The sequence below is a fragment of the Pristiophorus japonicus genome, chromosome 2, assembly GCF_044704955.1.
Source record: "Pristiophorus japonicus isolate sPriJap1 chromosome 2, sPriJap1.hap1, whole genome shotgun sequence".
NCBI classification, from domain to species: Eukaryota; Metazoa; Chordata; class Chondrichthyes; family Pristiophoridae; genus Pristiophorus; species Pristiophorus japonicus.
The window spans coordinates 143,917,918-143,990,006 of NC_091978.1; positions in this window are offsets into that span (position 1 = coordinate 143,917,918).

Sequence of the window (72,089 nt, forward strand, 5' to 3'; positions counted from 1 at the left end):
TAGCAAGTAGCAGAGAGGGAAATTGATTATTCACATGTTTTAATATTTCGGGACCGAAATTGCCCCTTTCTATAAATGCCGTGGCTGCCTTAAAGAGGCGAACTTCCAAGCGATTTTCTCAACTTTAATCGATCATAGTGGCGACGGAAGTGCGGCAGTAAGTCTTGGTGAGGGGCGGAATTTGGGGCGGGACTGAGTCTCCACCACTGTCGCTCACGACGTGTGTGCTCTCCCCTTCACTTCAAGCACTTTGATGACATGTTTGCGGCGGTCGGCAGCTGCAGGGCGGAATTGGGGACAGGCCAAAAAATCCCCGAGCAGAATTTTGGTCGAGGCGGCCAATGGACTGCAACAAAAACGGCGGTAACGGGCCTTATCGGGACCTTGAATTTCGACCCCCAGGAGTTGAATCCTCTTTGAATTAGAACAAAAGATAAATAAATCGTGGGTGCGCCAGCTTTCTGGCATGCCTGAATTTCGGCCCTTTCATCCGGATGATTGCATCCACACATTTTAAAAGAATCATGGGATGAGATAGCAGAGGCCTTACTACACATATTCACCAATTCATTTGAAAAAGATGTAGTGCCAGAGGATTGGTGGATAACTAACATAACACCTATATTTAAGAAGGGAGATAGAACATGCCAGGGAATTATAGACCAGTCAGCTTAACATTGGTGGTAGGAAAAATAATGGAATCCTACTAAAGGAGAGAATAGAAGAATATCTGGAAATGAAAAGTATAATAATGAATAGTCAGCATGGATTTCAAAAGGGAAAATCTTGCTTTACCAATCTTATTGAATTTTTTGAAGAGGTAACAGAGAAAGTAGACAATGGTAATGCAGTAGATGTAATTTATCTAGATTTTTAAAAGGCCTTCGATAAGGTACCCCATAATAAATTAAAGAATAAGGTCAGAGAATGCGGAGTCAGGGGACGGGGCAGAATGGATAGCTAGCTGGCTTCAAGACAGAAAGCAGAGAGTGGATGTAAAGGGTAGCTATTCACTGTGGCAGAAGGTGGGTCGTGGTGTTCCACAAGGGTCAGTGGTGGGACCACTGCTGTTCACAATTTATATTAATGATTTAGACTTTGGAATCAAAAACACAATTTCTAAATTTGGAGATGATACCAAATTGGGGGGGATAGTCAATACTGAGGAGGACTGCAGCAAATTATAGGAGGATATTAATAAACTTGCAGAATTCTAAATAATTGGCAAATGAAGTTCAACACAGATAAATGTGAGGTAGTACATATTGGTAGGAAGAATAGGGAGGTCACTTATTACTTGGAGAGTGCGAGTCGAGGTGGGGTAGAGGAACAAAGGGATCTCAGAGTACAAATACACAAATCATTAAAAGTTATGCCACCGGTTAGCAAGGCCATACAAAAATCAAACCAAGCACTCGGGTTTATTTCTAGAGGGATAGAATTGAAAAGTAGGGAAGTTATGCTAAACCTTATCGAACCTTGGTTAGACCACACTTAGAGCACTGCGTGCTGTTTTGGTCACCATATTATAAAAAGGATATAGAGGCACTGGAGAGGGTGCAGAGAAGATTTTAAAGAATTATAAATAAATGAGAGGGTATACATATCAGGAAAGGATGAACAGGCTGAGTATTTTCTTTTGAAAAAAATAGGCTGAGGGGTGACCTAATAGAGGTCTTTAAAATTATGAAAGGTTTTGATAGAGTGGATACAGAGAGAATGTTTCCATTTGTGGGGAAGAACATAACTAAAGGCCATCAATATAAGATAGTCATCTTGAAATCCAATAGGGAATTCAGAAGAAACTTCTTTACTCAAAGAGTGGTGAGAATATGGAACTCGCTACTACAGGAAGTGGTTGAAGCAAATATCGATGCATTTAAGGGGACAAGAATATGAGGAGGAAGGGAATAGAGGATTACGCCGATCGATTTAAATGAGGAAAGACGGGAGGAGGCTCGAGTGGAGCATAAACGGCGGCATAGATTGGTTGGGCTGAATGGCCTATTTTGTTTGTACAGGTTGAGTGTCGGAAATACAGAGTTCCGAAATTCGGAATGTTCCGGAATCCGGACCCACCGCCACACCCGCCCACGCCACCCTCCCCACCCCCCCCCGCTCCGCTCCGCCGCTGGACACCCCAGCCTCATGCCACCGCCAATCTTGGATCTCTGCCTTGGGCCAAGCTCGCCCCCGCCCCGGACCTCCCAACCCCCTGCTCGGCCGCACCCGCTCCCCACCCCCCCACCCCCGAAGACGTAACAAAATCCAGAAATATCCGAACCTCAGCCTGGGTGTTTCGGGATTCGGGCCGTCAGAAAGACATTCTGAAATCCGGAAATACTCAAAATCCGGAACGGCCTCGGTCCCGAGGTTTCCGGATTACGGACGCTCCACGTGTATCAGAACTAAGATCATCCAAATTTGATAATAATTGAATTCAGGGTAATGACAAACAACAAGTCGCCATATGACCAAACCAAGCTCCAGACAATAAAGAAAAATCATTACATTATAATTTTCTATCATTTAATGCAGAAGTGTGTAGAGAGTAGTGGATGACTAGGAGTTTCCTGCAAAGCTCTAAAGAGATTAAATAAAGATATCAATTCATTTTATTAACTCAAGTCATCCCACTCTAATTTATAAGGTAATTGGATGGCATTTCCACACTGAATTTTATCCTGTAGTTACAAGAAGATAAACATTACACTCAGCACATGGTAATCATCATCATAAAAGTGTTTCATCTTAACCCATCATTTTGAATGCGAGGAAGAGAAGGGGCAGATGTTCCTCCTTTGTGCTATGGCATCAATAATCATCTGGACAGATGCACAGAAGAAATTTTGATGAAGAGGACCGTAAACCTGTAATGGTGCCCACCCAAATGCAAAAGAGGAAAATCTGTTGGTGGTAATTTTAAACTAAAACAATGGGTGTGTTTGGAGTGCAGGGGTAGTTAGATTGTTGAAAATCAAAATCCCGACCTGAACCTGCCTCCAACCCCCCGCCCCCCCACTTCCAATTCTAACGGTGGCACGACAGATGCAGGCAGCCAACCTGCTGCAAGGATGTGGGACGGCGATTTAAATATTACAATGAGGCTGGAAACCTCTTCTTTAACCTACATTTAGTTTTTAACTGCAGCTGGACGGGTTTTACACACCTTGTAAAACCTGACAGTTGCAGCTAGGTGAGTACTGCTGCATCCAAGAGTTAAGTGCTGTTACACTTATGTCCTTGATCTAGGGTCCCTGCCTGCTCACTCCTCATGACCTGACACCTTCCCACGAGGCCGCCGATCACCTTCCCAGACTTTCCCCTCCTGCCTGCATGAGGCCAGCCACTATTCTCCGGTGGCCAATCCCGATCTTCCTCAGCATGCCAGTAACCATCTCCCCCACCCCAGTCCCTCATCTTCCTTCTCACCACCACTACACACCCCACCCACCGCTACCTCATACCTGCCACCCACCCCTACCTTGGTCCAGTAACGGCCCCGATCTTCCTTCTCCCCTCCCTTCCAACGATCTTCCGGAGGCCGGCACCGCCCCCCACCTGATCGCTCCCACCCTCCGCTGCGCGGCCTAGTGTCGCAGGCCAACCTGCAGACAGCTAGCCAGCCTCGCGATCTGGCTGGCTGCAGGCGGGAAACAGAGGCTTCAGGTGTAAATCAGACTCTGCCAAAATCAACAGGGCGTCCGGGAAACTCATTCCCCTGGGTTTTCCACGGCATTGGAGCGCCACCCCCCGCCCTCCCCCAACTTCCAACCCACCTCCCCCATGAAAATCCAGCCCTAAATGTCCAGGAATTGATCGAAATACATTTTATTAAATATAACAATGCCCACGGACCATTCACCTCTTTGGTTTGGGTTCAAATCCAGCACAGACTGATGGGGATAAAGTTTCCTCTATCTGCTGGCTGTAAAGTTCCTATGTAAAATCAGTTTTGATGCTCTTAATCCTTTTCTTGGTGGGCATAAGCCTTAGCATAAAGCTGTTACTAATGCCACAGGATAGTTGGTGCAGGAAATACAAAGACTGTCACATTTTTCCTATAGAGGCAGTGCTTCTGAAGTTGGTTCAAGGCAAGTTATTGAAGTAGAGTAGGTGGAGCTTTGATCTGCACGTGGCTGTGCAATACTTGACTTGGGTATCCTTCTTGTTACAAATAGGGGTTTGAAATGGCAGGAGCTTTAACATCTCTCGCTTTGAAAAGCAACAGCAGCAAAAACAACCAAAAGACGGAAACTGAAGCTCATTCCACAACAGAATGGAAAACAAGCAGTCTGACAATTCAGAGGCAGTGGAGTGAGAGGTGGAAGAGAAGTGGAGCGTGATGTTGTAAGCTGACTTCATGTCGGCGAATAATATAACTAAGTGGAAACATGTAGATGAGAAAGAAGAGATAGTTTCCTTGAACAGTACTTTGTGGAACCAACCAGGGAGCAGGCTATCATAGATCTGGTATCTTGTAATGAGACAGGATTAATAAATGATCTCGTAGTAAAGGATCTGCTATGAATGAGTGACTATAACATGGTTGAATTTCAAATTCAGTTGGAGGGTAAAAAAGTTGGTTCTCAAACCAATGTCCTAAGCTTAATTAAAGGAGACTACAAAGGTATGAGGGCAGAGTTGGCTAAAGTGGACTAGGAAAATAGATTAAAGTATGGGACGGTTGATGAGCAGTGGCATACATTTAAGGAGATATTTCATAACTTGCAACAAAAATATATCCCAATGAGAAGGAAAGACTGTAAGAGAAGGGATAACCGTCGTGGCTAACTAAGGAAATAAGGGATGGTATCAAACTGAAAACAAGGGCATACAATGTGGCCAAGACCAGTGGGAGGCCAGAGGATTGGGAAATGTTTAAAAGCCAGCAAAGAACGACTAAAAAAATGATAAAGAGAGGGAAAGTAGATTATGAACGTAAACTAGCACAAAAAATAAAACCAGATAGTAAGAGTTTCTATGGGTACATAAAAGGAAAAGAGTGGCTAAAGTAAATGTTGGTCCCCTAGAGGATGAGACTGTTGAATTAATAATGGGGAACAAGGAAATGACAGAGATGTTGAACAAATATTTTCTATTGGTCCTCAAACCAATCCCAATCGAGGATAATCAAGGGGCTATAGGGAGGAAGAAACTTAATACAATCACTATCACAAATGAAGTAGTACTTGGTAAAATAATGGGACTAAAGGCGGACAAGTCCCCTGGACCTAATGGCTTACATCCTAGGGTCTTGAGAGAGGTGGCTGTAGAGATAGTGGATGCATTGGTTGTAATCTACTAAACTTCTCTGGATTCTGGGGCGGTTCCAGCAGATTGGAAAATAGCAAATGTAACACGCCTATTTAAAAAAGAAGGCAGACAAAAAGCATGAAACTCTTGACCAGTTAGCCTAACATCTGTCATTGGGAAAATGCTGGAGTCCATTATTAAGGAAGCAGTAGCGGGACATTTGGAAAAACATAATTCAATCAAGCAGAGTCAGCATGGTTTTATGAAAGGGAAATCATGTTTGACAAATTTGCTGGAGTTCTTTGAGGATGTAACGAGCAAGGTGGATAAAGGGGAGCCAGTGGATGTGGTGTATTTGGTATTCTAGAAGGCATTCGATAAGGTGCCACATAAAAGGTTACTACACAAGATAAAAGTTCATGGGGTTGGGGGTAATGTATTAGCATGGATAGAGGATTGGCTAACTAACAGAAAACAGAGAGTCAGGATAAATGGGTAATTTTCTGCTTGGCAAACAGTGACTAGTGGGGTGTTGCAGGAATCGGTACTGGGTCCTCAACTATTTACAATCTATATTAATGACTAGGATGAAGGAAGCGAGTGTAATGTAGCCAAGTTTGCTGATGATACAAAGATCAGCAAATTGTGAGGAGGACACACAAAATCTGCAAAGGGATATAGACAGGCTAAGTGTATGGGCAAAAATTTGGCAAATGGAGTATAATGTGGCAAAATGTGATGTTATCCACTTTGGCAGAAGAAATAGAAAAGCAAATTATAATTTAAATGGAGGAAAATTGCAAAGTGCTGCAGTACAGAGGGACCTGGGGCTCCTTGTGCATGAAACACAAAAAGTTACAGCAAGCAATCAGGAAGGCAAACGGAATGTTGGCCTTTATTGCAAGTCGGATAAAGTATAAAAGGGGAGGTGCAACAAGACCTGGGTGTCATGGTACATCAGTCATTGAAGGTTGGCATGCAGGTATAGCAGGTGGTTAAGAAAGCAAATGGCATGTTGGCCTTCATAGTGAGGGGATTTGAGTACAGGGGCAGGGAGGTGTTACTACAGTTGTACAGGGCCTTGGTGAGGCCACACCTGGAGTATTGTGTACAGTTTTGGTCTCCTAACTTGAGGAAGGACATTCTTGCTATTGAGGGAGTGCAGCGAAGGTTCACCAGATTGATTCCCAGGATGGCGGGACTGACATATCAAGAAAGACTGGATCAACTGGGCTTGTATTCACTGGAGTTCAGAAGAATGAGAGGGGATCTCATAGAAACGTTTAAAATTCTGACGGGTTTAGACAGGTTAGATGCAGGAAGAATGTTCCCAATGTTGGGGAAGTCCAGAACCAGGGGTCACAGTCTAAGAATAAGGGGTAAGCCATTTAGGACCGAGATGAGGAGAAACTTCTTCATTCAGAGAGTGGTGAACCTGTGGAATTCTCTACCACAGAAAGTTGTTGAGGCCAATTGTCTAAATATAGTCAAAAAGGAGTTAGATGTAGTCCTTACTACTAGGGGGATCAAGGGGTATGGTGAGAAAGCAGGAATGGGGTACTGAAGTTGTATGTTCAGCCATGAACTCATTGAATGGCGGTGCAGGCTCGAAGGGCCGAATGGCCTATTCCTGCACCTATTTTCTATGTTTCTATGTTTCTATAAAAACAGAGAAGTCCTGCTACAACTGTATAGGATATTGGTGAGGCCACACCTGGAGTACTGCGTCCAGTTTTGGTCTCCGTATTTAAGGAAGGATATACTTGCATTGGAGGCTGTTCAGAGAAGGTTCACTAGGTTGATTCCGGAGATGAGGGGGTTGACTTATGAAGATAGGTTGAGTAGGTTGGGCCTATACTCATTGTTCAGAAGAATGAGAGATGATCATATCGAAACATATAAATAATGAGGGGGCTCGACAAGGTGGATGCAGAGAGGATATTTCCACTCATAGGGGAAACTAAAACTCGGGGACATAGTGTCAGAATATGTGGCCGCCCATTTAAAACTGAAAAGATGAGGAATTTCTTCTCTCAGAGATATGTAAATCTATGGAATTCTCTGCCCAGAGAGCTGTGGAGTCTGGGTCATTGAATATATATTTAAGGCGGAGATAGATAGACTTTTGAGCGTTAAGGGAATAAAGGGTTATGGGGAGCGGGCAGGGAAGTGGAGCTTAGTCCATGATCAGATCAGTCATAATCTTATTAAATGACGGAGCAGGCTCGAGAGGCCAGGTGGCCTACTCCTGCTCCTATTTCTTATGTTCTTATGTCCTTATTAGAGAGCCAAGCCAGGTAGATCGTGATAAGATACAGATCAATCATGATCTAATGGAATGGCAGAACAAGCTCAAGTGGCTGAATGGCCTACTCTTGTTCCTATGTTGCTATGCTGAGGAATCCGGAGGTAAAGGTGGGGCTGGGGGAGTGGTGGGGGAGGGTGGCGGTAAGAGAAGACATTGCTGGATATGTGCCACTGAGGAGAGGCCTTGGAGGAGAATTGTGTGGTTGACTGTGTCAAAAGCAACAGAGAGGTCAAGGAGGACGTCTAGAATTGTCAGCCAAGGACAGGGTTGGGTCCAGTTTCAATGTCCCCTATATCCTGGGACATCTCCAGGGTAACATGGAGAAGGGGTACCAGAGTTGAGCATTTGCACCCATCAATGAAACCATGATTTATTTTGATCTTTAAATATATAAATTTGCAGAATAGTTGGTTCACCTCACAACAACCACGACAAATCATGAGGTTGAAGACAGTACAGTCGTAATCTATGAACAAAATAGCATTGGTAGCATTTGACACACCATAAACAAACTCATTTTATTGTCCCTGTGCTCTCTTTAGAGAAGAATCCCAAATTCCAGTATTGCCAAAAAAATCCAATAAAATACACAAATTTTATTTGACAACACTAACAAATGTTTGTAGCAAATATTGTGTGACAATTTCATTTTTATTGCAACCACTAAAATAAAATAAAATCCTGCTTTGTTTTTCACAACCTTTATTGAACCATTTTGGATAAAAGCTGAGGTTAGTGAAAATTTTTATATGGACTTGACATCTTTAATAATTTTTCAGTTCTGTTTTAATTAGCACTTTACAGCATGTGGCACAGTGCTATTGTAGAAATATAAAGGTAGTTACTGATAGTTAAAGCTGAGACTGTGCAAAAAAAAATCATATGTAGAATAACACAGGGCCTGAAATGTGTTTACACTTAAGGAGGTTCGGGTTTTTAATGGCAAACTCATTGCAGAGCATGTTACTCTGCAATAATGTATTCAAACTTAAATTACTTTCTATTGCTTATTTTTTTCTGTTGTTTTTTGCCTCTCGTGGCATCGTGGCAAACAATGACAGATAACTGTCTCTCACAACTGAAATTGAAATGTTATTATTTAATTTGATATGTTTAATAATAATATAGTAATCTATTTCTCTGGATATTACAAGTGAATATCTCAGCCTGCAGATATTTATAATAAGACTATGAGAACATATGAAATAAAATATTTGATCTAAAATATCTGTCCTTCCAATACATTGTGTAGACATTGCATTGTCATGAATACTATCTAATTTATTTAATTCTTGGCAGAAATTACCAATCCCAGGTAAAACTTCCAAGACACAACATCATGCAACAGTTAGTAGGGTTTCCCAAGATTATTATTTTCTGTAATAGCTCAGCTTTCCACTATATTTTATGTGCCAGATTATGCATATCATAATGGATGCTTGGAAGTGAATAATAAAAATTATCATGTCATCGAGGTAGACAGACAACATTACAGGGTAGATTTTCTAAGTCCTCATATGTGGTTAGGTACTTCGTTCATCACAAAGGCCTATCAGAAAATTGTTGGCATTGAGCCCATGTTTTTTGGATGCCCATCTGCGGTCTCACAAAGTGCACCCCTCTCCCCGCCCTTACTCCACTGGTGAAGACTCAGAAAAACCATAAGCTGAACCTTGAGTAGTTTATAAACATCAGCTGAATTACAAGATTAAAGTTCACCCTGTTACTTTCTTTCCACCATCTATTATAGATTCAGAATTATAGGTCAACAGTGCATCTTATAGATTTTCTCTTGATAGAAGAGTGCATGATATCCTTTTTTTCTAGCTGAGTACCTATAACTGTCCAAGCTCAAATGGAACTAAATCTAAAAATAGAACTGCTTTATTCTTTTCAAAGTAGATCTCCTTTGGCACTATGCACAGGTAGTCCAGGACATATATGGGAAATACAGCAGTTGGCTGGCGGTAAGAATGTGGAACTGGCTACCACAGGGAGTAGTTGAGGCAAATAGTATCGATGCATTTAAGGGGAAGCTAGATAAGCATATGAGGGAGATGGGAATAGAACATTATGCTGAGAGTGGTGAATGAGGAAGTTGAGAGGAGGCTCGAGTGGAGTCTAAACGTCAGTAATGTTTGGTTGGGTTGAATGGCCTGTTATGCTGTATATTCTATGTAATTCTATGTAAAACAGATTGCTTAAGTGCTGCTCTTTATAGATGTATTGCATATATAATATCAATGTAATATTTGTGATGTTTAAATCATGTTACTAATGAAATCATGTTACTTTGGTTTCAGTCTGAACAGTAGTTGCCTGAAGTCTTAACGATACAGAAAATAATGCAGAATGGTGTTCTCAATAAGGTAATAAAGTAAATAAGCCTTACATAAAGCTTTGCTTTGCTGTCAAATGACTACTGCAGGCTATCAATGTATTCAAAACCTACAATTTTTCTGAACAACAGGAAATAAAGTAGACCCAAATTTCTTTCCAATCACTTTTAAATTAACGGCAATGACTTTCTTTGCTTCAAGTCAGGGTATAACTAACAGGCAAAATATTAAAAACTAAGATAATGGGCTCAATTTTCCCCAATTACCTGCGCCGTTTTTTTGGCATGCACCCTTTTTTGGGAGTAAATTAAAATCTCCAAGTTTCCCCAAAGTTTCTGCGCCAGCGTAATTCACTTAGGTAGGATTTTTTAAGGCTACAATTTTTTTTACCTCACTAGGGGTGTAACCTGCCACCCACGCCAATTCTGGCCATTTAAGCAAGTTTGGCCAGCTCCAATTTACTCCAATTTTTCTTAGGATGGCATGTGTGACTACTCTCGAAAAATATTCTGGGCAGTTAACAAAAGTGGCGCAGGTATGAGAATCAGTGTAGCAGATGCAGTTCCACAGCCCGGACAGCAGCAGCTGAGAGGGAATGAGAAGGGGAGAAGAGACAAAGGGAGTGAGAGGATAGAGAAGAGAGAGGGGCGAGGGAGGAGGGGGGAAGGCCTTTTGGCCAGGGTTAGGAGTGGCACTGGGCACCTGGGCGGCGGGGGCGAAGGGGGGGGCGGGGGGTGTGGGGGATAGACTTTTGGCATAAACACTTTAATAATTTAATGATGGAATGCTGCTGCAAAGTGCAAGGTGCTAGTGCAGGTTGCTGTGAGCTGGCCAGAATGTGTTGTCTGTTTCACTTCCCAGCCTCAGCCCGCAGTGTGTCCCTCGTTACCCTGGCAACCCGATCATTTTGGCGTAGGTCTTAGGCTCCACCCCCAAAGCTAAAGGACAGGCTAGCCAGCGCCAAAATCAACTATTGAAACAGGGAAAGTTGGATGATTTTTTTGGGGCGTAGTTGGGCTCCCAAAAATTGGGCATAACTCTTCAAGTACGCAAAAAACGGCATGGGGAAAATTGAGCCCAATTGGCAATACTGCTCAATTAAGGGTGCATTGAAAGACTAAAAATAAATCTAAGGTTACACCAGAATATGCTACCTGAATTAAAAATACAATTCCTCACCATTTAACTCATAAAACATGTGGGGCAAACTAATATTTGAAAATACTACAAATTGAAGAATTTAAATTCAGATTAGATTGATAACATCAACATTGACGATTATTAAATATCGCATCTGAAGTAAATTCTAACAAAGTCAGCCTAAAGCCTTTAATTTATGTCTCATGTTTGGGAGACTACAGTTGATTCCAGAGAATTATGGTAAACTGTATTCTGTTGATTTAAACTGTTTTCCTGGGATAGGGCTGGTGGTATTAAGGATTGCTACTAAATGGCAATACTTGTGAACTGCATATATACATGGACGATGTACAGAAGACACCTCAAGTCGCTGGAGATATATCACCAACGATGTCTCCGCAAGATTCTGAAAATCCCCTGGCAGGACAGACGCACCAACATCAGTGTCCTCGACCAGGCCAACATCCCCAGCATTGAAGCACTGACTACACTCGATCAGCTTCGCTGGGCTGGCCACATAGTTCGCATGCCAGACACAAGACTCCCAAAGCAAGTGCTCTATGCGGAGCTCCTTCACGGCAAACAAGCCAAAGGTGGGCAGCAGAAAGGTTACAAGGACACCCTCAAAGCCTCCCTGATAAAGTGCGACATCACCACTGACACCTGGGAGTCCCTGGCCAAAGGCCACCCTAAGTGGAGAAAGTGCATCGGGAGGGCATTGAGCACTTCGAGTCTCAACGCCACGAGTGTGAAGAGGTCAAGCGCTGGCAGTGGAAGGAGCATGAAGCAAACCAGTCCCACCCACCCCTTCCCTCGGTGACTATCTGTCCCACCTGTGACAGAGTCTGTGGCTCTCGTATTGGACTGTTCATCCACCAAAGAACTCACTTCAGAAGTGGAAGCAAGTCTTCCTCGATTCCGAGGGACTGCTTATGATGATGATGATATATATATATATATTTTAACTGTCATTGAAATACAAGAAGAGACATATTCCAGCAGTGTATACTATTGCACAATGAAATTAAGTTCATATTAGATCAGATGCTGCTGCATCTACTACTGGACTTGGGCAGTCACTAAATAATGTAGGTTTTGTGAGCCTCAGTGTACAGTTACCTGTCAGTTAGAGTTTGAATCTTCACCCATACAGAAATATGAGAGTTTGGAATCTGGAATATATTTTTAAATATTAATATCATAAAAGATATTCCTGTGGTACATGTAACTTCATTAATGCTGTGACAAGATTTAATTGGCTTTAATTAGACCATTGTACAATACAATGCATTGTACTGACAAATGTGTCCTTTTTATTTTTATTCAATAGTCATCTTTCATTAGTCGACATCCTAACTGGCTCATTGCGAGCTAGTTGACCCTGTTTGATTACTCTTTTCCTTTGGCATCTATCAATATTGCATCAGCTATAGTCTGTTGTGTGTGAATCAGCCTGTGTTCCTCCAGTTGGCTACAGATCAAGGTCAAATTATTCAGCACACTGCCCTTAGATTGTAAGTGGTAAGTTAGTTGCTATACATTAATTGCTGAAAAGAATGATGACCTCATAGAGATCACTACAGTAAGACAAACCCAATGCAAAATGTATTACCGTTTTAGTTGGATTACATCTATCTGTCAAGATGTAATTTATCAAAATCTGATATTTTCTATTTGTCTGCTTTGAGGTTAGACCTGATGAAAGCTTTAAAAATGCAATCATTCCTGTTGAAATATTGATTAGGGCAGGGCAGCCTTTTCAGTGACATGTCTCTCTTGTTGCAAGTTAACATGTCTACAAGGGTAAAAAATATCTTTCAGGTACAGGAATGTATTTTAATACAGTGGTCACATTTTTCATGCCGACACCGTGCAGATAATGATAAGAATTTGACATATGTGTTAAAAGCAAGATCCAGAATCTCATTTCCAAACAGAACCCATGGCTGGGAGGAATGACCCTAATAGCATTTTGACTTAGTAGTAAATCTGTGGAGCATTAGACAGCCTATAAATATCATCAGAAATTGGCAAGTTCTTCTTTCAAGGTCTCCATAAAATGTTAAAGGGTTGACTGTAACCAACTAATGCAGTCACACTTCTGAAAAAATGATATTTAAGTAGAAATCAGATAGAAATTCTTAAAATCAAAACAATTCATCTTATATCCTGCCATTTTACTGTATATTTCTGAGATGTTTCTGAAGTTACACATATAACTATATATTAAAATATTGCAGATTTCTTTAATATAGAAAGACAAAATTCATGCCATATGCAATTGGAATATAGTAATCAACTAGTTTAATGTGCTTAAAATGGGTCTCTATTGCTGCTTTAAGCTAAATTTCTAGGAATATTCTTTGGTCATATAGTACCTATAACCCGAAACTACTCAAATCCAGTGTTACAGTGTAGACCTGTGCAGGGATGCCCTGCTACCTCCAGTTTCAGATTCACCAAGCAAACAGGTAAATGCATTATAGCATACACAATAAAGCAAATTGCATTATTCCTACAAACTTGATGATACAGGGTTAGAAGCTTTATGCATAGAACCTACAAATAAGCAAATTAATCACAGCATAGTGATAGTCAATATTATTGAAAATAAATAATCTAAGTAGCTCAATTTTTTTTAACATTTAACAGTTGCTTGGCTGATTGTCTGAACCATCCTTGGTTGCCCCGAGAAGGCAAAAGTCGACTTTCTCCTTGAAATATTGTAATGGTGATGGTGCCCCCACAATGATGTTAGGTAAGAAATTCCAGGATATTGAACCAATGAAAAATTGGAGCTCTTTTCATTTGAACAGAGAATGTTAAGGGGAAATCTGATAGAGATTTCAAGATGTTGATGGTATAGACTTGTTAATGGTGGTGTCATTGAAGGTTAGGGAAGTGGTTGGGCCTATTCTTGGAGCAGATGGTCATTGCCTGGCACTTATGTGGTGCAAATGTTACCTTATACTTGTCAGCCCAAGTCTAGGTTTTACTGCAGGCTGACATAGGCAGCTCCATTGTTGGAGGAGTTGTTAATAGAGATGAACACTGTAGAGTCATCACCAAATAGCGTCACTCCTGACATGATAGAGGGAAGCCGCTGAAGATGGTTGGACTGAGGAAGCTGCCCTGAGAAATTCCCGTAGTGATGTTGGGCATCTGCAATGATTAGCCATCAACAACCATGACCATTTTCCTTTAGGTTAGGCATGATTTCAGCAACTGGAGTAATCCTATTGTCCCCTATTGGCCTCAATTTTGTTAGGTCTTCTTGGTGTCAAATGCTGCTTTGGCGTTAAGGGCAGCTACTCTTACTTATTACCACTGGAAGAATGAAGTGGGACATTAGAATAAGTTTTTTCACATAGAAGGCGATTAGAAAATGAAATGTTTTGCCACGAGTGGCCATTGAGACAGGATGTAGAATCATTTAAAATGGAATTGGATAAATATTTGTGAAGGCAAAATATGAAAGGATAGAGGGAAAAGACAAGGAAGTGAGATTAATGTAGCTTCAGTTTAAGAGCTGGGATGGCACAGGTGCAACGGGTTGAATGGCCTCCTCAGATATGTAATTTCCATGAAAATTTCTGTAATTTTAAGATAATGTCAAGTACAGATTTTGAAATTTGCATGCACATTCAGATAAAGGCATTCTCTGTAAATTATGCATTAACAGGAAAGGTTTCCATTCCTCAATATGCAAGTCGTCTGTGATGCACAACAACAGCAACTTGCATTTCTATAGCGCCTTTAATATAGTAAAGCATCCAAAGGGGCTTCACAGGAGTGTTATCAAACAAAATTTGACACCGATCAACACAAGGAGCATTAGGACAGATGAACAAAAGCTTGGTCAAAGAGGTAGGTTTAAAGGAGGAGATAGAGGTGAAGGGATAGAGATGTTTTAGGGAGGGAATTTCAGAAATTAGGGCTTAGATGGCTGGAGACATGGTCGCCAATTATAATCGGAGATACGCAAGAGGCCAGAATTGGAGGAGTGCAGAGCTCTCGTAGGATTTTTGGGCTGTTGGAGGTTACAGAGATATGGTGTGGCGAGGCCATGGAGGGATTTGAAAACAAAGATGAGAATTTTAAAATTGAGGTGTTGTGAGGTTTCTCACTGCCAAACATGCTCAATCACCACATCATGGGACACATTCATCGATCAAAGTTCATGGTCAACAGAAACTTTCAAAGAAAATAACCATTTCACTGGAAGGATCTTGGAGAATCATTCCACTCAGACTATGACTGCTGACTAATGTCTCCAATTGAGAGCACACCCGAAGAGGCACTACAATCAAGCTCATAAAATAAACCTGCAAGCAGCTGTTGAGTGCACCTTAGGAGCACTTAAACAGAGGTGAGGATGTCCGGATATATCTGTTGGTGTCTCAGAGGTACTTCTGGCACCAAAGGCATTTTTCTGGTTTTAAACAACAAGCAATTTTGAGTTTGGAAAATGGAACCCAAGACTGGCAGTTTTGATAGGTTTGCAATAACAACACGGGGTAGAAATTCATTGGCACCAGGGTTAAAGAAGATGGCGAAGAAGAAGGTGTTATAGCATGCAGGTCTTCCGGAATGCAGGTCATGTGCGTATGGTCATAGACCAGCTGAACATTCAAGGAGTGGAATATCTTCCTGCTATACAGCACAGCTGGTTTGCCAGCATGCAGGTCATGTCATACAGCAACATGATAGAGGAGCAATGTGTGAGGAAGCCATGCTTCAGCAGGCAGCCAATCTCTGACCTATGTCACCTGGTGCATCAGGAATTGGAGCCAAACGCAGGGCACATACAGCACTGCTTGTGGCTCTGAAGATTACGGCGTCCCTCAAATTCAATGCCACTAGCTCATTCCAGGCTGCAACAGGTGGCATCAGCAACAGCAGTCAGTTTGCTGTCCATCCACCCATCAAGCAAGTGGCAGATGTCCTCTTTGCAAAGGAGAGAGCAATATATCATCATCCGCATAGAGGCTGCTGATCAGGAGAGAGATTTCCAGCATCGCTGGGTTTCCCCAGCTGCCAGGTCTCATTAACTGCACACATGTTACCCTGCATTCTCCCCTTCACAAACCAACTATGCTGTATAGCAGGAAGATATTCCACTCCTTGAATGTTCGGCTGGTCTATGACCATAGGCAGCAAACAACGCAGGTCTAAGTGTTCCGGCAGGAGGCATGACACCTTCAATATTGCTCCAGTTCTCAATCCCCCCTTTCTTTGACCCAGGCCAGCAATGTCAGTCTGGCTCCCTGGAGTCAAAATGTATCCCCCCTACACCTGCCCGCCAGAAACTGGGCAGCACAGGAGTTAAAATTCAAGCAGTACACTCAACACTCCTTTACCGCTCCTTGCTATTTTAACGCCAATATTTTCATGGGTGGCTCAGGGGGCTGCCTGACATAGGTGGGAGCCTCATAGATAAATGTAAATTGGAGTCCTATCACTTGAATATTATTTTAACTGCCTATGGAGTGGGGTACTTGCCACAGACAATTTTCTCAGTAAAAGCTGATGGACACCCACCTGAAGCCCTGTAAGGTAAAATATCTTTGTGTGGTCTGAAAAAGTGCTCTTGTTTCTCTGAGATCCACAAAGAAAGTTTAAGTTGCTGCTATCTTAGCCTCTCCCCACTTCCCATCCAGGAAACCCTCCAGAATCCCCCGCCGCCCCACTCCCCCCACCTCATTGACTTGCCTGACTTCCAGCCTGGTCACCTCCGGGCCTCCCGATCTTTGTAAGTGCAAAGCCGCTGTGCTGCCACTAGACACTAATTTTGGACATACAGCTAGCCATCAGCCAAGCAGCCACCGATCTGCTCAACCACAGCCTCACTACCGCCTTCGATGCCCTAGTCCCTATTAAAAAGATTACTCTCATCCACGCTGGCCGCTTCCCCTGTTATAGTCTTCATCTTCGCTCCCTCAAATCAAAAGGGCGCAGACTTGAACGGATGCGGCGGACAACTGGTTTAGCGATTTACCGCGAGATCTGGCTCGAACACATAAAACATTATTGGTTCCTACTATTGTCTACAAAAACTGCTCACTATTCCAGGATCATTCTGGAATGCAAAAATAACCCTCCGCTACTATTCTCTACTGCTAACTATCTTCTTAAACTCCTCTCCCCCATCTCCACTACACTCACCTCTAATAACAAATGTGAGGAGCTCGTGGACTTCTTTGCCTCAAAGATTGAGACCGTCTGATCAGCTGCTTCTGCTGGTTCCCTTCCTTCACCTAGCTCTCAGATCCAAACTTCATCTGAGGCTCCATACCTGCCCTAGTCCTAAACTCAGATCTTTTTCTAGTTTCTCTTTGAACTCCACTCTTGATCTCTCCAAGCTCATCTTGTCCATGAGACCCACTTCCTGCTCCCTTGACCCTATTCCCACGAAACTATTGACCACCCAACTTCTTTTTTTGGCTCTCATGTTAGCCGACATTGTTAACAGTTCTCTGTCCTCAGGTACTGTTCCCCTCTCCTTCAAATCTGCTGTCATCACTCCTCTCCTCAAAAAAAACAACCCTTGACCCCAATCTGCTTGCCAGCTATCGCCCCATCTCCAACCTCCCCTTCCTGTCCAAAGTACTTGAAACTGTTGTTGCCTCCCAAATCCATGATCACCTTTCCATGAATTCAATGTTTGAATCCCTTCAATCTGGTTTTCACCCCTGCCACAGTATCGAATCTGCTCTCATCAAAGTCACAAAAGACATCCTTTGTGAGTATGACAAAGGTAAACTATTTCTCCTCATCCTTCTGGACCTGTCTGCAGCCTTTGACGCAGTTGACCATTCCACCCTCCTCCAACACCTCTCCACCATCATCCAGCTGTGCAACTGCACTCGCCTGGTTCCATTCTTATCTATCTAATCGTAGCCAGAAAATCTCCTGCAATGGCTTCTCTTCGAACTTTTGCATTTTTACCTCTGGTGTCCCCCAAGGATCTATCCTTGGCCCCCTCTTACTTATCATCTATATGCTCCGAAAACACAGCGTCAGTTTCCACATGTATGCTGATGATACCCAGCTCTATCTCTCCACCACCTCTCTCTACCCCTGCTTGGTATTTAAATTATCAGATTGCTTGTCTGACATCCAGTACTGGATGAGCAGAAATTTTCTCCAATTAAATATTGGGAAGACCGAAGCCATTATCTTTGGTCTCAGCCACAAACTGTGTTCCCTAACCACTGACTCCATCCCCCTCCCTAGCTTCAATCTAAGGGTGAACAAGACTGCTGCAACCTCGGTGTCATATTTGACACTGAAATGAGATTCCAGCCATACATTCGCGGCATAACTAAAACCGCCTTTTTCCATGTCCATAACTTTTCCCGCCTCTGCCCCTGCCTCAGCTCTTCTGCTGCTGAAACCCTCAGTCATGCCTTTGTTACCTCTAGACTTGACTACTCCAACACACTCCTGGCTGGCCTCCCACATTCTACACAACGTAAACTTGAAGTCATCCATAACTCAGCAGCCCGTGTCCTAACTCACACCAAGTCACGATCACCCATCACCCCTTTGCTTCCTGACTTACATTGGCTCCCGGTTAAACAACACCTCAATTTCAAAATTCTCATCCTTGTTTACAAAACAATCCATGGCCTTGCCCCTCCCTATCTCTGTAATCTTTTTCAACCTCACAACCTCACAAGATGTCTGCGCTCCTCAAATTCTGGCCTCTTGAACATCCCTCATTATAACTGCTCAACTATCGGAGACCGTGCCTTCAGCTGTTTGGGCCATAAGCTCTGGAACTCCTTCCTTAAACCTCTCTGCCTCTCTAACTCTCTAACTCTCTTTCCTCCTTTAAGACGCCCCTTAAAACCTACCACTTTCATCTGCCGTAATTTCTTCTTTTGTGGCTCGGTGTCAAATTTATCTGTTTTGTTTTGTAACACTGCTGTGACGCACCTTGGGACATTTTACTACATTAACGCGCTATATAAATAAAAGTTATTATTAGTTAATGAGCCCCAGCCATTACAGTGTACTGAGCCTTCCACTGCAATGTATCCCACCAGCTTCCTGCCCGGTTGTTAATGATCACCCTTGAGTGTGAAGATGATTACAGGTTAGAAAATGGAGAAAACATTGGAATGGAATATTTAGGGCAGAATGCTGTAAAATTAGATTATGGATTACTGCTATGCAGCAAATCAGACAATTGTTTATCAAGGCACAACTCAACCGCCAGGTAACATACCACCAAGGAGAATAAACAGGCCTGATCAATACATAGAAATGTTTTAAGAGCATTAACCTTCTGGAGCATAAGGGACACTACCACACTGGCAATCTTACCCAATGGGCAGTACAATGTTGACAGCAGAAACTCTCATTTCTTGCATGATTGATCAGATTCTCTTTGCCAGCCTGTGTCCAGCGGAATGGAAGCATCTGCAAGGAAAACTACATGCTCCATGAGCTGATCGACAAATTAAGGTCATAAGATATTTATTCCAAGAGCTATCTGAACAGAAGTACTTGCTTTCATCTTGTTTCTGAGCCCACTATGAGTACATTGGCCATGTAGAACTTATTCATTGATCGATGTCATAGAATCAACTAATACTATCATCATCATAGGCAGTCCCTCGAGGAAGACTTGCTTCCACTCTAAAAGTAAGTTCTCAGGTGACTGAACAGTTCAATATGGGAATTGCAGTCTCTGTCACAGGTAGGGCAGACAGTCGTTGAAGGAAAGGGTGGGTGGGGAGTCTGGTTTGCCGCACGCTCCTTCCGCTGCCTGCACTTGTTTTCTGCATGCTCTTGGCTACGAGACTCGAGGTGCTCAGTGCACTCCCGGATGCTCTTACATAGAAACATAGAAACATAGAAACATAGAAAATAGGTGCAGGAGTAGGCCCTTCTACCCTGCACCGCCATTCAATGAGTTCATGGCTGAACATGCAACTTCAGTACCCCATTCCTGCTTTCTCACCATACCCCTTGATCCCCCTAGTAGTAAGGACTTCATCTAACTCCTTTTTGAATATATTTAGTGAATTGGCCTCAACAACTTTCTGTGGTCGAGAATTCCACAGGTTCACCACTCTCTGGGTGAAGAAATTCCTCCTCATCTCGGTCCTAAATGGCTTCCCCCTTATCCTTAGACTGTGTCCCCTGGTTCTGGACTTCCCCAACATTGGGAACATTCTTCCTGCATCTAACCTGTCTAACCCCGTCAGAATTTTAAACATTTCTATGAGGTCCCCTCTCATTCTTCTGAACTCCAGTGAATACAAGTCCAGTTGATCCAGTCTTTCTTGATAGGTCAGTCCCGCCATCCCGGGAATCAGTCTGGTGAACCTTCGCTGCACTCCCTCAATAGCAAGAATGTCCTTCCTCAGGTTAGGCGACCAAAACTGTACACAATACTCCAGGTGTGGCCTCACCAAGGCCCTGTACAACTGTAGCAACACCTCCCTGCCCCTGTACTCAAATCCCCTTGCTATGAAGGCCAACATGCCATTTGCTTTCTTAACCGCCTGCTGCACCTGCATGCCAACCTTCAATGACTGATGTACCATGACACCCAGGTCTCTTTGCACCTCCCCTTTTCCTAATCTGTCACCATTCAGATAATAGTCTGTCTCTCTGTTTTTACCACCAAAGTGGATAACCTCACATTTATCCACATTATACTTCATCTGCCATGCATTTGCCCACTCACCTAACCTATCCAAGTCACTCTGCAGCCTCATAGCATCCTCCTCGCAGCTCACACTGCCATCCAACTTAGTGTCATCCGCAAATTTGGAGATACTACATTTAATCCCCTCGTCTAAATCATTAATGTACAGTGTAAACAGCTGGGGCCCCAGCACAGAACCTTGCGGTACCCCACTAGTCACTGCCTGCCATTCTGAAAAGTCCCCATTTACTCCTACTCTTTGCTTCCTGTCTGACAACCAGTTCTCAATCCATTTCAGCACACTACCCCCAATACCATGTGCTTTAACTTTGCACATTAATCTCTTGTGTGGGACCTTGTCGAAAGCCTTCTGAAAGTCCAAATATACCACATCAACTGGTTCTCCCTTGTCCACTCTACTGGAAACATCCTCAAAAAATTCCAGAAGATTTGTCAAGCATGATTTCCCTTTCACAAATCCATGCTGACTTGGACCTATCATGTCACCATTTTCCAAATGCACTGCTATGACATCCTTAATAATTGATTCCATCATTTTACCCACTACCGATGTCAGGCTGACCCATCTATAATTCCCTGTTATCTCTCTACCTCCTTTTTTAAAAAGTGGGGTTACATTGGCTACCCTCCACTCCATAGGAACTGATCCAGAGTCAATGGAATGTTGGAAAATGACTGTCAATGCATCCACTATTTCCAAGGCCACCTCCTTAAGTACTCTGGGATGCAGTCCATCAGGCCCTGGGGATTTATCGGCCTTCAATCCCATCAATTTCCCCAACACAATTTCCCGACTAATAAGGATTTCCCTCAGTTCCTCCTCCTTACTAGACCCTCCGCCCCCTTTTATATCCGGAAGGTTGTTTGTGTCCTCCTTAGTGAATACCGAACCAAAGTACTTGTTCAATTGGTCCGCCATTTCTTTGTTCCCCGTTATGACTTCCCCTGATTCTGACTGCAGGGGACCGACATTTGTCTTTACTAACCTTTTTCTCTTTACATATCTATAGAAACTTTTGCAATCCGTCTTAATGTTCCCTGCAAGCCTCTTCTCGTACTCCATTTTCCCTGCCCGAATCAAACCCTTCGTCCTCCTCTGCTGAGTTCTAAATCTCTCCCAGTCCCCGGGTTCGCTGGTATTTCTGGCCAATTTGTATGCCACTTCCTTGGCTTTAATACTATCCCTGATTTCCCTTGATAGCCACTTAGGGTGGTCTTTGGCCAGGGATTCCCAGGTGTCAGTGGGGATGTTGCACTTTATCAAGGAGGCTTTCAGGGTCCTTGAAACATTTCCTCTGCCCACCTGGGCATCGCTTGCCTTATAGGAGTTCCGAGTAGAGCGCTTGCTTTGGAAGTCTTGTATCGGGCATTCGGATGATGTGGCCTGCCCAACGGAACTTCGATGCTGGAGATGTTGGCCTGAGCGAGAACACTGATGTTGGTGCGTCTATCCACCCAGGGGATTTGCAGGATCTTGTGGAGACAGCGTTGGTGGTATTTCTCCAGCGATTTGAGGTGTCTCCTGTATATGGTCCTATGTGACTGAGAGACGTGGACCATATACAGTAGACACCTCAAATCACTGAAGAAATACCACCAATGCTGTCTCCGCAAGAACTAATACAATTAATCTTTGCTAACTCACATTTCTAGCAAGTAACAATATGTAAGAAAAAATGAACAAATAACCTCAATATTTGACATGTAAAATTTGTTTTCGGTAATTTGCTGGATTTTTTTTGCCAACTCCTGATTTCTCACACTCTTTGATGTACATTGAACTTTGGTGAGAAGCAAACACTCTATATCTGTAGCAGTTAGTTGCAGCTTATCATTAACACTTAAATAAATTGCATCAAATAGGTTTTTAATGATTGCTCATAGGTCACTGCGCAGTTTTAAACATCCTACTATTGAAACCAAGTAGGTCAGGTTTGAATGATGAATCTTTAACGACAGTATTTATGAGAGTGTTGCCACGAAGGCTTTTGTATTTCACAAACTTGTAATTATGATGTTTATGAAATAATTACACAAATTGGACTTTTATTTTTCCCATCTGATATTAGAGATTTAAGGGCAGATGTTCAATTGTTCAGTACTTGCAATTTAAAAACCGGACTGAGTAGCATATAATTAAATCGATTTGGAAGGGCTTTCACAGTGACTAATGATTGTGATAATTCATTATTATTATGAATATGAAAATTGCTTCAGTTGTTTTTGTAGTTTTCAAATTTGGGGTTTGACCTTTGTGCTTCTTTTTGTCATTTATCTTCACATAATTAATCAATAAAGAAAATTTTCCAATGTAAAAAAACTGAAGCCTTATGGAAGCTCAATGTTGGACTATAGAAGGTAAAAACAGTTCAGATAGATTTTCAACAGTACACTGTATAAAGTTACTGGAGGTAACTTTCAACTTCAGCAGGGGTGTAAAACTGTTGATATTGGATCAGCTGCCCATTATACATCCCATCCTATTTTCCTTTCTCTTGAAGTCACTGCAAAGTAAAATTGGGTGGGGTGAATAATGAGCAGCTGATCAATACCACCAGTTTTACACCCCCGCTGAAGTTGAAAGTTACTCTCACTGAAAACCTAATTTTAGTTACATCAGTTTTAATATTGGCTGTGGTAAGTTAAATCATCCAATTGGAGATCAGGTGATTTTCCCCCCCAAATATATCACTTTACCAAGTTGAAATAGATCTTATTGAATGGCGGAGCAGGCTCGAGGAGCTGTATGGCCTACTTCTGCTCCTATTTCTGATGTTCTTATGTTCTAATGTAAATAGGACAGCCAACTTATGTAAATGACTAACATTTTGCCTTAGTGGTTATAAAGAGCAGCACAGGGTACATTCAAAAAGAAAGAACTCTTGCATTTATGAAACACCTTATCATAATTGCACAGTGTGCAGCTCCGAAAGAAAGCAAGACAGAAAGACATATTTTATATCGCACCTTTTGGAGTGTAGTCATTGTTGTAATGTAGGAAATGCAGCAGCCAATTTGCGCAAACAAGCAAGCTCCCACAAACAGCAATGTGATAATGACCAGATAATCTGTTTTTTTGTTATGTTGATTGAGGGATAAAAAAAATATTGGCCAGGACACCAGGGATAACTCCCCTGCTCTTCTTCGAAATTTTACTATGGGATCTTTTACGTCCACCTGAGAGAGCAGTCACGGCCTCAGTTTAACAATACCTCCGGCAGTGCAGCACTCCCTCAACACTGCACTGGAATGTCAGGCTCGATGTTTTGGTACACCTGTCCCTGGAGTGGGATTTGAACCCACAATCTTGTGGCTCAGATGTGAGTGTGCGACCAACTGAGCCACAGCTGACACTCGGGGCTAGATTTTCCCGAGAACCCCTCAATGCCTGATTGCCCGCCCAGAAAAATCACAAACATTTGGTAAGTAACGCTGGCGAAAATTTCCACTTTTTATTTAAAACTAATGAAAACTAATCGCCCGGCGAGAAAATGGATCTTGCACCATCATTCTCAGCGGTTTTCTCGGTGGTTAAGGGGAAACTAAGTAAAACGGGTGCTTTTTAAAAAATTTAGTCCAAGGCTGCGGTTGGGCCTCGGGAGGGGGGAAAACTTTAAAAAAAGATTTTCACTAAAAAGAACAGTTAAACAACAGCAAAGAATGACTAAAAAAGCAATAAAGAAAGGAAAGATAGGTTACGAAGGTAAAATTGCGCAAAACATAAAAATAGATAGTAAAAGCTTTTACAGATATATAAAACGGAAAAGAGTGACTAAAGTAAATGTTGGTCCCTTAGAAGATGAGAAGGGGGATTTAATAATGGGAAATGTGGAAATGGCTGAGACCTTAAACAATTATTTTGCTTCGGTCTTCACAGTGGAAGACACAAAAATCATGCCAAAAATTGCTGGTCACAGGAATGTGAGAAGGGAGGACCTTGAGACAATCACTATCACTAGGGGGGTAGTGCTGGACAAGCTAATGGGACTCAAGGTGGACAAGTCCCCTGGTCCTGATGAAATGCATCCCAGGGTATTAAAAGAGATGGCGGAAGTTATAGCAGATGCATTCGTTATAATCGACCAAAATTCTCTGGACTCTGGGGAGGTACCAGCGGATTGGAAAGCAGCTAATGTAATGCCTCTGTTCAAAAAAGGGGGCAGACAAAAGGCAGGTAACTATAGGCCGGTTAGTTTAACATCTGTAGTGGGGAAAATGCTTGAAACTATCATTAAGGAAGAAATAGTGGGATATCTAGATAGGAATAGTGCAATCAAGCAGACGCAGCATGGATTCATGAAGGGGAAATCATGTTTAACTAATTTACTGGAATTCTTTGCGGATATAACGAACATGGTGGATAGAGGTGTACCAATGGATGTGGTGTATTTAGATTTCCAAAAGGCATTCGATAAGGTGCCAAACAAAAGGTTACTGCAGAAGATAGAGGTATGCGGAGTCAGAGGAAATGTATTAGCATGGATAGAGAATTGGCTGGCTAACAGAAAGCAGAGAGTCGGGATAAATAGGTCCTTTTCGGGTTGGAAATCGGTGGTTAGTGGTGTGCCACAGGGATCGGTGCTGGGACCACAACTGTTTACAATATACATAGATGACCTGGAAGAGGGGACAGAGTGTAGTGTAACAAAATTTGCAGATGACACAAAGATTAATGGGAAAGCGGGTTGTGTAGAGGACACAGAGAGGCTGCAAAGAGATTTGGATAGGTTAAACGAATGGGCTAAGGTTTGGCAGATGGAATACAATGTCGGAAAGTGTGAGGTCATCCACCTTGGGGAAAAAAAACAGTAAAAGGGAATATTATTTGAATGGGGAGAAATTACAACATGCTGAGGTGCAGAGGGACCTGGGGGTCCTTGTGCATGAATCCCAAAAAGTTAGTTTGCAGGTGCAACAGGTAATCAGGAAGGCGAATGGAATGTTGGCCTTCATTGCGAGAGGGATGGAGTACAAAAGCAGGGAGGTCTTCTGCAACTGTATAGGGCATTGGTGAGGCCACACCTGGAGTACTGCGTGCAGTTTTGGTCACCTTACTTAAGGAAGGATATACTGGCTTTGGAGGGGGTACAGAGACGATTCACTAGGCTGATTCCGGAGATGAGGGCGTTACCTTATGATGATAGATTGAGTAGACTGGGTCTTTACTCGTTGGAGTTCAGAAGGATGAGGGGTGATCTTATAGAAACATTTAAAATAATGAAAGGGATAGACAAGATAGAGGCAGAGAGGTTGTTTCCACTGGTCGGGGAGACTAGAACTAGGGGGCACAGCCTCAAAATACGGGGGAGCCAATTTAAAACCGAGTTGAGAGGAATTTCTTCTCCCAGAGGGTTGTGAATCTGTGGAATTCTCTGCCCAAGGAAGCAGTTGAGGCTAACTCATTGAATGTATTCAAGTCACAGATAGATAGATTTTTAACCAATAAGGGAATTAAGGGTTACGGGGAGCGGGCGGGTAAGTGGAGCTGAGTCCACGGCCAGATCAGCCATGATCTTGTTGAATGGCAGAGCAGGCTCGAGGGGCTAGATGGCCTACTCCTGTTCCTAATTCTTATGTTCTTATGTATTAAAAAACATTCCCAAGACACTTATACACCTAATCACTGTTTAAAATTAAAAAAGAATAAAGAACCTTTAACTTACCTTTCTTTGCAGAGTACTCACCTACCGCCCTGTTTAAGCAGCTTTTACAGAGCAGTTCCCTCGGCGATCTGGACAGGCTTCCGTTGAGACAAAACTTACGCCATGGCGATTTTCTCGGTGGTGCACGTTGGTGGCTTGGTCCTGGTGAGCGTTACCATTGAAAAACAAAAGGGGAAAATTTTGCTAGGCGGAAAACAGCTGTACCACCAAGAAAATCGCCGAGAACCCGCTGAAAATGAAAGGAAAGTTTAGCCCTGGGAATGCAACTTACTCAATAAGCTTGACACCATCCATAACAAAGCAGTCCACTTTTTTAAATTCATTCCTGGGATGTGGGTGTCACTGGCAAGGCCAGCATTTATTACACATCCCTAATTGCCCTTGAGAAGGTAGTGGTGAGCTGCCTTCTTAAACCGCTGCAGTCCTTGTGATGAAGGTACTCCCATTGTGCTGTTAGGGAGGGAGTTCCAGGATTTTGACCCAGCGACGATGAAGGAACGATGATATATTTCCAAGTCATTATGATATGTGATTTGGAGGGGAACTTGCAGGTGATGTTGTGCCCATGAGCCTGCTGCCCTTGTCCTTCTAGGTGGTAGAGGTTGCGTGTTTGGGAAGTGCTGTCGAAGAAGCCTTGGTCAGTTGTTGCAGTGCATCTTGTAAATGCTGCACACTGCATCACAGTACGCCGGTGGTGGAGGGAATGAATGTTTTAATTTGATGGATGGGGAGCCAATAAGGCGGGTTGCTTTGTCCTCGATGGTGTTGAGCTTCTTGAGTGTTGTTGGAGCTGCAATCATCCAGGCAAGTGGAGAGTATTCCATCACACTCATGCTTGATTGGCATACTGCACACTAGCTTATATATATACTTCCTCCACCAGCGGCGTAATGTGGCTGCAATGTGTACTATCTACAGGATGCACTGCCCGTGTGGTGGCTGGTGTGCAACGACCACCACACGTTAAAAAAAATCCACGCACAGGCATCTTCCACCCTTCACGACGTAGTTCAGGACTTGGAATTTTAGGTCCTTCATTGGAACACCTATGAACTTATCTTTTTTTGGCATGCAAGCAAGTCATTCTTGTTTCAAGGGACTGCCTATGATGATAATGATGAGGCACTGCAACAACTCGTCAGGGCTTCTTCGACAGCAACTTCCAAACCCACGCCGAAAGGTCATCGACCTGAAACATTAACTCTGTTAATAGATTCTGCCTGACCTGATGAGTATTTCCAGCATTTTCTGTTCTTATTCCAAACTCACAACCCCCACCACCTAGAAAGACAATAGCAGCAAATGCATGGGAGCCTCCGCCCCAGCCAGAGACAGATCCAGCTCTCTCTTGAAGGAATGCAGGGAATCAGCATTCACAGCACATACCAGCAACCTGTTCCACAGGTCTATTATTCTCTGGGATATGAAGATGCATCGAACATATAATCTAGTTCTGCCTTGTAACTTGTAAGCTTGGCCCCTGGTCCTCTCTATTAAGTTGAAATAATTATTCCACAGAAACACAATAATGGTGTGAATTTGTTAATGTCAGTGTTAAGGTCAGGTAGTTACTAAGGGCCCAAGTTTCCACATGATTCGCGCCTGATTTTTAGGAGCAACTGGTGGAGAACGGACTATCTTAGAAATCGCAATTCTCCACATTTTATTTTCTGCAGTTCTAGTCAGGTAGAACAGTTCTAGTTTAGAACAGAATTTTTTCTTCAAAAGGAGGCGTGTCCGGCCACTGACGCCTGATTTGAAAGTTTCCACATTGAAAATGTACTCCAAACTAAAGTAGAATGGCGCCAGTGAAGATTTTTGTAGAACTGAAAAAACCTGTTCTACACATTAAAAAATCAGGCGCAGGTTACAAATTAGGCGTCCAGAACGAGGTGGGGGGGAGGGGGGGGGGAAGGGAACTCATTAAATTCGACAATAAATCCTTATTTATACTTCTACAAATATTATACAAATAAATCCAACCTGAATAAACATTTATAAGCCAAGAAAAGATTAAATAAACCATCTTCCTACCTGTGTGAAAGTGCTTCAGCCAGGGAGAATTCTGCAGCTGTTCGTGCCGCTGAGCGAGGGAGGGAGAGAGAGAGGGGAGAGAGGGAGGGAGAGAGAGAGAGAGAGGGGAGGGAGAGAGAGAGGGGAGAGAGGGAGGGAGGGAGAGAGAGAGAGGGGAGGGAGAGAGAGAGAGAGAGAGGAGGGAGGGAGGGAGGGAGGGAGAGAGAGAGAGGGGAGGGAGAGAGAGAGAGAGAGAGAGGGAGGAGAGAGAGAGAGAGGGGAGAGAGGGAGAGAGAGAGAGAGAGAGAGAGGGGAGGGGGGGTCGGGGGAGCGGGTGTCGGGTCGGGGGGAGGGAGTGGGTGTCGGGTCGGGGGTGGGGGGGGGAGCGGGCCTCGGGTCGGGGAGCGGGCCTCGGGTCGGGGCGAGGGGGGGAGAGCGGGTCTCGGGTCTCTGTCGGGGCGGGGTGGAGCGGGTCTCGGGTGTCGGGTCGGGTCGGGGCGGGGGTGGGGGGGGAGCGGGTCTCGGGTGTCGGGGCGGGGGGGGGGGGGGAGCGGGTGTCGGGTCGGGTAGGGTCTGGTCGGCGGGGGTGGGGGAGCGAGTGTTGGGTCTGGTCGGGCGGGGAGCAGGAGCTGGCCGTGGGAGGAGCCTCATTCACACAGCCCCAGTGAGGCCATTGGGCCAGGGCTAGGGGCTGCGTGCTTCGGGCCCCTCCCACACAGTTCGGCGCCTGGAGCTACTGCACTTGCGTGCCGACTGTAGCGCGCATGTGCAGAGGTCCCGGCACTGTTTTCAGCGCAGGGACCTGGCTCCGCCCCCCCACAGCTCGTGCCGGCTGCGCCGAGTGCCACAGGACCTGTAAGTCGGTGGAGACTACCGAGGATTTTTTTAGGCGCCGTTTTAGGCGCGAAAAACGGGCGCCCAGCACGGAGGGGCGCCCGTTTTTTTTCTTGTGGAAACTTGGGCCCTAAGTGTCTAATAGAAAGATATGGTGCTGTTCCTCCAGTTTACATTGAGCTTCTGAGTAGAAGATCAAAGACCGGGGCTTTAGACTGGGAGTGGGTGTGGGAAGAGCGTGCGGCAAACCTGTCCCACCCACCCCTTTCCTCAAAGACTATCTGTCCCACCTGTGACAGGGACTGTGGTTCTAATATTGGACTGTTCAGCCATCTAAGAACTCATTTTAAGAGTGGAAGCAAGTCTTCCTCGATTCCGAGGGACTGCTTATGATGATGATAGGTGTGGATGGAGAATTGAAATTGGAGCTCGGGGTTGCCTCTGTGGACAGAATGGAAGTGTTGAGCAAAGCAATCATCCAATCTGTGTTTATGGTTTTCTCTTTCCCCTTTCCTTTGTTCTGTTCCCTTTAAAATACAGCTTAGCAGTATTATCTTTCACATTGAGGAAGGGTCTGTGACCAGAAACATTGATTGCTATTTATCCACGGATGCTGTCTGACTGACCTGCTGAGTATTTACAGCCTTTTGTTTTTCCATTTTCAGATTTTCAATAACTGCAGTATTTTATTTTTCATTTTTCTGAAAGGAGCACCCCTGCACGGAATGTTCCAGGGCGGCTCTGTCGTAACTTCCAAAAGTCAGTTTCATCAAGACAACGGAAGAACTACTACTTTAATAGTTTAATAAGTATTTTTAATACTTTAATAAGTATTTTTATTGGTATAGAGCAACAGAAATGGTGTCATTTAATCTCAACAAATGGATGGGTTGAGGTCACGTAGGATGTTAAAATTTAAAAAATCTCAAACCCGTCCACATCCGATTTTAACGGAGGCAGGATAGTGAAGTGGCAGTCATTTAAGGAGATATTTCATAACTCGCAATATAAATATATCCCAATGAGAAGGAAAGACTGTAAGAGAAGGGATAACCATCCCTGGTTAACTAAGGAAATAAGGGATGGTATCAAATTGAAAACAAGGGCATACAAGGTGGCCAAGACTAATGGGTGGTCAGAGGATTGGGAAACTTTTAAAAGCCAGCAAAAAATGACTAAAAAAAACGATAGAGAGGAAAGATAGATTATGGGCTCAATTTTCCCCAGTGATTTATGCCGTTTTTTTGGAGCAGGCTGCTTTTTCTGGCCTAACTTAAAAATCCTCAGTTTCCCCAATCAATTTGCACCAGTGTAACTCAGTTAGTTACGTTTTTTTTTAGGTAAGTTTATTTTTCATCCAAAGGGGGCGTAACCAGCCACCTACGCCAATTCTGGCCATTTAGTGAACTTTAGCCAGCTGATAGTTACTCCATTTCTGCTTAGGCCAGCATATGTGGCTTCTCGAGAAAACCCTTGCGGAGAGTTAAAGAGATCGGTGCAGATAAGTAAATCGGAGGTCATTTGGCCTGGGCTAGGGGCAGGAAGTGGAGCAGTGCGGTCATTGAAAGTTGGCATGCAGGTACAGCAGGCAGTGAAGAAGGCAAATGGCATGTTGGCCTTCATAGCTAGGGGATTTGAGTATAGGAGCAAGGAGGTCTTACTGCAGTTGTACACGGCCTTAGTGAGACCCCACCTGGAATATTGTGTTCAGTTTTGATCTCCTAATCTGAGGAAGGACATTCTTGCTATTGAGGGAGTGCAGCGAAGGTTCACCAGACTGATTCCCGGGATGGCAGGATATACATATGAGGAGAGACTGGATCGACTGGGCCTGTATTCACTGGAGTTTAGAAGGATGAGAGGAGATCTCATAGAAACATATTAAATTCTGACGGGACTGGACAGGTTAGATGCAGGAAGAATGTTCCCGATGTTGGGGAAGTCCAGAGCCAGGGAACATAGTCTAAGGATAAGGGGAAGCCATTTAGGACTGAGATGAGGAGAAACTTCTTCACTCAGAGAGTTGTTAACCTGTGGAATTCTCTATCGCAGAGTATTGTTGATGCCAGTTCATTGGATATAGTTAAGAGGGAGTTAGATATGGCCCTTACGACTAAAGGAGTATGGAGAGAAAGCAGGAAAGGTGTACTGAGGTGAATGATCAGCCATGATTTTATTGAATGGTGGTGCAGGCTCGAAGGGCCGAATGGCTTACTCCTGCACCTATTTTCTATGTTTCTATGTTTCTATGACCTGGACTGGCACTCACTTCAGACCGGAGAAGCTCGGCGGGGGAGGGAAAAAACTGACCGGCACTCGCTCGGGGGCCGCAGTGGACCGGGAAGGCACGCACTCGGGGGCCACAGCGGACCGGGTAGGCACTCACTCGGGGTCACAGCGGACGGGACCGGCACTCACTCGGGGCCACAGCAGACCGGGACCGGCACTCACTTGGGCGCCACAGTGGACCGGGAAGGCACTCACTCGGGGCCACAGCGGACTGGGACCGGCACTCACTCAGGGGCCACAGCGAACCGGGAAGGCACTCACTCGGGGCCACAGCGGACTGGGACCGGCACGCACTCAGGGGCCACAGCGATCCGGGAAGGCACTCACTCGGGGCCACAGCGGATTGGGACCGGCACTCACTCAGGTGCCACAGCGGACGGGACCGGCACTCACTCGGGGCCACAGCGGACCGGGACCGGCACTCACTCAGGGGCCACAGCGAACCGGGAAGACACTCACTCGGGGCCACAGCGGACCGGGACCGGCACTCACTCAGGGGCCACAGCGATCCGGGAAGACACTCACTCGGGGCCACAGCGGACCGGGACCGGCACTCACTTGGGCGCCACAGTGGACCGGGAAGGCACTCACTCGGGGCCACAGCGGACTGGGACCGGCACTCACTCAGGGGCCACAGCGAACCGGGAAGGCACTAACTCGGAGCCACAGCGGACTGGGACCGGCACTCACTCAGGGGCCACAGCGAACCGGGAAGGCACTAACTCGGAGCCACAGCGGACCAGGAAGGTATGCACCGAGACCGGAGAGGCTCGGCAGGGGGAAGGATTGCACTGACCGGCACTCACTCTGGCCCACAGCGGACTGGAACCGGCACTCACTCAGTGCCACAGCGGAACAGGAAGGCACCTCACTTGGGTACCGGAGAAGGTCGGAGACAGCCGATCTGAAGTCTTGGTGCCCGGGGACGGGGAGAGGGGAATGAGAGAGAGGTCACAAGACTCAAGGGGGGTGGCGGGGGGTGGTGCGAGAGGAGAAGACTCTACTTGCATCCACGGCCATTTCAGCGATGTCAAGAATGTAAGGTTTTTTTCCGGCACAGAAGGGCAGGTTGCGTTTTTCGGCGCAGATCGCAGGATCCACCCGCTGAGGTGATTGCCAGCGCTGCAAGGGTCCGGATTACAGCAGAAACATTGGGAAAGTTTGGACATGTTTTTCTAGTGCATTGGCTAACTAACAGGATTGGCTAACTAACAGGATTGGCTAATTAACAGAAAGCAGAGAGTCGGGATAAATGGTATGAGGCGTGAATTGGCTGAGATGGATTGGCGAATGATACTTAAGGGGTTGACTGTGGATGGGCAATGGCAGACATTTAGAGACCGCATGGATGAACTACAACAATTGTACATTCCTGTCTGGCATAGAAATAAAAAAGGGAAGGTGGCTCAACCGTGGCTATCAAGGGAAATCAGGGATAGTATTAAAGCCAAGGAAGTGGCATAAAAATTGGCCAGAAATAGCAGCGAACCTGGGGACTGGGAGAAATTTAGAACTCAGCAGAGGAGGACAAAGGGTTTGATTAGGGCAGGGAAAATGGAGTATGAGAAGAAGCTTGCAGGGAACATTAAGACGGATTGCAAAAGTTTCTATAGATATGTAAAGAGAAAAAGGTTAGTAAAGACAAATGTAGGTCCCCTGCAGTCAGAATCAGGGGAAGTCATAACAGGGAACAAAGAAATGGCGGACCAATTGAACAAGTACTTTGGTTCGGTATTCACGAAGGAGGACACGAACAACCTTCCGGTTATAAAAGGGGTCGGGGGGTCTAGTAAGGAGGAGGAACTGAGGGAAATCCTTATTAGCCGGGAAATTGTGTTGGGGAAATTGATGGGATTGAAGGCCGATAAATCCCCAGGGCCTGATGGACTGCATCCCAGAGTACTTAAGGAGGTGGCCTTGGAAATAGTGGATGCGTTGACAGTCATTTTCCAACATTCCATTGACTCTGGATCAGTTCCTATGGAGTGGAGGGTAGCCAATGTAACCCCACTTTTTAAAAAAGGAGGGAGAGAGAAAACAGGGAATTATAGACCGGTCAGCCTGACATCGGTAGTGGGTAAAATGATGGAATCAATTATTAAGGATGTCATAGCAGTGCATTTGGAAAGAGGTGACATGATAGGTCCAAGTCAGCATGGATTTGTGAAAGGGAAATCATGCTTGACAAATCTTCTGGAATTTTTTGAGGATGTTTCCAGTAGAGTGGATAAGGGAGAACCAGTTGATGTGGTATATTTGGACTTTCAGAAGGCGTTCGACAAGGTCCCACACAAGAGATTGATGTGCAAAGTTAGAGCACATGGGATTGGGGGTAGTGTACTGACATGGATTGAGAACTGGTTGTCAGACAGGAAGCAAAGAGTAGGAGTAAATGGGTACTTTTCAGAATGGCAGGCAGTGACTAGTGGGGTACCGCAAGGTTCTGTGCTGGGGCCCCAGCTGTTTACACTGTACATTAATGATTTAGATGAGGGGATTAAATGTAGTATCTCCAAATTTGCGGATGACACTAAGTTGGGTGGCAGTGTGAGCTGCGAGGAGGATGCTGTGAGGCTGCAGAGCGACTTGGATAGGTTAGGTGAGTGGGCAAATGCATGGCAGATGAAGTATAATGTGGATAAATGTGAGGTTATCCACTTTGGTGGTAAAAACAGAGAGACAGACTATTATCTGAATGGTGACAGATTAGGAAAAGGGGAGGTGCAAAGAGACCTGGGTGTCATGGTACATCAGTCATTGAAGGTTGGCATGCAGGTGCAGCAGGCGGTTAAGAAAGCAAATGGCATGTTGGCCTTCATAGCAAGGGGATTTGAGTACAGGGGCAGGGAGGTGTTGCTACAGTTGTACAGGGCATTGGTGAGGCCACACCTGGAGTATTGTGTACAGTTTTGGTCTCCTAACCTGAGGAAGGACATTCTTGCTATTGAGGGAGTGCAGCGAAGGTTCACCAGACTGATTCCCGGGATGGCGGGACTGACCTATCAAGAAAGACTGAATCAACTGGGCTTGTATTCACTGGAGTTCAGAAGAATGAGAGGGGACCTCATAGAAACATATAAAATTCTGACGGGGTTAGACAGGTTAGATGCAGGAAAAATGTTCCCAATGTTGGGGAAGTCCAGAACCAGGGGTCACAGTCTAAGGATAAGGGGTAAGCCATTTAGGACCGAGATGCGGAGGAACTTCTTCACCCAGAGAGTGGTGAACCTGTGGAATTCTCTACCACAGAAAGTTGTTGAGGCCAATTCACTAAATATATTCAAAAAGGAGTTAGATGAGGTCCTTACTGCTAGGGGGATCAAGGGGTATGGCGAGAAAGCAGGAATGGGGTACTGAAGTTGAATGTTCAGCCATGAACTCATTGAATGGCGGTGCAGGCTAGAAGGGCCGAATGGCCTACTCCTGCACCTATTTTCTATGTTTCTATGTTTCTATGGGTCATTATCCGATTGGCAAACAGTGACAAGTGGGGTGCCGCAGGGATCAGTGCTAGGGTCCTCAATTATTTACAATCTATATTAATGACTGGGGAAAAGGGACTAAGTGTAAAGTAGCCAAGTTTGCTGATGATACAAAGATGGGTGAGAAAGCAAACTGTGAGGAGGACACAAAAATTATGCAGAGAGATATAGACAGGCTAAATGAGTCGGCAAAAATCTGGCAGATGGAGTATAATGTGGGAAAATGTGAGGTTATCCACTTTGGCAATAAAAATAGAAAAGCAAATTACAATTTAAATGGAGAAAAATTGCAAAGTGCTGCAGTACAGAGTGACCTGGGGGTCCTTGTGCATGAAACACAAAAAGTTAGTCTGCAGGTGCAGCAAGTGATCAGGAAGGCAAATGGAATATTAGTCTTTATTGCAAGCGGGATAGAGTAGAAAAGCAGAGAAGTCCTGCTACAACTATACAGGGTATTGGTGAGGCCACACCTAGAGTACTGTGTACACGTCTCCGTATTTAAGGAAGGATATACTTGCCTTGGAGGCTGTTCAGAGAAGGTTCACTAGGTTGATTCCAGAAATGAAGGGGTTGACTTATGAAGATAGGTTGAGTAGTTTGGACCTATACACATTGGAATTCAGAAGAATGAGAGGTGATCTTATCGAAACATATAAGGTAATGAGGGGGCTCGACAAGGTGAATGCAGAAAGGATATTTCCACTCATAGGGGAAACTGAAACTAGGGGACATAGTCTCAGAATAAGGGACAACCCATTTAAATCTTAGATGATGAGAAATTTATTCTCTCAGACGGCTGTAAATCTATGGAATTCTCTGTCCCAGAGAGTTGTGAGGAGCTGGGTCTTTGAATATATTTAAGACAGATTTTTGAGCGAGAAGGGAGTAAAGGTTTATGGGGAGTGGGCAGGGAAGTGGAATTAAGTCCATGACCAGACCGGCCATGATCTTATTGAATGGCAGAGCAGGTTTGAGGGGCCGAATGGCCTAATCCTGCTCCTATTTCTCATGTATGTTCTTATGTTCTTATGTTTAACCTATCTTCCAGGTTTAACCCAACAGCTAGAGGGAGGCGAATGCTTTGTAGAAAAGTTAACTGCCTTTACAGCACAGCTTGTGGGCCAGGTGGATAAGGGGTGCTACCCCCCAGACTGTCATGTATTCAACCAGCATTGTAACCCATGTATAATCTGACCTAAGTTGTACACTGTGAGAACAATAACCACTAGGTGGTGAACTTGTGGGAGACACTCCTAACCTGGACCTTCAGAGATAAAAGGGAAGCTCCACCCACTTCCATCACTTGAGTGCTATGGAATAAACGACAGGTCACAGACTGACCTTCTCTCAAGCATGGGCCTCGTGTGCGTTTATACTGTATAGTAAGGACGTATTACAAGCTTATCTGCTTCCCTGCCTGCCATTGGACCCGCACTCCTTGCAAAGATTCCCCCCATGATTGGATCCCCACGATTGGAGTTCAAAACCACCTGCCCACTCCCCAAATCAGAAATCATGCACCGGCTCCCAAGGTATGACCTGCCCCCACAAACAGACCTCTCCTCTGAGATCAGACCCCCACCGAGATAGGACACCGCCCCCCCCACCCCACCCCCGGGGATCCGCGATCACCACGCCCCTAAAGTCCGGACCTCCACCCCCACACACTCCCACTAACTCAAATGCAGGCTCCTTACCTGCTCCTGGGCTGCGGCCTCCTCCGGAGTGTTCCCTGCCCAACAGGGAGTCAAGCCTGTCAACCAGGTAGTCTTCTAGGCAGGGAACCTGCTTGAAAAAAAGACACATGCTGTAGTTTAAAACGGCACAATGTGCTGATCCCGGACAAAACTCCCACCCTCCCCACCCTGCTCACAAGATCCGCACCAGTAAATATCAGGGCCAATGGATAGCCAACAAATACAGAATTCTGAAGATACTGTGCTTATAGCCCACTAGAAGACAGGTTTCAAAATGAGATCCCCAACCCTGAGGTGATAAGGAAGGGGATTCCAGGGGCCATCCCTCAGTTTTAGATAAAAATCTAATGGTCAGCAAATTTCTTTATTGTCCTGTTTGTTGAATTAATAGCACATTTCTTATGTTGTTGTATACTTATCGAAATTTGATGCAAAATGGTAGCACTGTTGTCCTTTCAGTAGCTGATAAATGGGGGTAATTTCCTCGGGACTTCTCTTGCTCCACTGTCTTAATTTCGGAGGAAGTTGGACACTACAGCTGGAGAAGCCTTGATAGAATTCACCCCCAATGTCTTTCAGAGTTAAATCTTAAATTTGGATTTGCGGTCACTTTAATGGGCTGCGCAGCCCATTCAAAGTTTCGTGCATGCGGCAAGTTTCGCATTGGTATTTCTCCACCTCAAATCTATGGAGAAATACCACCAATGATGTCTCCGCAAGATCCTGCAAATCCCCTGGGAGGACATATGCACTAACGTTAGAACGTTAGTGACCTCGAACAGGCCAACATCCCCAGCATCGAAGCACTGATCACATTCGACCAGCTCCATTGGGCGGGCCTCATTGTTTGCATGCCTGACACAAGACTCCCAAAGCAAGCGCTCCACTCGGAACTCCTACATGGCAAGCGAACCCCAGGTGGGCACAGGAAATGTGTCAAGGACACCCTCAAAGTCTCCTTTATAAAATGCAACATCCCCACCGACATCTGGGAATCCCTGGCCAAAGACCGCTCTAAGTGGAGGAAGAGCATCCGGGAGAGTGCTGAACTCCTCAAGTCTCTTCGCCGGGACCATGCAGAAAGCAAGCGCAGGCAGCAGAAGGAACGTGCGGCAAACCAGTCCCACCCACACTTTCCTTCAATGACTGCCTGTCCCACCTGTGACAGAGACTGTAATTCTTGTATTGGACTGTTCAGTCACCTAAAAACTCACTTTTAGAGTGGAAGCAAGTCTTCCTCAATTTTGAGGGACTGCCTACGATGATGATGATGGAGGAAATTAGTGTAATGACTGAATCAATCAATATCTTCTGCCTACACCCAGTAAATAGGGTCCCTATGGACTCTAGTTTAAAAATCTATGAACTAGTAAACTTGAGATTTTAGTTACTCACTTTACAAAGTTAATATCAACTCGAAGAGGCGGAGCGGGAGATCCAGGAGGCCTGCAAAAGGCCCATCAGTCGGGGAGCGGCGGGAGTTTGTCAAGGAGGCGGAGCGGGAGATCCAGGAGTCCTACAAAAGGCCCATCAGTCGGGGAGCGGAGGGACTTCGTCGAGGAGGCCAGCTGGTGCAGCTGCAGCAGGGAGAGAAAGCAAAAAAGAAGTAGAAAGAAATCGAAGGGTGAAGTCACAGACAAGGGAGTAAGTGATTGGCTGGTGATTGATGAGTATTTTTTCTTTTTCTTTTCTTTATCAGTAGATAACCTTTATCATTGTTGTTGCCAAATTAAGTTAATCTCGAGGTTAAGTCATGGCAGGAGAGCTCGGACACGTGTCATGCTCTTCCTGTGCTATGTGGGAACTCAGGGACGCTTCCCGTGTCCCCGACGACTATATGTGCAGGAAGTGTATCCAGCTGCAGCTCCTGACAGACCGCATTGTGGCACTGGAACTGCGGGTGGAATTACTCTGGAGCATCTACGATGCTGAGGATGTCGTAAATACCATGTTTAGTGAGTTGGGCGCACCGCAGGTAAAGGTTACACAGGCAGATAGGGGATGGGTGACCAACAGGAAGAGCAGTGGAAGGAAGATAGTGCAGGGCTCCCCTGCATACATCCCCCTGCAAAACAGATACACCGCTTTGGGTACTGTTGAGGGGGATGACTCATCAGGGGAGAGCAGCAGCAGCCAAGTTCATGGCACCATGGGTGGCTCTGCTGCACAGGAGGGCAAGAAAAAGAGTGGGAGAGTTATAATGGTAGGGGATTCTATTGTAAGGGGAATAGATAGACGTTTCCGCGGCAGCAATTGAGACTGCAGGATGGTATGTTGCCTCCCTGGTGCAAGGTTCAAGGATGTCTCGGAGCGGCTGCAGGACATTTTGGAGGGGGAGGGTGAACAGCCAGTTGTCGTGGTGCATATAGGTATCAACAATATAGGTAAAAAACAGGATGAGGTCGTACAAGACGAATTTAGGGAGCTAGGAGCTAAATTAAAAAGTAGGACCTCAACAGTAGTAATCTCAGATTGCTACCAGTGCCACGTGCAAGTCACAGTAGGAATTGCAGGATAGCTCAGATGAATACATGGCTTGAGGAGTGATGCAGAAGGGAGGGATTCAAATTCCTGGGACATTGGAACCAGTTCTGGGGGAAGTGGGACCAGTACAAACCGGATGGTCTGCACCTGGGCAGGACCAGAACCAATGGCCTAGGGGGAGTGTTTGCTAGTGCTGTTGGGGAGGGGTTAAACTAATATGGCAGGGGGATGGGAACCTATGCAGGGAGATAGAGGGAAATAGAATGGGGGCAGAAGCAAAAGATAAAAAGAAGAAAATTAAAAGTGGAGGGCAGTGAAACCCAAGGCAAAAAGCAAAAAGGGCCACATTGCAGGAAAATTCTAAAAGGGCAAAGTATGTTAACAAGACAAGCCTGAAGGCTCTGTGCCACAATGCGAGGCGTACTCGTAATAAGGTGGATGAATTAACTGTGCAGGCAGCAAGTAACGAATATGATATAATTGGCATCACAGAGACATGGCTCCAGGGTGACCAAGGCTGGGAACTCAACATCCAGGAGTATTCAACATTCAGGAAGGATAGACAGAAAGGAAAAGGAGGTGGGTTGGCATTGCTGGTTAAAGAGGAAATTAACGCAATAGTAAGAAAGGACATTAGCTTGGATGATGTGGAGCTACGGAATACCAAAGGGCAAAAAACGCTAGTGGAGTTGTGTACCAAACATTAGACGTGAGGTTAGGGACAGCATCAAACAAGAAATTAGGGATGCGTGCAATAAAGGTACAGCAGTTATCATGTGCGACTTTAATCTACATATAGATTGGGTTAATCAAACTGGTAGCAATGCGGTGGAGGAGGATTTCCTGGAGTGCATTAGGGATGATTTTCCAGACCAATATGTCGAGGAAACATCTAGAGGGCTGGCCATCCTAGACTGGGTGATGTGTAATGAGAAAGGACTAATTAGCAATCTTGTTTTGCGAGGCCCCTTGGGGTAGAGTGACCATAATATGGTAGAATTCTTTATTAACGTGGAGAGTGACACAGTTAATTCGGAAACTAGGGTCCTGAACTTAAGGAAATGTAACTTTGATGGTATGAGGCGTGAATTGGCTAGAATAGACTGGCAAATTATACTTAAAGTGTTGATGGTGGATAGGCAATGGCAAATATTTAAAGATCACATGGATGAACTTCAACAATTGTACATCCCTGTCTGGAGTAAAAATAAAACGGGGAAGTTGGCTCAACCGTGGCTAACAATGGAAATTAAGGATAGTGTTAAATCCAAGGAAGAGGCATATAAATTGGTCAGAAAAAGCAGCAAACCTGAGCACTGGGAGAATTTTATAATTCAACAGAGAAGGACAAAGGGTTTAATTAGGAGGGGGAAAATAGTGTATGAGAGGAAGCTTGCTGGTAACATAAAAACTGACTGCAAAAGCTTCTATAGATATGTGAAGAGAAAAAGATTAGTGAAGACAAATGTAGGTCCCTTGCAGTCAGAATCAGGTGAATTTATAATGGGGAACAAAGAAATGGCAGACCAATTGAACAAATACTTTGATTCTGTCTTCACGAAGGAAGACACAAATAACCTTCCGGAAATAGTAGGGGACAAGCATCTAGTAAGAAGGAGGAACTGATGGAAATCCTTATTAGGCGGGTAATTGTGTTCGGGAAATTGATGGGATTGCAGGCCGATAAATCCCTGCGGCCTGATAGTCTGCATCCCAGAGTACTGAAGGAAGTGGCCCTAGAAATAATGGATGCATTGGTAATCATTTTCCAACAGTCTATCGACTCGGGATTAGTTCCTGTGGACTGGAGGGTAGCTAATGTAACACCACTGTTTAAAAAAGGAGCGAGGGGAGAAAATGGGTAATTATAGACTGATTAGCCTGACAGCAGTGTTGGGAAAAATGTTGGAATCAAGTATTAAAGATGAAATAGCAGCGCATTTTGAAGCAGTGACAGGATCAGTCCAAGTCAGCATAGATTTATGAAAGGGAAATCATGCTTGACAAATCTTCTAGAATTTTTTTGAGGATGTAACTGGTAGAGTGGACAAGGGAGAACCAGTGGATGTGGTGTATTTGGACTTTCAAAAGGCTTTTGACAAGGTCCCACACAAGAGATTGGTGTGCAAAATTAAAGTACATGGTATTAAGAATAATGTATTGATGTGGATAGAGAACTGGTTGGCAGACAAGAAGCAGAGAGTCGGAATAAACGGGTCCTTTTCAGAATGGCAGGCAGTGACTAGTGTGGTGCTGCAGGGCTCAGTGCTGGGACCCCAGCTATTTACAATATACATTAATGATTTAGATGAAGGAATTGAGTTTAATATTTCCAAGTTTGCAGATGACATAAGCTAGGTGGCGGTGTGAGCTGTGAGGAGGATGGTAAGAGGCTGCAGGATGACTTGGACAGTTTAGGTGAGTGGGCAAATGCATGGCAGATGCAATATAACGTGGATAAATGTGAGGTTATCCACTTTGGTGGCAAAAACACGAAGGCAGAATATTATCTGAACGGCGGCAGATTAAGAAAAGGGGAGGTGCAACGAGACTGGGTGTCATGGTACATCAGTCATTGCAAGTTGACATGCAGGTACAGCAGGCGGTGAAGAAGGCAAATGGTATGTTGGCCTTCATAGCTAGGGGATTTGAGTATAGGAGCAGGGAGGTCTTACTGCAGTTGTACACGGCCTTAGTGAGGCCTCACCTGGAATATTGTGTTCAGTTTTGTTCTCCTAATCTGAGGAGGGATCTTCTTGCTATTGAGGGAGTACAGCGAAGGTTCACCAGACTGATTCCCGGGATGGCAGGACTGACATTTGAGGAGAGACAAGATCGACTGGGCCTGTATTCTCTGGAGTTTCGAAGGATGAAAGAGGATCTCATAGAAACACATAAAATTCTGATGGGACTGGACAGGTTAGATGCAGGAAGAATGTTCCCGATGTTGGGGAAGTCCAGAACCAGGGGACATAGTCTAAGGATAAGGAGTAAGCCATTTAGGATTGAGATGAGGAGAAACTTCTTCACTCAGAGAGTTGTTAACCTGTGCAATTCCCTACCGCAGAGAGTTGTTGTTGCCAGTTCATTAGATATATTCAAGAGAGAGTTAGATTTGGCCCTTACGGCTAAAGGGATCAAGGGGTATGGAGAGAAAGCTGGAAAGGGGTACTGAGGTGAATGATCAGACATGATCTTATTGAATAGTGGTGCAGGCTTGAAGGGTCGAATGACCTACTCCTGCACCTATTTTCTATGTTTCTATGTTTCTTGAAGAAAAGGTAAATTTCCTTATAGTGGAAATCTGAATAAAAAGCAGAATGCTAGAAATATGCAACAGCTCTATCAGCATCTGCAAAGTCAAATTAAGATTTTGGATGTCGGCCCTTCATCAGACTATAAGACTGCTACAAGTTGAGTTAATGGCCGAGAAATCCCGGCCTACCCGGGTCCGTATGGAGTGTGTACGGACCTGGCATGGCATTGCAAAATCCGTTTTTTGGCGCGCAATGCGCATGCGCCGAATACCATCTTTTCCGATCTGTCAAGTTTCTGGTTTGACAGATTGCACGCATCTCGGGGAGAAGCATGGGCAAGATTGCGGTATTTGCCCATCTCTTGCCCTGCAAATGTCCTTAAATCTCTTGCACCTGTTAAAAGCATGCACAAAGCCTACGTTTACCAGCGTTAAGAGTTTTAAAACATATCAAAAACATATCAAAATAAAATTTTAAAATACATATTTGAGTTTAAAAACCTGCCCACTCAGGTAATTATATTTGAATCCATAATTAAAACTTTTTTAAAAAGTCGGCAAATATTTTTTTCAAAAACATTTCTATCAACTTTAATTTCAATAATGTATTTATGTGAGGTGTTTTTTTTAATTTTTTAATGTAGATTTTGGGTGTTTGGGGGTGTTTCTCATTCATAGTAATAGGAGTTTCAGACTTACGAAACTCCTATTACGATGAATGAGAAAATACTTTACCGTGATTGGGTGTCAAGGCCCACATCACTCCTCCGGACGTCCCAATGTGATCGCGCCCCGTTGCGCAAGAAGAGGAGGCCTTGAGTCCGGGATCTCTGGTGAGTGTTTGAGCAAAAGGTAAGAACATAAGAACATAAGAACATAAGAATTAGGAACAGGAGTAGGCCATCTAGCCCCTCGAGCCTGCTCCGCCATTTAACAAGATCATGGCTGATCTGGCCGTGGACTCAGCTCCACTTACCTGCCCACTCCCCGTAACCCTTAATTCCCTTATTTGTTAAAAATCTATCTATCTGTGATTTGAATACATTCAATGAGCTAGCCTCAACTGCTTCCTTGGGCAGAGAATTCCACAGATTCACAACCCTCTGGGAGAAGAAATTTCTTCTCAACTCGGTTTTAAATTGGCTCCCCCGTATTTTGAGGCTGTGCCCCCTAGTTCTAGTCTCCCCGACCAGTGGAAACAACCTCTCTGCCTCTATCTTGACTATCCCTTTCATTATTTTAAATGTTTCTATAAGATCACCCCTCATCCTCTGAACTCCAACGAGTAAAGACCCAGTCTACTTAATCTATCATCATAAGGTAACCCCCTCATCTCCGGAATCAGCCTCGTGAATCGTCTCTGTACCCCCTCCAAAGCTAGTATATCTTTCCTTAAGTAAGGTGACCAAAACTGCACGCAGTACTCCAGGTGCGGCCTCACCAATACCCTATACAGTTGCAGAAGGACCTCCCTGCTTTTGTACTCCATTCCTCTCGCAATGAAGGCCAATATTCCATTTGCTTTCCTGATTACCTGCTGCACCCGCAAACTAACTTTTTGGGATTCATGCACAAGGACCTCCAGGTCCCTCTGCACCGCAGCATGTTGTAATTTCTCCCCATTCAAATAATATTCCCTTTTACTGTTTTTTTTCCCCAAGGTGGATGACCTCACACTTTCCGACATTGTATTCCATCTGCCAAACCTTAGCCCATTCGCTTAACCTATCTAAATCTCTTTGCAGCCTTTCTGTGTCCTCTACACAACCCGCTTTCCCAATAATCTTAGTGTCATCTGCAAATTTTGTTACACGACACTCTGTCCCCTCTTCCAGGTCATCTATGTATATTGTAAACAGTTGTGGTCCCAGCACCGATCCCTGTGGCACACCACTAACCACCGATTTCCAACCCGAAAAGGACCCATTTATCCCGACTCTCTGCTTTCTGTTAACAAGCCAATTCTCTATCCATGCTAATACATTTCCACTGACTCCGCGTACCTTTATCTTCTGCAGTAACCTTTTGTGTGGCATCTTATCGAATGCCTTTTGAAAATCTTAATACACCACATCCATCAGTACACCTCTATCCACCATGCTCGTTATATCCTCAAAGAATTCCAGTAAATTAGTTAAACATGATTTCCCCTTCATGAATCCATGCTGCGTCTGCTTGATTGCACTATTCCTATCTCGATGTCCCGCTATTTCTTCCTTAATGATAGTTTCAAGAATTTTCCCCACTACAGTTGTTAAACGAACCGGCCTATAGTTACTTGCCTTTTGTCTGCCCCCTTTTTTAAACAGAGGCATTACATTAGCTGCTTTCCAATCTGCTGGTACCTCCCCAGAGTCCAGAGAATTTTGGTCGATTATAACGAATGCCATCTCTTTTAATACCCTGGGATGCATTTCATCAGGACCAGGGGACTTGTCTCCCTTGAGTCCCATTAGCCTGTCCAGCACTACCCCCCTAGTGATAGCAATTGTCTCAAGGTCCTCCCTTCCCACATTCCTGTGACCAGCAATTTTTGGCATGGTTTTTGGCATGGTTTTAAGTGCGCATCTTTTCTCCCATTTTTAGTCGAGCGCCCGTGGGAAGAAGAAACAGGGATTTCAGGGCAATTAAATTCTGTGCTGCTTTATCTGCAGCTGAGCCTACACCAAGGGAGATTTTTACTATTTAAAGTATTTGGTGCACCACTTTGTCATTTTACAATGTTGTCAGCCTAAGGGAGAAACAACAAAAATAAATAATATTAAAAGAATAAAGAATGCTTGTGTAAAACAAGATGCCTGGATCAATTATATCTAATAAAGGTAGAAGCATGTGTATGTTAATCCTGTTATCAAGCAATATGAAAATAAAACTTCAGTACAAGGAATATTTGTTTCCAAATTCTAATTTCTCCACTTTTATTAGATGACTTTCAGTTAAACACAATTGTTTCCAAACTTTCGGCATACATTCATATACTGTCTCTTTAAAAATATTATGAAAAAATACAGCTTGGATATCAAGTTGTTATTATGGCAGGAGATTCAGTCAGGTACAATGAAATGAAAATTCTCTCATTTCTAACACTCGGTGCTAAAAACTGGCTAAGTACTAAAAATGCACAAATGTAACAGCCATCACAGCAAAAACTACAGTGGCATCCAATTATATGCTGTTAGAACCTTTCAAAAGCCTCGGTGTATTCTGCTACATTCAATGACATTCTACTGAGATCAATCTGTACATCATCTTGGGCTCAATTTTCCCCAATTACTTGCGCCGTTTTTTTGCTGTGCACCGTTTTTTTTGGATTAAATTTAAATCACCAATTTTCCCCAAAGTTTCTGCGCTAGCATAATTCACTTTGGTAGGACTTTTTTCGGCTATGATTTTTTTTATCTGCCACCCGCACCAATTCTAGCCATTTAAGCAAGTTTGGCCAGCTCCGATTTACTCCAATTTTTCTCAGGACAGCATATGTGACCACTCTGGAAAAACCTTCTGGGCAGTTAACAAAATCAGCACAGGTAAGAGAATCAGCACAACAGATGCAGTTCCACGGCCCGGACAGTAGCAGCAGAGAGGGAGAGGAGAGGGGGAGAGGAGAGAGGAGGGGGGCGGGGAGAGGAGAGAGGGCAGGGGAGAGGAGAGGGAGGAAAAGAGGAGAGAGGAGGGGAGAGGAGAGAGGAGAGAGGGGAGACGGGGAGACGGGGGAAGCCTTTCGGCCAAAGTTAGGTGCAGCACCCGGCACCGGGAGGGAGGAAGGGGGAGGGGCGGATAGATTTTTTGGCAAAAACTCTTTAATAATTTAATGATGAAATGCTGCTGCAATGTGCAAGGTGCTTGTGTAGGTTGCTGTGAGCTGGCCAGAACGTGTTATATGTTTCACTTTCCAGCCTCAGTCCGCAGTGTATTCCTCGTTACCCTGGCAGCTCGATCTTTTTGGCGCAGATCTTAGGCTCCACCCCCAAAGCTAAAGGACAGGCTAGCCAGCGCCAAAATTAACTATTCAAATGGGGAAAGTTGGATGATTTTTGTTTGTGGCGTAGTTGGGCCCCAAAAAATGGGCGTAACTCTTCAAGTACGCAAAAAAAGGGCACTGGGGAAAATTGAGCCCCTTACATTGAGAATCCAAACTGGATTATTTCTGTACATCATAATTGTCTGAATAATTAAGGTAGTTACATTTCTAACTCTTGTAGACTACCCATTTCTCTTGCCTGTATTCAAATAACAGTTCAGTTTGAAGCTGTGTGACCCAGCAATTGGTTTTATTTGCTTAAAATATTTTTAATTAAATAATTCTAGCTTGGGGGAAAAAACTGTTTCCAATTCTGTTTAATAACTAATTTCTAATATGCAAAGTTTGCTGTACATGTTTAACTTTAGAATATCACTCCACTGCATTAACAGGCTTTGGTTTGAGTCAAACCCAATCAACTGATGGGCAATAAAGAGAAATGAAGCTTGATTTTTGCAAGTCAGTGTTATTTTAAGAGGTTGATCTTCTTTTCAACAATAGTTTATAGCTATCTGCTGTATACATATGCAATTAACTGTACATAAGTTAAAAAAAACTGTTAGCAACCTACTTCAAGCAACCTACTCGAAATATTCTCCATGCAGTCAGGTTCAAAGTTATTTTAAAGCAAAAATTATACATTTGTGGAACCTAATGTGCAGTCTGCAACATGATAGTATCACTGAATTGCTGATCACATCATCTCCTTTACTCTGTTTACAAGCATGACAAAGTATTGTACAAGACATTGCCCTATTTTGCAATAAGTAATTAATGTAGTGGATATGTGAAACTAAACTGTTGACCCCGATTTCGCCTACCGGGTCAGGAGCGAGGCGGCTGGGGTCTGGACTGAGTTTGCAGTCCACTGCCAGTTCCATCCCGCTCTCTAAAAGTGATTTTACCTTTATGGGGCTTGTTAAGCCCGCCCAGCAAGGTTACCAGCCAATTAAAAGGAAGCAGGTCTGATGAAGCTATTTGATGACGCGTCATCAGCCGGTTTAAAGGGACCATATCCACAATGATTTTGACAATTGTGCTGTCAGCGTTCTACAGCATTGAGATGCTGCAAACACTGACAAGCACTGCAGAAAAGAGGCACGGCTACACCAAGGCTCTCCCATGACTCCCTCCATATGTTAAAGGAGGGAGTCACAGCACGCAGGGAGGTTCTCATCGCTTCCACTGGACGGACGAGAACTTACCAGGAGATCAATGCAACCGGATTGCACATTGCACAGGAGGGCCCAAGCAAGGATGTCATCAGGAGGACCTGCTGCAGTGACACAAACTTTTCAATGATCTCAGTAGATCATTGAAAAGTTTGTGCACTGCAACCTGACGACATCCCTGCTTGATCTCATGCAAATCCATACTCAACTTCATCCTGCTGTGCCACTTATCACATTCCCATCACTCTGTCTTCCCTACTCTACCCCTGTACATCCTTACTCACACCAACTTACCTTGCACCTCCCCCCATCCCTCTCTCTCTATCTACATTATCAATTCCCCATCTCACGAGCTACCCCTCACATTCACTTTCATCCTAATACAAGCATACCAACTAACAACACACAAGAGTAGGCACTTGACTATTTTCACCAATGGTTATGTAAAGTTTCTGTTAATATACTGTCAAACATAAATATCTTTATTTTCAACATTTTGCTTTCTTGGACAGATTTGTGTGCACCTTTGGAAGTGGCTTAGTGAGTTGTGGTGAATGGTGAGGCATAACGGTAACCCCCTGCAATGTTGATGAGTGTAAAAGGAAATGCTTGGGCATTGCAGGATGTTTTATGGTGCTGATGTGGCTGGTGCCAACCTGGTGCATCCTGTGGTAGCCAGAGTGTACAGTGTCAAGTGAAGTAAATCTGGCCATGGCGAAGCCATCCCTGGCCTCCCGAGCAGCAATGTTGTTGGGTGCTGATGCCCTGTGTCCTGTGCAGCATCAGTTAATTGCAGAGAAGGTTGTTGTTCTTGGTGCTGCCTGTGTGCCTGGTGATGTTGGTGTTTGGGTTGAACATGGTACGATTCTGAAGATCAAGGTGAGATTTTTTCAAGGGCACCGATGCCGATGGAATAGATTGCAGGTGAGATTGAGATGACAGAAGTGATCTGTCAATGGTGAGAGAGGTTGTTCCAAGGAAGTGACAGTGGATAGAGAGTTTACTCCAAACACTTCCAACCTGCATAGAGCATAAATGTGTCTTCCAAATACTAAAGGCTCCAGCTTCTAAAATTACAGCTGTCAACTATTCAGAAGAATAGATACTGATGGAACACCCAACTTACTTACCTGACGTGATCCCCGAGTACCATGAACCTCAAGAAAAAGCTGTAAAAATGGTTAAGTACAGAACAAAATGGTGTTTAATTACCTTTTAACTACCTCTTAATGAACTAAGTTGCCTCCCCCGTGGCTTCATATCGAGTCTGTTAAGCGCTGACAGACCGGACCCGCTGTCAATCATTTCTATTTTGACAGCTGACTCGCCTCCAATCCCGCCCTCTCAGCACTGGTAAAATTCCGGCCGTTGTCTTTTTTCCCTATTTTTGTGAATTGTGTGCACAAAGGGTGGCGGCTTTACAGGATATATTTGAGGGAATTGATTCATAGAAACATCGAAAATAGGGGCAGGAGTAGGCCATTCGGCCCTTTGAGCATGTACCACCATTCAATAAGATCATGGCTGATCATTCACTTCAGTATCCCTTTCCTGCTTTCTCTCCATACCCCTTGATCCCTTTAGCCATCAGGGCCATATCTAACTCCCTCTTGAATATACCTAACGAACTGACATCAACAACTCTCTGCGGTAGAGAATTCCTGAAATTAACAACTCTCTGAGTGAAGAGGTTTCTCCTCATCTCGGTCCTAAATGGCTTACCCCTTATCCTTAGACTGTGACCCCTGGTTCTGGACTTCCCCAATATCGAGAACATTCTTCCTGCATCTAACCTGTCCAGTCCCGTCAGAATTTTATATGTTTCTATGAGATCCCTTCTCATTCTTCTAAACTCTAGTGAATACAGGCCCAGTCGATCCAGTATCTCCTCATACGTTAGTCCCGCCATCCCGGGAATCAGTCTGGTGAACCTTCGCTTCACTCCCTCAATAGCAAGAATGTCCTTCCTCAGATTAGGAAACCAAAACTGAACACAATATTCCAGGTGAGGCCTCACCAAGGCCGTGCACAACTGCATTAAGACCTCCCTGCTCCTATACTCAAATCAAATCCCCCAGCTATGAAGGCCAACATGCCATTTGCCTTTTTCACTGCCTGCTGTACCTGCATGCCAACTTTCAATGACTGATGTACCATGACACCCAGGTCTCGTTGCACCTCCCCTTTTCCTAATCTGCCGCCATTCAGATAATATTCTGCCTTCATGTTTTTGCCACCAAAGTGGATAACCTCACATTTATCCACATTATACTGCATCTGCCATGCATTTGCACACTCACCTAACCTGTCCAAGTCACCCTGCAGCCTCTTAGCGTCCTCCTCACAGCTCACACCGCCACCTAGCTTAGTGTCATCTGCAAACTTGGAGATATTACACTCAATTCCTTCATCTAAATCATTGATGTATATTGTAAATAGCTGGGGCCCCAGCACTGAAGTCCCCTGGAAATCCACGTAGTATCTGCAGGTTTTGGTCCTGCTAGAAACATTGTAAACTAAGCTTCTGTGACCAGATTGGAAACTGATGGGAACATCATTAGGTATTTCAGAAGGGTAGCAATAATTCTGCCATTTTTTTTTCTTTTATCTTTTCTTTATCTAGCACTTGCTCCAATCTGTGTTGCATGCAACAAACGGGTTTCTATGATTTCTCTGGTTTATGATTAAACGTCAACTTTGGCAGAGGCACAAAATGGATGACGGCGGGTCAGCCTCCTGTTATACACGCTATCTGATTTTCCATTCAGCCGATCAGCTACCATTGGTTTAATACTGCCATCGACGTTGAATTTCTCCCCCCCCCCCGCCCCCCCGCCCCCACCCCCATTTGCCTTGGTTGATATAAGTTTATAATAAGTAGCAAAATGAATATATATAAAGAAAGGGTAGCAAGGACAAATAACTCATTAAGTAATGAACACAGTAGCAAGCCAGGCAATCAGGTTCAAATACTATGGGCTAGAAATTACGTAGCGACAATAACTTTTCAGGGAGTGCAAAAGTATCGCCGGGTGGTAATGGTTTGATTCTGCCGGGAACTTCTGTTTTAGCACTCCAAGTTGGAATTGGAGTGCTCAATTTCTTCCCTTCGAGTGCTGAAGGGAGTGACAGGGGCGGTAGCAACAGAGCGCTGATCAATGTTTGGGGCAGCGCTACCGTCTTTACAGGCTCCTTCCCTCCCGTAAAGGGAATGGCATAGCAGCCGCAAGCACTCTAAGGGCTCAATTTTCACCGAGCCCGATTTCTGGCGTAACTGCCTGAGTTGCGCTGCTTCATTACGTCAGTAGATGCGCCAGGAAAAAATCTTTGTAGTTTCCTCTACTCTGCAGCCACGCAGCGTGGTCAGTCACCTCGAAGGGTGGAGCCTGCGGTCTGCATTGAAAAAAGGTGCCGGGACTTCTGTGCATGCATTGTGGAAAAAAGTGACATTTCTGACGTCTCTGAAATGGCTGCACATGGGCAGTAGCGCTCTGAACTGCAGAGCCAAAACCGGATAATACAAGTCAGAGGAGGAAGTGTTCTGGTCAGAGTCACCAAGAAACAAGAGGGACATTCAATCTTTGGAGGCAGCGCAGGGAGCAGCCACAAGGCAAAGCTATTGTCAAAGCTCTGAGTGAGTTGTCTTCCTGGTCCGCTACGGTGAGTACCCTCCCCAACCCGAGCCTCTTCGGTGCATTCCCGCCACTCGCTGTGTGGTCCCCGCCCGATGCTGACCAGTTCGCTCACTCCCTCCCGCCCCCCTCAAGCCTCTCCTGTCCCGAGTGTGTGCCGGTCCAGGTCCTCTCCGCTTCCCGCCTCTATCCCAGGCCAAATGGCCTCCGATGTACTTACCTGCGCTGATTTCTTTAAATCTCCGCAAGGGTTTTCTCAAGTGGCCACATACGCTGGCCTGGCCGGTAAGGCCCCCTTCTGAGCAAAAAAAAACGTACCTAAAAAAAACGTAACTAAGTTAGTTACGCTGGTGCAAATTGATAGGGGAAACTGGGGATTTTTAAGTTATGCCAGAAAAATCAGCTTACTCTAAAAAAAAACAGAGCAAATACAGGGGAAAATTGAGCCCGATGAGAGTGCAGGGCTGAGCAATTCCAAGGACAAAAGAAATCAGGAAGCACAAGAATGGGGACAAAAATAAAATTTGCCCTACCTGACCACACATATTGCTCCCCAAGTGACCAGCCAAGGTGACAACGCCTCCTGCAGCTGTCGTTGTTGAAACCCGGCAGCGTTGCAGGGGGCGGGAGCGAATATTACTTCCGGGGTGGTAACAGGGCACAGTGCACCAGATGACGTCACGATCTACGGGGCGTGAGAGAGTGAGGTGGTAAGTGTTAGCGCCAGAGCCAAACTGGCAGGGAAGTTCGCGGGCATCTATGATTATACCACACCCGGTTGGTAACCACTTAGCACCCCATCACCCCGCAGGCGTGAATGGGAGGTGCAAACTAGGCCAATTTCTCCCCCTGTGTCCCTCCAACTATTAGCAAGATGAATTCCAAACATAGCAAACCTGCCAGATACTGTCAGTTTGAGGCCCAGGCTATGGTAGCTTCTCATCACCATATACTGAATCCCACCTAAAGAGTGACAAAACATCTCACATTTGGGTTAGATAACAAAAACAAATCCCGGTCCTCTGTTTCCTGTGGGCGCTCGACAGAAAAAGGTAAAAAAGATGCCCACCTACCTTTTGCTGCTGTGCCCACCAGCGATCCCGGTCCTGAGGCTTCCACTCCCTATGCATCGGAGTGCGTACATGTCGGGATGTCCGTATGCTGGAGCTGGAGTCATATGACTCTGGGCAGCCAATCCAGGTACAGTATTTTATCATTCATAATAATGGGAACTCTGTAAGTAGAAGTTCTCATTATTATGCTTGCGAAACACCTCCCCAAACACCCAAACACAAATAAAAAATAGAAAAAATACACCACGTATTTAAGATTAATTTAAATTAAAGTTAATAAATGTCTTATAAAAAAATATATTTTTCCGATTTTGTTTTAATTATGGTTTTAAATAAACTTACCTTAGTGGGCAGGGTTTTTTAAACTAAAATGTGTTTTTTTAAATGTTATTTTACTATGTTTTTGTATGTTTTAAAACTCTTATTCCTGTAAAAGTAGGCTATACGCCTGCTTTTATCGGTGCAAGAGTTTGCAGGACATCCACTGGGCAAGATATGGGTGATTGCTACAATCTTGCCCATGCGAATGACCAAGCTTGACAGATTGGAAAACCCGGTTTTCAACGCATGTACATTGTGCGCTGAAAACCAGCTTTTCCGGGGTCTTCCCGGGTCCGTACACACTCAGTACGGACCCGGGGGAGGTCAGGATTTCTAGGCCAATTTGTATTTATATAGCACCTTTAACATAGTAAAATGTCCCAAGGCGTTTCACAGGAGTATTATAAGACAAAAAATTTGACACCGAGCCACAGGTTAAAATTAGAGCAGATGACGGTCAAAGTGATAGGTTTTAAGGAGAGTCTTAAAGGAGGAAAGAGAGGTAGAGAGGTGGATAGAGGTTTCGGGAGGGAATTCCAGAGCTTAGGGCCTAGGCAACTGCAGGCAGGGCCACCAATGGTTGAGTGATTATAATCAGAGATGCTCAAGAGGGCAGAATTAGAGGAGAGCAGATATCTCAGGGATTTGTGGGGCTGGAGAAGATTACAGAGGTAGGGAGGGGCGAGGTCATGGAGGGATTTGAAAACAAGGATGAGAATTTTGAAATTGAGATAACATCATGAATTAAAGTGGAAAGCAATTTGGTTAAAATGAAATGAAAATGACGATAACATCTGAAATACAGCAAAGAATATCAACCAAAATAAAAGCAGAGATCGGCTGAAGGAATCTTAAGAGAAGTACATATATAACATCCCAGTATGATCGTGTTCTGCACAATTAAGTGCTCTGCTATCTACTCCCATCTATATGCACCTTCATAGCAAATGTGAAGCACTTAGCAAATAAATCTGCAAAAATGCAATGATATAAATCATAACATTATTCAGACGATTGGCCATGAAATCCTGTGAAGTGGTAACAATTAGAATTGGTTGAGTAAGTGCCAACAAAAATAAAACTGTCTAAAATGCATTCTAATATGGATATGACTCCCAACTGTGCTGAACAACATACTGTAACACAGAGAACCTGGGGATTAACAAACGTACTAATGACCCATCACAGCAATCAGGGAAGCACTCTGGCAACTTGCCAGTGTGCCACTTTGCAGACAATAAATACTTTCATCTGGTTAATATTACCTAGTGCATCAGTATTATGTTGTACTGCTTGGTGTTGGCTGATGAGTTACAAACAGTCTTAATGCCATTACTGATTCCTTCATCGGATGCATATAATGGAAATAATCCATTGTTCAATAATATTGCATGTGTACAAAAGGCATTGCTTTTGCAGCTGTGTTCTATGTACACTAATGGAAAAATATTTCTACAATACAATGTAACACTTCCTTCTGACACCAAAATAAGAATGATTAGTAATGCATAGCAGAAACAACATAAGGAAATCTATAGTAAACTGGTGTAACCTGAGCCAGTAATGGCAGAAAATCAGGCAAAGAGTCATTCCACAGGCTCCCCAGCACTCATTGCCACTTCAAGAATGTTCCACTGGAAGTGACATTGGACATGTAATACTTCTGCCCAAACGTGGGTGGGTGTTTTGTAATTATGTGCAAATTATGGGACTATACCACATCACAAGAATACTACATCATTTGTGCCTTAGCAATGCTGAGCAGTAGGAACACGTGAGTGTTCCTGACATCTAAGTTTGCTACCTGCTGCAAGGGGAGATTTAACAGTTAAATGATCACCTTTACTAGTGTTATCAATCACAGAATTGTTCATTGCAAGGCGATAGATTTCAAAATTTAAACAATATATAATTTTTCTTACTTCTGACAGCATCACCAGCTGTTAACTATATTACAGTAGGTGCCACAGCAATAACCTACCCATTCAACTAAGGTGAGCAACCCAGTGGCAGCAAAAATGTTGGTAGAACTCAACAAAATCATTCACATTACCCTAACCCCAGGAAGTCAGCTGGCATTGGGTGGGGGCATGCAGGTACAGCGAGTAATCAGAAAGGCAAATGGAATGTTGGCCTTTATTGCAAGGGGGATAGAGTATAAAAGCAAGAAATCCTGCTACAACTGTACAGGGTATTGGTGAGGCCACACCTGGTCTCCGTATTTAAGAAGGATATATTTGCATTGGAGGCTGATCAGAGAAGGTTCATTAGGTTGATTCCGGAGATGAGGGGGCTGACTTGTAAAGTTAGGTTGAGTAGGTTGAGCATATACTCATTGTAGTTCGGAAGAATGAGAGGTGATCCTATTGAAACATATAAGATAATGAGGGGGCTTGTCAAGGTGGATGCAGAGAGGATATTTCCACTCATAGAGGAAACTAAAACTAGGGGACATGGGTTTCTGAATATGGGGCCACCCATTTAAAACTGAGATGAAGAGGAATTTCTTCTCTCAGAGGGTTGTAAATCTGTGGAATTCTCTGCCCCAGAGAGCTGCAGAGGCTGGGTCATTGAATCAATTTAAGGCAGAGATAGACAGATTTTTGAGCGACAAGGGAGTAAAGGGGAGCGGGCAGGGAATTGGAGATGAGTTCATGATCAGATCAGCCATGATCTTATTGAATGGCGGAGCAGGCTCGAGGGGCCAGGTGGGGGGAACCTAAAAAAAAACATTCCTAAAACATTGCCCATGCCACCTCAACACAAATTAAAACAAATAACACTCGCGTTTACTTTTGGAGTCCATTACCTTCCTCTCTGCCGATGGGATCGTTGAACCGTTCTGATTTCCCAGGAAGTCATTGTGGGTGCACTTCTGGGCAGACAAATCGGGCAAGACTCAACACTCATGCCAGTTTCGCAACCAGGGCATTGCATGCCTGGCGCAGCTCTCCTGGGCGGTGCTGCTCAGCACCGCCGCAAAACCTGACCGGAGGATCACGGCAGGGCACTGGAGACCTCACCGGCACCTTTCATGCCGCTCGGGGGCGAAACCCGGAGCGCAAAGGACCCTAGAATCCAGCCCCAAGACTTTAAGACTTTTAATTGTAAATTGCAGCTTGAACATATGATGTATACGTTTGCATGATCAGGAGCGACACAGCTGTAAAGTTGTATGAGGGCTTGGCATAGGCCCGCAGTAAATGGGCCACAGGTTTGCAGGCAATGGTATGTAACATTCATACTTCTGCCATACAGATCTATTTGTGCCATGTAGCTGGTAAATGGTACTGTTGGGAAAAGCTGACAACACATATAAAAATGACAAACAGCCCTAAATAAAGGCAGATGGCCAAGGCCATTGCTTCAAGGTAACCAAATTAAAAATTAAAAACCTTTTTATTACTTTGGGTTTCATGATTTTTAGTAGTGTTTTGGGACCACATTCCACAAATTAGCTTGTTTTTCTTTGAAACTTGAAAGCTGCGGGGTTGGTTTTAACTCTGCCCACCCGATGGGAATAATGTAGGCGGAAAGGTTAAATTAGTGGTTGATTGCTCAGTTCTGTGTTCGCCGCCGCCACCTTAACCACAGTTTTACGAGTTGACCGAGGTGCCGCCAGTAGCAAAATGGAGACTCATGAATACATGTGCATTTGACCCCCAAAGCCACTTTAGTGTGAAATTGTGGAAGTCACACCCGGTGCCCAACCCACCAGTGGTCTCTCAAAACCACTAAAGTCATTCTTAAAGAGACACTCACCTGTAGGTAATTCCATCATAGGATCTTTGTGCTGTTTGGATTTCCAGGAGATTTCCAGCCTCCTGATATTTATTATTGTATTTAAAAGAAAGACTTAGGGGCTGAAATTGGTGAAGGCCTCCGCCCGCCCAAGTGCTGCCCAAAGGACTGCGCTTGACCGCCGAGGTACCTGACGGTACTTTGGGCGGAGTTTTCGTCAAAAAGATCTTTGAAAGGGCGGTGGGTGGCAAAAGAGGGGCTTACGCCGCCAATCTGGGCGGCAGCCGGCGGGAGCTCCCTATCTCGGCAGCAAAGGCGCTTGCCGCCCAAGTGTCACCGAGGATGGAGTTGGGCCCAAGGAGGGTCGAAGACCTGAAAAGAAAAATCATCAAAGAAAAACCATCGGAAAACCATCAGGGGACCACCATTCAGGTAAGTCACTGCTAAAAAAATTTTTTTTAAATGTTTACTAACCTTTTTTTTCAGTTCTTCATACTCACTGTGGGGGATAGAACAACCTCCAGCCAGCGGTCCTTCCCCGTTCTGGCGCCAACTCCCGCCCGCATCAATATGGCATTTCGGCGGGCGGGAGGTCAGTTGCGCCACTCGGCCATCCATTGATGTCAGCGGGTGGTTCCCGGCGGTTCTCCCCTCCCGCCCGCTCCACACCAAATGGAAAGTGGCACTGGGCACAACTTCAAGAGGAATGTCGGTGGCAGTGGGCGGCAGTGGATGGTAAAGCCATCAATTTTGTGCCCTTGGATTTATATAGCACCTTTCATGACCACTGGATGTCTCAAAGTACTTTACAGCCAATGAAGTACTTTTGGAGTATAGTCACTGTTGTAATGGGGAAAATGCGGCAGCCAATTTGTGCACAGCAAGCTCCCACAAACAGCAATGTATTAATGACCAGATCATCTGTTTTTATTATGTTGATTGAGGGATAAATATTGGCCAGGACAGCGGGGATAACTCCCGTCCTCTTCTTCGAAATAGTGCCATGAGATCTTTTACGTCCACCTGAGAGAGCAGATGGGGCCTCGGTCTCATCCGAAAGATGGCACCTCTGACAGTGTAGTACTCCCTTAGCGCTGCACTGGAGTGTCAGCCGAGATTTATGCGCTCAAGTCTCTGGAGTGGGGCTTGAATCCACAACCTTCTGACTCAGAGGCGAGTAAGCGATATGCACTGGACCACAGCTGACAGCAGGGAGGCCAGGTGCAGGGGCAAGAAGGAGAGCAGAGGGGAAGATCAGCAGGGAGGGCAGGGGAAGAGGAAGGGGAGCAGATGGATGGGGGCAGGGACCCAGGGGGGATGGGGGGGAGGGGGCAGGGGGAGAAGGTGAACAGAGGGAGAAGGGATGGCAGGGGGTCCTTAGTCATTTATCCTGACTAAGCTCTATCTGCTATTATTGCCAGTTTCATTTGGTTGGACGAAGAGGATCAGCATTAGTAGCAGCTGGGCCTTTGAAAGCCAACAGGTGAGCGGCTGCTCACAGCTGTCCAAACAAGATGTACAGACCAAGAGACACTTGCTTGGATCTATCCGAGGAGCAGTGCCTCAAGAGGCTGTGCTTCTCCAGTCAGGCTGTCGCACACTTGCACAGCCTGCTGCAACAGGGCTTGCTGGACCATGGGGTCATGCATTGTCATGGCTGTCAAAGTCACCACAGACTCGAACTTCTTTGCCACTGGCTCCTTTCAGTCTGCTACAGGGAACATCACTCGCATCTCCCAGTCTATTAGTGCACAGCTGCATTAAGCAGGTCACTGACGTCCTGTTTGCTGGGGCTAACCAGTACCAGCTAACCAGCACCTTTTCCATTGACCTCAACAATCAACACAAGAGAGCTTAGGGATGTGCAGAAGTGGCTGGCATCCTTCGCGTCCAGAGCATTAATGACTGTGCATCTGTTGCCATCAGAACAGCAGAACTCCAGCCAGAGCATTCGTCAATAGAAAAGGCATTAATGTCCAGCAAGTGTCTTATCGCAGGAACAGGAACATGCAAGTTTGTGCAAGGTACTCAGGCAGGCTGTCATGATACATTTATCCTGCAGCAGTGCACCATCCCCCGAATATTCGACCCTTTCAGGAACTTGGCAGGATGACCAACAAAATGATTACACCACAGGGTTAACTTGTAAGGTTCTGAACTGGTCTTGTATAAAAAACAGCTTGGGATTCACTTGAGCTAAGATTCTTATCAAATTCCTCAAATTCTATTTTATCAAAGTGATCAGCATTACTTGGCATTCATGACAGAAGTTGGAATAATTTTTTTTTCCCGATTTTTCCCTAAGGTTGCTAATCATCCCACGCACCTCCTTTGACTTAGGCATTCTTAGCTGCTATTGATGTTAGTGTAACAAAGAGTTCAGATACCAAAGTCATACACAAACCAGCCACAGCAATCTACAATGCATAAAGTAGCACACTGTATACATTTTGAAAGGGACTTCAAAGCTACATTGATTGAGTGGTAGTGTTATTACTCAGCATGAAGTTCCCAGTGAGTGGACCAAATCCATTGTTTTTTCCTCTTCTTTTTCAGCTGTTTCTTTGCTCCACTTTCCTTTCTGCTTGTGCCATGAACTCATCCACTGCCGTGCTGCAAAATCAGCAGCCTGTTGTGTATAGAGGCAAATTGATGCAATCATGTTCCCCAGCTTGTCATTGATCTGATTAAGTATTTCCTGCACTTTCAACAAACCTGCCAATACTAGGTATTGGTGTGAGTAAATTTTATGAACATCAAGGGTGGCAAAGACTACAAAGCTATTTAAACATATTTATTAATTTTATTTTATGTTTAATTTTCAATTTGATGTAGATCATCATAGATCAAAGTTTTCCCTCGATGGGCTATTGGTTAAAGAAACTGCTCATTCTTTGCTCACATTTTGTCATTGTTTTGCAATAGAGATGGCTTTCTCCTTTGGTTAATTATTGTGAACATATCCAGAATATCTTAGGCAGACATTTATTATTTTTACAGACATTTAATTATTTTCTTTTACCAAAAATGTTTCAACTAAATGATTGAATCAGGTATGCAACACTCATAAAACTATCGCTTCAATTTAAATTCAGACTATAATTATGCTCTTTTTATTCTCAACCATATTATTTGATCGTATTTGTTTTCTCCATGTCTCATTCAGCAGAAGGCAACAAATGTCCAATGTCAGTGAAGGCAGAATATTGAACCGAAACACTTTTTGTGAATGTAATATTTATTGCATCCAGTGGGAGTAAATTATAAAAAACGGACTAATTTTTCTTGGCCCTGTTTATTTTTAAGTATTGAATCTCAGTTATGCTACGGTACCCTTAATAACAGAGTATATTTAGCATATTGATGTTCTAATTTCTGCCTTCACTGACACTGGGCCTTGGTTATTCAGTGCTGCGTGGAAACATTTCCCAGCACTTGACTACATTGTTACATTGAGCTCATCATAATGTTAAAGTACTCTAACTTAGAGGAAAAGAGGACTTGACATGGAGACCTAAGATGCTTCTTATTGTAGGGGGTGGTGGGTCAGTCAGTTTGCCTTCCTGACCAGAGCAGTTGCAAGTCACTCCCACTCCCTGGTTCTTGAGCTTGGATTTATTAATCAGGGTATGATAAAGTGCAGCAGACAACTGTTTTGTGCAAAGAAGCTATGGATTTTATTCAAGAAAGCAATTAACACAAATACACCCCAATAAAACTAAAATCTTACAAAAAGGTTCTAAACAATGGGGAATACTTTATTACAGGTAATAAACACCACAGAAATATCTCCCACCTCCCACTTACTCTCTAACTAGGTCAAACTCTAGGGCTCCAGGGATTCATGCACACCAAATCCTCCCTTTGACAGCTAGGGCTGTTTCGCTGTTTCGGGGTTCCTTGGTTATAGACGGTTTGCCTTGTCATATCCCGGATGTGGTAGAAGACCTCTGCTGCGTATTGAAGCCAGTTGGGTTGAGTCCGCTGATGCGGTTAGACGCGTTTTGGATTTATCTCTGGTGAGTACCCAATTTCCTTTGTTAGCAATAGGGTTTTAAGTTCTTTAGGTAATTTTTACCGGGTAGATAGTCTAGGCCGACCAAGTCAGTTGGTATTGATGTTCTACTGATTGGTTTTTGAAGTTCTTTTCTCCGATGTCGCGGTGTTTCTTCCTGTGGTTTCTCGCCATGTGCTCTCGATCTTGATCTTGCTGTTCCGAAGTGCTCGGTCAGAAAAGTTTTCCTGTGATGGTCAGAACTAGTTCTTCCTGTGATGGTCAGAATAGAAATATTTTTCTTGGTACGATAGGCCCTCAATTATGCTCTGAAAGGCTGCTTAATCTTCGCACCAAATCTAATGTCTCTTTTTTTAAAATTTTGCTGCCGATTGATTTTAAGTGGTTTTCTTTGTATAAGTTTTGGCGGGCTAGCTAACTGAAACTTGATTAAATGTTTTAATCTGGTGTTGATAGACCGTGGGATTGTGATACTCCTTATGTATGAGCTGATGAACTCTTGTCCATTGTAATAGCATTGCTTTGGCTTCAGGAAGTCTGGGCTGAGCCCAGTTGTTGAAAAAGGTGTGGGAATACGTATGTTATATTTGGGTCCTGTGGGTGGGGTGGGTAATGTTTCTTCCGTGGTTGATTGTTTAAATGCTAATGTTTTCTGGGGGCCCGACTATGGTTAAACAGCTCCCCCAGACAAACTGATTAGCTACAATATCCAACTTCTAAAGGTAAAAGTTGATCCCACCCCTCTGTCTCTGCAGCTTTCTCCACAGGCCCAAACATGCCTTTTATAATCCCAAACTTGGTTAAAACTCGGAGATTTCTTCCATATGCATTTTAGGATCCCAAACTTTCTGTTTAATAGGCCCAAATCGAATTTCCTTTTCAGTAAGTCCAAACACTGGGGAGTTTCCATGAATTTTGGAATCTTACACTGTCAACTATTATGCTGTTCCTTTCAATTAAAAATATTTTGTATTCATGATGGTTATAAAGATAGCCATAATCCAACAATGCCATCATAGCTTAACTAATAAAATATACACATTGCAAGGCAATAACTGTTCTTTTGACATGTTTGTGTACTTCTCTTGCGCTCTTTGTGAAATCTCATGTTTATTTCCTTTAAGCATACTAACCTGACATCTGGTTTAAAATACGTCATTGCTTTTATATTAATCAATTAAGAGCAGCCATGGTGCATCAAATTAGATTTTACTGTGAGGTGAATTTTACAAAGACATATGCCATCAGTGAGGCCTTGCATGCAGCGGGCGGAGGTCATCCTCATCTTGAATCAAACTACAGGAAGAGAAAGAACAGCCAGTTACAATGCACCCCCAAATCAATAGGGGGAATTTTAACCTAAAATAATGGGTGGGTTGTGGTTGGGTGGAAGGTCAAAGTGTTAAAAAATTGAATGCCAACCCCAATCTGCCTCCAATCTGCCCGCTTCCAGTTTTAACGGAGTTGGGATGGGGGTTGAACAGCCAACTCGGTCCCAGGAGGTGGGTCACCTAGTTAAATATTATAGTAAGCCTGCGTGCCTCAGATTTAACTACCATTTCAAATTCAACCCTGGCTGGTCAGGTTTCTCAGGCCTCGGGGAACTCACAAGGCAAAGTAAGGCAAGGAGTGCTGAATCCAGGAGGTAAGTGCCTTTACACTCATCTGCTGGATCCAGCGTGCATGCCTCACGTGATCGAACAACCGCCACCACCCCCCCCCACCCCGTGGCCTCCAATCCTCCCCACAAAGTCTGCTCCTCCTCAATCGCCTTCCTAGACTCTTCCCTCCAGCCCCTATGCTCTCCAGTTCCCAAACTTTTTCTGAACCCCCCCTTCCATCCGAATCTCCACCTTCTCCCTGATTCATCCTGTCAGCCCCCTCATGCTCCTCCAGTTCCCGATCCTCCCAACTCCCTGATGCTCCTCCAGTCCTGATCCTCCTATGGCCCCTGAACAATCTCCACCCAATCCCTCCTCTCTGCAGCCAGATGGAGAGACTGGCTGGCTGCAGGTGGGATACAGAGCTGTAAAATGCTAACCATGTGGAAAACCCGTTCTCCCAGGTTTCCCAACTGCTTTGTAGTCCTTTCACTCCCGACTCGCCTCCAGATTAAAATTTCGGCCAATGCTTTTCAAGACCAATAAGAACATAACGTTCTGTATATGGGACAGCTGTTTAGCAAGTGGAGCCCCGGAGGAGGAGGAATGTCTGCAACCTTTCCTCTAGGTACCAGAGCCATCTCCTCATGTGGAGTCAGGGTCTTTATGGTTGCAGGACCCCCACCTAACTGGGTCCTCTCCCAATGGTTATGTACAGCTTTTGCCTGCAAACTGAATACGGTGATAAATATTAGAAGAAACATACAACACCCTAAACAGTCCCCTTGTGCCCAGAATACCACTTTCCTGGGGCAGCTACTTTTTAAAGGGATGGTATGGACTTTGTGGTGACAACATTGAGTTGGAATAGAACTTGCAAGTATTAAATGAAAGATATTAGGATGACTTACTGCAAACTTACTTGTAGTGCATGTGAGAGTATTGTGGAAAGGGAAATATGCTGCCTTCATCCTCTATCCTGGGGGGGGCAGTATCAAATCCTGTGCAGCATACATTCCATGAAGAAAGAGAAAGTTCATTACAACAGTGACTACACTTCAAAAGTAGTTCATTGGCTGTAAAGCATTGTAGGACTTCCTGAGGTGGTGCAAATTGTTGTATAAATGCTAGTCTTTCTTTCTAAAAGAGCATTGTTATGTATGTTAAATTGTATATATCTTGTACAGCCACCAGAGGACTCACCCCCTGGAGTCCCAAAGGATCCCACAATCCCTTGGGAGCACAGGTACTTAAGGAGGCCTCACAGGCTGCAGAGGCAAGAAAAGACTAAGGTCACACTTTACTTTGAGCTCACAGTATGCAGTCAGACTCTTTATTCATATATAACAACTGGCGACAAGATGCAGATGACGAACCCAATGCTGTAGAGAACAGTGGGCATACTGGAGAAATGCTCGGAGGGAGATGATTGGGAAACCTTCGTGGAGCGACTTGACCAATACTTCGTGGCCAACGAGCTGGAAGGAGAAGAGAACCCTGCCAAACGAAGGGCGATTCTCCTCACTGTCTGCAGGGCACCAACGTATGGCCTCATAAAAAATCTGCTTTCTCCAGCGAAACCCACAGAGAAATGGTATGATGATTTGTGCACACTGGTCCGGGAGCATCTGAACCCGAAGGAAAGCGTCCTGATAGCAAGGTACCGGTTCTACACCGACAAAAGGTCTGAAGGCCAGGAAGTGGCAAGCTATGTCGCCGAGCTAAGAAGCCTTGCAGGATTTGCGAATTTGAAGGACATTTGGAGCACATGCTCAGAGACTTTTTCGTACTTGACATTGGCTATGAAACCATACTTCGCAAACTTTTGACTGTAGAGACCCCAACCTTGAGTAAGGCCATAGCGATAGCCCAGGTGTTCATTACCATCAGTGATAATATCAAGCAAATCTCTCAGCACACGAGTGCCTCTACAAGTACTGCGAATAAAGTGATGTTGTTTTCAAATCACAATGTACAGGGCAGGCCCCACATGCCTGCAGCTGCACGTCCGCAGATGTCTCAGAGTCCACCATCAAGGGTGATGAATGCAAGGCCATTAACATCTTGTTGGCGCTGCGGGGGTGATCATCGTTCAATTCATGCCGCTTCAAAGGGTACGTTTGTAAGGGCTGTGAAACAATGGGACATCTCCAATGTATGTGCAGGCGAGCTGCAAACCCAGCTAGTCCTGCAAACCACTATGTTGCAGAGGAGAACAGATCCACGGCAGATCATGACGAACCAGAGCCTCAGATCGAGGAGACAGAGGTACATGGGGTATACACATTTACCACAAAGCGTTCCCCAATAATGCTGAATGTTGAATTAAATGGACTCCTGGTGTCAATGGAGCTGGACACGGACGCGAGCCAGTCCATAATAAGCAAAAAGACTTTCAAAAAATTGTGGTACAGCAAGGCCTCAAGGGCAATCTTGACTCCTATTTGCACTAAACTGAGAACTTACACAAAGGAACTGATTCCCGTAATCTGCAGTGCTACGGTAAAGGTCTCCTACGATGGAGCAGTGCACAAGCTAGCACTCTGGGTGGTACCGGGCAATGGTCCAACACTGCTCGGCAGGAGCTGGCTGGGAAAGATACGCTGGAACTGGGATGACGTCCGAGCGCTCTCATTGACTGACGACACTTCGTGTGCCCAGGTCTTAAACAAGTTCCCTTTGCTGTTCGAACCAGGCATCAGGAAGTTCCAAGGAGCAAAAGTGCAGATCCACCTAATTCCGGGGGCGCGACCCATCCATCACAAGGCGAGAGCAGTACCGTACATGATGAGAGAAAGGGTAGAGATCGAGCTGGACCGGCTGCAACGAGAGGTCATCATTTCGCCGATCGAATTCAATGAGTGTGCCAGTCCAATTGTTCTAGTCCTCAAGGGAGACGGCACCATCAGAATCTGTGGTGATTACAAAATAACTATCAATTGTTTCTCCCTGCAGGATCAATACCCACTACCAAAGTCTAACAACCTTTTCACTACGCTGGCAGGAGGAAAGACATTCACGAAGCTGGATTTGACCTCAGCCTACATGACGCAGGAGCTGGAGGAATCATCGAAGGGCCACACCTGCATCAACACGCACAAAGGTCTCTTCATTTATAACAGATGCCTGTTTGGGATTTGATCAGCCGCGGCGATATTCCAGAGAAACATGGAAAGCTTACTGAAGTCGGTACTGCGCACAGTGGTCTTTCAGTACGACATCATGGTTACAGGTCGGGACACAGTCGAGCATCTGCAGAACCTGGCGGGTTTCTTAGTCAACTCAACCGCGTGGGGCTCAGGTTGAAACGCTCGAAGTGCGTTTTCCTGGTGCCTCAAGTGGAACTCCTGGGGAGGAGAATTGCGGTGGACGGCATCGGGCCGATTCGAAGACGGAGGCAATCGAGAACGCACCGAGGCCACAGAACGTGAAGGAGCTGCGGTCATTTCTCGGACTCCTGAACTACTTTGGTAACTTCTTACCGGGTCTCAGCACATTGTTAGAACCACTGCACGCCTTACTGCGTAAAGGAGATGAATGGGTATGGGGCAAAAGCCAAGAAAATGCCTTTGTAAAAGCTAGAAAATTGTTATGTTCAAACAAATTGCTTGTGTTGTATGATCCTTGTAAGTGTTTGGTACTAACATGTGATGCATCGTCATACAGTGTCGGGTGTGTATTGCAACAAGCTAATGAATGTGGGAAATTGCAACCGGTTGTTTATGCATCTAGAAATCTGTCTAAGGCTGAGAGAGCCTACAGCATGATTGAAAAAGAAGCGTTAGCATGTGTCTATGGGGTAAAGAAAATGCATCAATATCTGTTTGGGTTAAAATTTGAATTGGAAACGGATCATAAGCCACTAATATCCCTGTTTTCCGAGAGTAAGGGGATAAATACGAATGCATCGGCCCGCATCCAGAGATGGGCGCCCACGTTGTCCGCATACAACTACGCCATCAACCACAGGCCAGGCACAGAAAACTGTGCCGATGCTCTCAGTAGGCTGCCATTATCCATGGGGGTGGAAATGGCGCAGCCCGCAGATTTAGTCATGGTTATGGAAGCATTTGAGAGTGAGCAATCATCCGTCACAGCCTGACAGATTAGAACCTGGATGAGCCAGGACCCCTTACCGTCCCTAGTAAAAAATTGTGTGCTTCAAGGGAGCTGCTCCCAGTGGAAATGCAAGAAGAGATAAAGCTGTACTAGTGGCGCAAAGATGAAATGTCTATACTGGCAGACTGCTTTCTGTGGGGCAATCGGGTAGTGGTCCCCAATAAGAGTAGAGACACTTTCACCAGTGACCTCCACAGTACCCACCCAGGCATCGTAATGATGAAAGCGATAGCCAGATCCCACGTATGGTGGCCCGGTATCGATGCGTACTTAGACTCCTGCATGCACAGATGTAACACATGCTCGCAGTTAAGCAATGTACCCAGGGAGGCGCCACTAAGTTTATGGTCTTGGCCCTCCAAACCGTGGTCCAGGATCCATGTCGACTATGCAGGCCGGTTTTTGGGTAAAATGTTCCTTGTGGTTGTAGATGCGTACTCCAAATGGATTGAATGTGAGATAATGTCGGCAAGCACGTCCGCTGCCACCACTGAAAGCCTGCGGGCCATGTTTGCCACGCACGGACTACCTGATGTCCTTGTGAGCGACAATGGGCCATCTTTTACCAGTGCCGAGTTGAAAGGGTTCATGACCCGTAACGGGATCAAAGATATTACATCTGTCCCGTTCAAACCAGCATCCAATGGTCAGGCAACGAGAGCAGTACAAACTATCAAGCAGGGCTTGAAGAGGGTAACTGAAGCCTCATTGCAGACTCACCTATCCCGAGTTCTGTTTAGCTACCGCACGAGACCCCACTCGTTCACTGGGATTCCACCTGCTGAACTGCTCATGAAAAGGGTACTTAAGACAAGGCTCTCGTTAGTTTACCCTGATCTACATGAACAGGTACAGAGCAGACGGCGTCAACAAAATACATACCATGATAGCGCTAATGTGTCACGCAAGATTGAAATCAATGATCCTGTATTTGTATTGAATTATGGACAAGGTCCCAAGTGACTTCCCAGCACTATTGTGGCCAAAGAGGGGAGCAGGGTGTTTCAGGTCAAACTTTCAAATGGACTCATTCACCGGAAACACTTGGGCCAAATGAAACTCAGATTCACGGACTATCCTGAGCAACCAACTTTGGCCTCCCAACATACACACCAGTGGCAACCGACACCGAGGTTGGCCACAAAGAAGAACCCATCACCTGCAGCAGCCCAGCAGAACTCACCACACCAGACAGCCCAGCGAGGCCAGCTGCACAGCAGCCCAGCGAGGGCCCAACAAACAATTCACCAAAACCAGCATTTGCACCGAGACGATCAACCAGGGAAAGAAAGGCCCCAGGTCGACTTATCTTGTAAATAGTTACACTGTTGACTTTGGGGGGTGGGGGTGTTGTTATGTATGTAAACTTGTATATACATTCTACAGCCACCAGAGGGCTCATCCTCTGGAGTCCTAAGGGATCCCACAATCTTTACAGATACTTAAGGAGGCCTCACAGGCTGCAGAGGCACTCTGGAGACCTGCAATAAAAGACTAAGGTTACACTTTACTTTGAGCTCACAGCATCCAGTAAGACTCTTTATTCATATATAACAAGCATATACTTACCTTGGCACTTCAGTGGGTACCTGAAAACCTCTACCACATTTTCTTCCAAGTTGAGCTGCTCCACTACTTCCTTGCCTGCATCTTGACCACTGCCATTGCAGGAGAATGCCACTTTGTCCATTTCCCACTCAAGCTTAATTATTGAATGGGGCGATTTTGCCTCCAACTGATCTTGCAGCCATGACACTGCAGTTGAAATTAAACATTCCGTAACAAAAAAATAACTCCCTTTTAAGGTTGAGTATTATCCCTTTAAATCAAAATGGCTGACCCAATTTTGTCACTGGCAGTCAGGTAGCTTGTAGGCCTCAGTCCCTGGTATACATCTTCCACACACAGGAAGCCTAGCCAAATGACGGGGTGGACTTTATACGCACAATTTTGCACAGACTGCCTCTCATGGTCTGGGTATATTTATACTCTCAGCATTGATATGCACAGCCCTAATTTTTTGCGTATCACAAAATTGGGGCACGTATCTAGGTGCTTATGAATCATTGTGGAGATTTCTTCCCCCAAGTGATGCTCAGGTGCCCGGCTGGTAGAGTGTGCCGACTGACTACCTAATGTGCCTGATGAGAGACTTGGTCCATTTTCTAAGGCCAGGCCTCATTAGCACATGGCTGGTGGGCTGCTGGCAGAAAGAAAGCTCCCCCAGACACCGCACCAGCCATTCTCTAGGTCTGGCGAAAGGTAGATCCAGGGGTGTGGGTCTGTTCTTGGAAGGGGGAGAGGTGGACCCAGTGCAGTCGCATGCCAGGTTGTTTTTGTGGAGCCAGAAAGAACTCTCCCCTGCCCCACAAAAATAAATTAAAAATTACCTTCTAGGCTCCTCTTTGGTCAGGCTGGTGGTTGAAACCATGCAGAGCCATTGATCCCTAAAATGGAAAATCAGAATTATATGTACATCATGGACTGCTGATTTGCATATTTAAAGGACCTACCATCTCCATCCACCTATGGTAGGCCCAGGGGGAATATAGCGTCAGCCACACCATCCGAGGGATCAACGTGGTAAGTCATACCCAAAGCATTCCCTAAATAAGTGGATCATGTTGTGCTAGGATTAAGTGTAATAGCTATGTTATTACAATCACTTCTAACTCATCATAATCCACTAACGATGCCTAAATCAATTTGCATGCATGGGAAAGACATAATGGCAGATAAATAGTTTTCTGCCCTGTAGGAACACCAATCTGTGGGAATTCCAACAGGGCCTTGACAGGTTAGTCAATTTCCCTGTGACAGGAACATATGTTCCACGATTACAGTCTGAGATCATTTTACTTTATCAATTTTTATTTTTGCCTCTGCTGGATTATTTTCATGAATGCTGCTAACCTTATTTGGTACTTTAAGTTAAACACTGAAAATAAGTTGAAATCTGATGGCACTGTTTAGTTTGATTGCTTACATGCTAGCACTATAAAGGCTAGATTCCAGATCAGGCACCTACCAGTGAAGAGCAGCACTTGCAGTGAGTGTATCTTATGACATCACATGCACACGGTTAGACTATCATGTACTGTGTCCCACAGAGTACCAGTCGCCACTGAAGTGCCAGCTCACAATATCACCCCTTATGCTTTATTGACTTGGTGGTGAACAGTGACTGAGGTGAGCCGGGACATGTGTCATGTTCTGGTAATTGAGATCTACTGATGTATTATCACTCAATTCTTAATAATCCTGTATTCTGTCTTCACCTTGCAGATTGGCTTTTACTGAACAATAACTCAGGAGTAGATGGAACTTATCAGCTGGAAAAGAACGGAAGCTTGACAATAAGAAATGGAAAAACGTCCTGGATTAAGTTGATGCTCATGGGTGACATACATCAACCTGGTGAGATGATTTGTTCTTATCAACTGCAGAGAAGCTTGATGATAGTATTTATGTTTGGCTAAATAGAGCAGACATTGTCTAGGTAATTGCAATATCAATTTACAGAATAATAACACGATGAACAACATTGATCCAGGACAATATTACCCTCCAAAATTAAGTTGCACCATCAGGTCAAATAACATACATCAAAGCGTAGATTGGAGAATAAGTCATCACCTTATTACATATTCAAATGTGTAATTCTTTAATTACATTTTTTTAACAGAAACTGTTTGTGATAAGAGGCATGTACTATTAATTTAAAGAGGAAAACACCAGGCAAATGCAATTTAATTTCTCTGTCAGTTCAAGTTAGTAGATCAGAAGCAATGGGCTATGGTAATAAATGTTTACGACATCAAATATGGGCCTATAAGATAAATTATAACAAAATCATTTTCCTTCACCTTGCACAAAGTAGAAAATTGCTTGACTGCACTTGCAGGAGAAATTATACTATTTATGTGAGGCAGGCAAACCACTAACTGGAAACCAAAGCCCAGACTTTCTGAGTGCGACTCATACCTATTCTCCCACCAGCACCCCCTCAGGTATCTGCGCATGTGACAGAAAATAAATCTCTTCTATATTCTCTTCATGGTCTTGACATCCTTCCTAAAATAGCTACTCAAACCTACAATAACAACTTGTATTTATGTAAAATCTTTCATGTATAAATATATCTCAAGGTGCTTCACAGAGGCGTAATCAAAAGAATGGATGTTGAGCCACAGAAGGTGAGATTAGAATGGGTGACAAGAAGTTTGGTTAAAAAGATAAGTTTTATGGAGGGTCTTTAAAAAGAAGGAGGTGGAGAGATGGAAAGATTAAGGAAGGGAATTCCAAAGTATGGGGCCTATACGGCTGAAGGCATGGCTGACAATAATAGGGTAAAGGAAAGGGGGATGCAGAAGAGACCAGAATCGGCGGAGCAAAGTTTTGAGGAGGGGGGCCAGGGTTGTAGAGCTGCAAAAAGTTATAGAGATAGGAACGAGCAATGTTATTAATGTATTTAAACACAAGGGGCTGGAAATTCGGTACCGCCCACTTTGAGGCGTTATGACTGGCGAGCGGTAAGTATAGCACCCTCTAAAAGTTTGCGCCTCGTACAGAGAAATTCGGTTGAATCGCACCAAGAGGGAAAGGGGACACGAAATCAGATATTCCACAACTCTCCTTGGGCGCTCCAACCAAAAATCTCAGTGCTAAAATGGAACCCGAAATGCGTGTGCTCCGAAGGCCGCTATAGATCCCGGGCCCAGCCGATTCTTGAAGACATGGTATGATAAGTATGTGCATGTGCAATTCCAACTGTGCACGCTGAGCAGAGTGGGCAAATGGAGGAGCAGGGAGGTCGCCAATGCGCACATTGCTTCTCAGCCATGACGGTTGATGCCTTGAGAGAGGCAATTGAAAGGAGATGGCATGTGCTGCAGCTTCCAGGAGGAAGGAGGTCTGTCCCACACGTTTTGTGCAGGCTTTAGACGGAGGTGGCTCAGGACGTATCTGCAAGAGACACGGTGCCGTGAACTGCAACACAATGTCGCAAGAAATTCAATGACCTCACTAGGCTCATTAAGGTGAGTACCCTTTCTATTAATGCACCAATGCCATGATGTGAAACTCACTGTCTCATACAATGTAAAGTCTTTGCAGTACCTTCCCGTTCTCGATGTGTTCTAGGCCATGGTCTTGGGTGGTGAAGCCACCTGAAAAGTTAAGGCTCAGTTCACCAGCCATACCCTGCGCATGCAAGTGTCGTGCACCACCTCGTTCCCTAGTCAGCCTCACCTCTCCTGGCACTTCGCTTTCACTCTTGATATGCTTTTGCAAAACATCAGCCTGATCCATAATCCTAGATGGCTCTCACCTCAGCTCACCATTCCCACATGCACTATGTGCAGCCATGCAGATTCTAACGGACATCTGCATACTTCCAGACAGTAGGAGCTAATCTACTGGGGAAGGCACATGTACCACAGGATGAGCTGCACACACACTCACACCTTCTTGTGTTTCTTATTGCAAATGATAGTGGCTCACAATCATAGAGAGCAGCAGCGCACCAGTGCACCAGAGGTGGGTGTGATATATTCTTACGACATCACTAAGAAGCACACTACACACAAGATGGCTCTGAACAGAAAACTGTCATCATGTGACCTTGCCACATGATCCTTTATTATTTACATCAGTAGATGCAGTATGTCAGGAGTCCACTAGGTGGAACACTAATCCACCAGGGGGAGCTCTATTACACGTCTCCCTCCTTATTGAAGAAGTAACCATAACAAAATAATCATCATTCATAATTTACATGGTTATACACAACAAAAAATATGGATGCAGGTTTCCATATTTACAAATCTATCTTAACCACTGTTTTTCTGCTTTGAAGAGGATACCTTCACTCTCGAACAGAACTTTCCAAACTTGGTGTCGAACTTAGATTCATTCTAGGCTGTGCCAGAGGAGAGTTTTTCTCCAAG